This window comes from Cygnus atratus, chromosome 9 (assembly GCF_013377495.2).
Source record: "Cygnus atratus isolate AKBS03 ecotype Queensland, Australia chromosome 9, CAtr_DNAZoo_HiC_assembly, whole genome shotgun sequence".
Lineage (NCBI taxonomy): Eukaryota > Metazoa > Chordata > Aves > Anseriformes > Anatidae > Cygnus > Cygnus atratus.
In genome coordinates, this window is record NC_066370.1 from 7,947,871 (window position 1) to 8,018,179 (window position 70,309).

Consider the following 70,309-nt stretch of genomic DNA (forward strand, 5'->3'; position numbering starts at 1 on the left):
ATGATTCTTTCAAGCAGTTGTATCTTGTTGTTTTTTTATGTTTTCACTGATGTGAGACTTCCCTTCAAAGAAAGTTTCTCGTTTTTCATTATGTAAAATATGAAGCTTTACATTGCTGCCTTTCACATGCCATCATAAGCTTCTCTTGCAGTTTGAAACAAAAGGCACATTCTTGCTAGCTTTCCTTGTTGTTGCATCTCATTTTTGAGAGTGATAAAGATGAAAGTCAAAATGAACAGCAGTATTTAGGATCCATTTTGTTTCTCAGGGCTACAGAGTAAGAAGCACTCAGCATTTCACCATTCCTGTGGAAAAGACCAACCAAATGCTTAATGAAGGAAGTCTTGTTTCTGAACAGTTAACCACGGTTCCAATCTCATAATGGTAAGATTTCCACTGCTGTTGGCAGTTCTGAAATGTTTGGTTAGTGTGTTATCTTTTCTGAATATATAAATACAAAGATGCGCTTAAAAAGGTAGAAAGTAATAGGAAGTTAAGTCATGCAGAGTGATACGCAAGCCCCAAATGTACCTTGTTTATCTCGTACCTCTGCACTGAGTGCAATATTGCATAATGTCACAAGTGCCGTGTATTTTCTCTAGCAAGGTGATGCATTTTAATTAAATTCACTGTTTAAAATTCCTTTATTCATTAAAGGTACCCAGTTATCCAGAAAGACATACTGACCTTGGATGAAGACCTTCTGGCTCAAGAGGACTGGTAGGGCTATAAATTAAAAAGATGACATTTCATAATTAATAACACAAAAGAAGAGTTCCTTGGCCAGCTAACCATGTAGATGTATACCGTTTGCCTCCATTAGTTTATCTGAAAATGGCAAAATGACACCGCTGATATCAGCAAACCAGCCAGGGCATGTGTGTCCTGCTGTTTCTCTTCCATGGGCTCTGGACTTTGCTGCTGCCAGCCAGGCCAGGGCTGAGCCTCAGTCCCCGCGCGAGCTGCACCCTCTCCTTTGACCATGGTGGGGGCCTATGGGTGTTCTTGGTTTGCGGTTCACCTCTGAAGGGCCTTTTTGTGATGGAGACAGGCAGATATAAAAGCTTCACAAACTTCAGTCTGCTTTTATCCACAACAAAGCATGTGCAGTTCTCATCAAACAATAAAACATTGATTCATTTGTGCCTTTATTTTTTGTTTTCCACTGCTCAAGCGTTCTCTGTGCTGAGGTTGAATCTTTCAGGGCCTAGCAGCTGTTTGCCAGCAGATGTCTTCATTGCTGAAACAGAGAGTCCCTGTTTTCTCCTAGTGCCTTTTGTCCTTGTCTAGCCTCAGTGTAAAGTAACCTTTGCTGTAGAAATAGGCTTCTCGTTTCTCTCATCTGCCCAAGGTTCCCTTGTCTTTGAATTTTGTCTTTTTTCTTCTCAAATCTAGGACTAATTTGGCCTTGTATTCCTCTTCCAGTGTTATCCCATCCTCAGCCACTGAGGTAGGCAAGAAAACTGGCTTCATCAAGAACAGAATTATTTCATTCTCTCAAATTATTATTGACCTGGCCTCTAATGGTCTTTGCTCAACCTATGCATAGGTAAGCAGGTAAAAGACACTGTGGTCTTAACATAAGAAACATGGGGCAATAGGCAGTGAAAGATGGTCAAAAGAAAAGGAAGCAAACAGATTTCAGACAAATAAATTGGATTGAAGAGTTTTCCCGAACTACTGAAGTGTCAGTGAAGCTGTAAGAGCTTACTCTACCTGTGAAAATTTAAGCTGCAGTACAAAATCCGTGTGTGCTTTGGTAAGGGTAAAGGTTTGAAAAAGTAAGGCTTTGTTTTTGTCAAGACAGTGTAATCTCTTACTATCTAGGAAAGCGTGATCAAAGAAACACTGTCTTTGGGGGCTGCAAGTGCGTGTGCTGAGCGAGTGAAGTGAGTGATGGTTAACGGTCAGAGCATGCTGCTGATAAGAGGTATTGAAAGCGTGAAAGAACCACAGAGGACCAATTTCAGTTCCTGTATCATTACAGCAGGTGATGTATGAAGTTGATAGAATAGCTGAACAAAGCAAACCACAGTGAAGACAGGTTATTTAAAGCAAAATGGAGAAATAAATGAGTCATGCCCTTTTATTAAAGTGGAGGGAAATAGATATCTACCTCAGTTAATTTCTTAGTGTGATATAAAGGCAGCCTTTAACAAAATGAAAAAATCCCAGTTCCATTCCATTCTTTTTAACCCAATCAGCCAAAATCCCCTTACACTGTGGAAGTTACTGATAATGTAGTATTACCAAAAAATCAGTATTTGTTTGTCAGGAGACTTAGGCTTAATCTTTCTTTGAATCAAAGTGATATGGTGCTTGGTCGGAAACAAACACATCTGTACTCACAAGTATATCGAACATCCAGAGTTAAACAGCAGGAGCAAAACCATGCAGTGTCTGTCAGTGAGAGCAAGTTCTCAACCAGATGCAGTTCTGTCTGAAGACACCCAAACTCTCACCAAGGTGTGGCACAGGAGGGCTGATGCTTAATGCAGCTCTCCTGGTCCCCCTTCCAGCTGGGAGAGGGCTAGCTCATGGACTGCCCTGCTCTGCTGTGCAGTGAAGACTTCCTCATAGATGGTAGAAAGCACAGGTTTGTTTGGAATAGATCATCCCCATGTAATGCTTATGTAGTGATTTTTGGAAATTTATTGGATTTGGTGTTCCCTAGGGAACGCTTGACTTTCCAAAGGGAATGCTTATTTGCGGGAAGGTCTTGCCCTGGCATTTTCCAAGAGATTACTGCTGATCTATACTCCAGGCCCTCTCAAATTGCCTCTTTGCTCACGAGAAACTTTGCCTTCCATGCAAGAATTTGCTTTTATGTAAGTTCTGTTGCTGCTTCCTACTCTGTTAGTAAATTAGGTTGCACGTGTTGGATGCCTACAGTGCCCAGCTCTCACACAGGTGATGCCCTCTGAAACAGGCCGAAACAACACAGGCTGATGTTGTCAGGAAAGCTGACTCCTCGTGGAGGTTGTCCATGTGGTCTGTTACTGTTTTGTCTGTTGGTATGAAGATAAAGGTCTTGCGAGAAATGAAAGTCTGATAATGTGCTCTGTGTGTGTGGAGGGGTAGGTTCATGTTGATATCATCAGTGCTTGGTCACCTAGGTGATGGATCTTGCTGCCATAGTAACCTGAAGGCTGCATTACTCATGAAATATGAATTTTAACAAACAGGAGTGTTTTGAGGTGTTTGTATCTTCTGTCTGCTGTAACTGTCTGCTGCCCTCTTAAAATGTTTACAGGAACTGTAAAATAAGACTCTTAAGTAAAGGTTTTTGTTGGAAGCATGTCCTAAAAAAGACCTGAAATGTATATGCCTAACCACCTTTTTGAAGAAAGGTCATTTTGAAGAAAGGCTATTGCTTATTGTGGCCTTTTGAGCTCTTGCCTCTTGCTTTTCCCCTGCTAGGGAAGCTGATATTTTTGTTTGTATCAGGAGAGTGTGAGCCAACTCAATGTACATCTTTAGGCATCCCCATGGATATACTTGTGCCAACATCATACCTGCAGCCATGTGCTGTGCCAGGGGCATGTCTGGAGCATGGATGTTCTGTGTTTGGCTTGGGGTAGGTTGTGGGACACTAACTTCTTTTGTGACCCAGAAAAGAAGTGATTTAAATACAAGAGGTGCTTCCAGCTTGCAGCCTAGTGCGTTCATTCAGGGATGCAATACCAGGTGCTGCTGGGGGCCAGGCTTGCTGGCACTCAGAACCACCATGTTCATTTGAGGTCTGAGAGAGGTGATTAATAACAAGCCACAAAACACAGACTAGCAGATCAGCTCAGAAGAGTACTATTTTTTTTTCTTTTAAATGACTTGTATATACAAATTGCCTATTACCAGTAGTCGCACAGTGTACGTCCTCCACTACCCACAGTGTCTCATCTTTTTCATTTGGACAATAAAGATAGTAGAAGATTTTTAGATTCTTATGTAGAGGTACTTAAGGTAAGAGAGATTTTTAGGTTCCTTGTGGCAGAATGGGATGGGACAAGGGGAGTATGTTCTGATGACTCTGGGGGGACAAGCTGACATGCATACCTGACAGACTAGGTTTTCTGTTCTTTGTAAGATTTTATAGGGAATTAATATAAATCTGAAAGAATACTAACAAAATCAGAACCCTGTGTGATTAAAAACTCTACGGCCAACTTCCTGTCCCACTTACCTAGAGCACTCTAGGCTTACTGTGAAGACAGCAGGGCCTGCATGTGCACCAAGGACAGCAAGACAAATCCCCATGTAAATGGGGAGCTGTGGGATAGGGCAGCCCAGTTATCATAAGCAGATCTGTGCAAATGCTGCTTGCCAGGAGGTTAACTGTAGAGTCATGCTTGAATTGATCAAAAGTGTGCTCTGATGTCCTCTGCAGTAAGGAATTTTCAACAGCTCCTGGCACAGTCAACTGATGTGGCTGTGCGGCTGTTAATGCACCTCTTTTAGATGTTTTGAGAAATCCTGAGAAAAATGTATGTTAGTGGTGCTTCAGCTGTAATGTTAAACCCGAACATGTTTCCTCTGGACATTAATGAGACCCTTTAAATTCTCTACTGACTAGCCTCCTCACTGGCAGAACAGGGACTAGCTGTGTCCACACAATCTGCTAGCCAGTAGTTTCCTAGATTTAGGATTAAATAGCACACAAACCTCGTGAATAGGTGAAATTGGTGGAGAGGGATACAATTTAATGGGCCTTGAAGACAGAAACACAGGGAAATGGGGGCTGCCACTGGAGGATGTTCCATACATAAAGTCATCTGGGTTTGCTACCTGTACACTACAAATAAAGGGTGGACAGAGAAACAGATTGCAGCATAGTTTTGGGCATCTGCTTGTATTCATTTGGGTTGCCTTTGCTCCTGGGAAGAAAGGTGGGAAGGGGTGCATGGGGACAAGAAGAGGGTGTTCAGAGAGCTTGCTTTAGCAGTGTGGTTATCTGGCCTGTGTAATGGGGGTAATGTAATATAGCTGGATTAGAGCTAATCTAATTATATTTTTGTTGCTTATCCATTGACACTATTGCCTCCTATTTGTGGCATCCAGCTGACCTAATGGATCAGTCACTTCTAATCAGTGGACAGCTGCCCTGCATGTCATGTGAGATTAGGCCAGTTTTAGAAGAAACAAAAGTGTGAGGTGTGTGTGTAAGAAAGGTTTCATAACAACGTGTTCTTCTAAATGTTTTACAATTAAATAATCCTTTGTCAGTCCCTTAGGAGGCAAATGCCTACTCTTGCAGACAGAATTTGGTGACTGCTGGCAAATTGGCTGAAGTTGAGAGTCCTGGAAAAACATCCTTCATGGCTGAGATCTGCAAGGCTCAGATCTCTATTCAAAAGATCTTCAAGGCTCAGATCTCAATTCCTGGTCTGTAAGATCATGAGGCTCAGACACTGCAGCCTTGTTCATGAAACTGGAGCACTGCTGTGTGTGTGTACCATGTGCTGGATATAGGAGTGAGTAACTACAAACCTTTTTTCCCCAAAGGAAAGCCATCTGCTTTTCCTTAATCCCTTGGGAGATAAACCCAACTTCCATGTCAGCTGAATTTGATTGTAACTTAAAATTGTCTAGGATAGTGAATAAAAGAAATAAGGGAAGAGGGAGCAACTGTAATAGGTGGGAATAAATAACGTTTCTAGCCTGTATTGAATTGCTTATACTTTTGTAGAACTGAAGCAACAGAAAGCTGAAGGTTCCTAGACCAGGTGTTTGCTTTCAGTGTCTTTAACACAATGATTGTTCTCATCACTGGCTGCAGTGACCACGGTATGGTGGAGTTCAGGATCTTGAGAAGAGGAATTAGGGCAAAAAGCAGGTTTGCGACCCTGGATTTCAGGAGAGCAAACTTCGGCCTCTTCAGGGATCTACTTGGAAGAATTCCGTGGGTTAGGGCCCTGGAAGGAAGGGGGGTCCAAGACAGCTGGTCAGTATTCAAGTATCACTTCCTCCAAGCTCAGTGCATCCCTATGAATAAGAAGGCAAGCAAAGGGGGCAGAAGACCTGCATGGATGAGCAGGGAGCTCCTGGCAAACCTCAGACAGAATAAGGAAGTTTACAGCATATGGAAAAAGGGACAGGCCACGTGGGAGGAATATAGGGACACTGTCAGAGTATGCAAAGATACGACAGGGAAGGCCAAGGCCCAGTTGGAATTAAATCTGGCAAGGGATATCAAGGACAACAAGAAGGGCTTCAAATATATCAGTAGAAAAAGGAAGACTGGGGAAAATGTTGCCCCACTGCTGAATGGAACGGGTGCCCTGGTGACAAAGGATATGAGAAGGCAGAGTGCTGAATGTGTTTTTTGCTTCAGTCTTTACTGCTAAGATCAGCCCTCAGGAATCTCAGACCCTGGAGACAAGAGAGGAGGTCTGGGGAAAGGAGGATTTTCCCTTGGTCAAAGAGGATTGGGTCAGAGATCATCTAAACAAACCTGACATCCACAAATCCATGGGCCCTGATGGAATGCACCCATGGGTGCTGAGGGAGCTGGCCGATGTTATTGCTGGGCCACTCTCCATCATCTTTGAAAGGTTGTGGAGAACAGGAGAGGTGCCTGAGGACCAGGAGAGAGCCAGGGTCACTCCAGTCTTCAAAAAGGGCAAGAAGGAGGACCCAGGCAACTACAGGCCAGTCAGTCTCACCTCCGTCCCTGGAAAAGTGATGGAATAGCTCATTCTGGAGGCCGTCTCCAAACATGTGGCAGATAAGAAGGTGATCAGGAATAGTCAGCATGGATTCACCAAGGGGAAGTCATGTTTAACCAATCTGATAGCCATCTATGATGAGATGGGTAGATGTGGGGGGAGGGAGTGGTGGATGTGGCCTACCTTGACTTCAGCAAGGCTTTTGACACTGTCTCCCATAACATCCTCGCAGACAAGCTCAGGAAGTGCAGCCTAGATGAGCGGACCATGAAGTGGGTTGGCAGTCGGCTGGATGGCGGAGCTCAGGGGGTTGTGCTCAGTGGTGCAGTCTAGTTGGAGGCCTGTAGCTGGCAGTGTCCGCCAGGGGTCAGTACCGGGCCCAGCGTTGTCCAATTTACTCATCAACAACCTGGACGATGGAACTTGCGGATTTTTCTCACAACCCTCAGCAAGTTTGCAGGTGACACAAAGCTGGGAGGAGTGGCTGATACCCAGTGGGCTGTTCCGCCATTCAGAGGGACCTCGGCAGGCTGGAGGGTTGGGCCAAGAGGAACCTCATGAAATTCAACAAGGGCAAGTGCAGGGTCCTGCACCTAGGGAGGAATAACCCCAAGCACCAGTACAGGCTGGGGGCTGAGCTGCTGGAGAGCAGCTCTGTAGAGAGGGACCTGGGAGTCCTGGTGGGCAGCAGGCTGACCATGAGCCAGCAATGTGGCCTTGTAGCCAAGAAGGCCAGTGGTATCCTGGGGTGCATTTGGAAGAGTGTTATCAGCAGGTCGAGGGATGTGATCCTGCCCCCCTCCTTAGCCCTGGGGAGGCCACATCTGCAGTACTGTGTCCAGTTCTGGGCTCCCCAGTACCGGAGGGACACAGAACTACTGGAGTGAGTTCAGAGGAGAGCTACAAAGATGATTAGAGGACTGGCACATGTCTCGTACAAGGACAGGCTGAGAGAACTGGTCCTGTTTAGCCTAGAAAAGAAAACTGAGGAGAGACCTCATTAATGTATATAAATATCTGAGGGGAGGGTGTCAAGAGGATGGAGCTGGTCTCTTTTCAGTTGTGCTCAGTGACAGGACGAGAGGCAACTGGCACAAACTGAAGCACGGGAGGTTCCAGCCCAATATGAGGAGGCCCTTCTTTACTGTGAGGTGATGGGACAGGTTGCCCAGAGAGGCAGTGGAGTCTCCTTCTCTGGAGATATTCAAAACCCACCTGGATGCCATCCTGCGCAGGATGCAGAGCAGTTGTGGGGAGTAGGCCAGGGTGCAGGTGGAGCTGATGAGGCCACGCTCAGTGCTGTGCACAGGTAGCTGGCCTCAGAGTGAAGAGGCTGCTGAGCCAAGAGAAGTCAACGATCCTAGGTACAGACGTTCACTCTCAGGGTTTGAACAAACACTATTTTTGGTGAAGGTCTTCTTAGATCCCGTCTTCGTCCCTGGGCCCTTCTGAAAAAGAGCATTGCAATTTCTATATGTAGTTGAATTTGCTTGCTTTGGCTTTTATTTTATTTGGGCTGCAAAACAGAGGATACTTACACAGCAAAGGCTAGATCAATTTCTGCCATTTGCTGACTCCAAGCTTACTTGAATTTGTATAATAGGTGCCGATGCTATAAATAAAAGCATCCCTGTCTCTTGCACTGAGAACTCTGTCAACCATGCAATACTGAGATTTTGTTAGGTACTAATTATGTTAGGCGTATGTATAGGATGCTGCGTGTTGCTAGGAGGGATGGCTGATTCTTCCTGTGTGGTCCAATTTGCAGCAGGCTTGGGTATGACAAACCAAGGTAAGGGCAATTTCCCAAGTATCTGAACAAAAGGGTTATTCACTGCATTATCCCCCACAAAAGAGGGAAGGGAGGATGTCCGAGCAGTTGTTTGGCGTGGGTTCTCAGTGAGACGTTTTTCTCTGCATGTTTGTCTAACATGCTGGCCATGGTTTTGATATTCTTGTTTTTCCTCTTCTTTCTGATGTGTATTTTCAGTACTGGGTTCAAAGGCAAGCAACCAAGAAGCAGCATCAAATCTAAGGAACCATGGCCAAAAAAAAAATAAAAAAAATAGTGTTTGCTGTGCTTTGGGCTGTGACCTGGCACCAGGCACAAATTTCAATAAAGACGAAAGAGACAAAGAGGTATGAAAGGAGATTCAGGCTCTTTCTTCCCAGTCCTGCAGCTGGTTAATATTGAAGTCTCTGTCTCCTAAGGATTATGAATAGTATTATGGTGTCCTGTGATACTTCATCCCTCTTGGGTTCAAGGTAGTTTTCTAAGCATGTAACATAAAACCCTGAGTTGTTCATCAAGATCTGCTATTTGAAGAGACAGCAGACTTGTTTCAGAGGACATGGCTGTCAAAACACCACAGCACTTATCTCTGAGCTTTGAAAAACAGTTCTTCAGTGAACTCCTGCATAGAGACCACCTTTTCTTGCCTTCTTCCCTGCCTAAAATCTTCCAGTGGTGATATTCAGTGTCATGCTCCTTTCTCTTCAGCATGTCCTGCTCTTGCCAGAAAGTGTTTTATTCAGGCTGAGCATGCTCGCTCACTCTTAGCAAGCCCTGAAGTAGAAACTGAGGATGGTGATACTATTGTGCCTCATTTAGTTGTTGGCTTGAAAGAGGAAAACTGGGAGATAAGGAAAAAGAAAATGGGAATCGATCAGGTCGGACCACTCTGGTGGCTCGGCCTCCTGTCTCGTGCTCGCTGAATTGAGCTAACTCCTTCGCTCGAGCTTTATGCATCTGATAGCTGTATGATGGTATGGAGGGCAGGGAACGTTTCTTTGGCTTGTGGTAAGTGATCAGCTCGTGTCATAAAGGTAGAGAGCTGACTCTGTAGAGGTATAGAGGACTCACAAAGGTAGAGAGGACTGCTGTTGTCCTAGCAGGCTGGGAGCACGCGGATAAGAGAACAGCTCCCAGCCTGTGGTTTGCAGGCAAGCTGGCAGTGATTTGTACCGAGGCTTGCAGATGGAGTGCCTTTGATCACAGTGTGCTGCTTGACTCATGGGCACGAGGCGGTGAAAGCGGGGGGCTGCTAGTGTAAGCTAACACACACCTGACACCATAGAGATTGGAACCAGTGGTGCTTCACTCCCCACATCTAGTGCTGATGTTAGGCTGCATCTGCACTGGATAACTTCACGTGATGAGTCTGGTGGTTCCAGCGCTGGTTTGGCTGAGCTCAGTACGAAGGAACGCTTACCTGTACCTTCAGTTTTTTCCAGGCCTAACGACTTTGTGATATTAGTCCTTATGGCAAGGGGGCTATCAGCCAGCCTCCCAAGATTTCTTTCTACTCTTTCTTTACAGGTCCCTAGCAGGAAGGAGGAGGGGGCTCTGGTTCAGTTTCTTGCTTCCAGAGAAGACACATGCCCTGGGCTTTTCCACATCAGCTGGTCTTTTCAACATCAGACAAGCAGAACAGTGCAAGCTTGCACGAGTCCAGCTCTTGAATATGGGACTGGAAATGAGGTGGCAGAAGGCAAAGGTAAAGCAGGAGCTCAGGTTACATCTTCTCTTGTATTTGGGGGTCCCTCTTTGGGAACTGGGGAAGCGTAGAACTTCTTGGAGCTAAGCTCTGTGGTCCCCCAGCTGCCTTGTGCCACAGCACTACCTAAAGCTAGTCCTGTGCCTCTTACCTTCTTAAACCAGCGTCTCTTCTGTGTTCCCTCTCTGGTGCTTTTGCTTGTAGTCTTTATCTTAACACTTGCATTCAAACGTAAAGGTAAGAACTAGAGCCTTTCTGCTTCTTGGGCTTCCGCAGATTTTGGGCTTATATCCTGCTCTTTTAACTAGTGCTTTCCTACCCACTCAAATGTCCTCCCTACCAGCCACAGCCTTTTCAGAAGAGATGTGAAGTACTCTGTGCAGGGTTTTTCAAGTGTTTTGATCTGTGGACCCCCAACTTGATTGTGGACACCTCTGTAGAAAAACTCCCCCTATATCATAAAAAAAAAAAAAAAAAAAAAATCATTTTTAGCAGTTTTGGCAATCTTGTTGTCTCAGGTATGCTCCCTGCTTATCCTGTGATGTAAAAATATAGATCAGATATTTACAGTGCTGTCTCCAAGCCACTTTTTCACTGTCTCTCCCCACTTTTTCACATATATCTGTTGGGGGACCGGGTGGGTGCAACAACAGGCAATTTAACAATTGTACGTCTGGTCTGTGCATCCTTTTTGAAATGTGCAATGTGCGTCCTTTTTTCTTTATTTTTTATTTTTTAATACTGACTGGAGGATGATAAGCGTTTGTTTATAAAAGATACATCTGAGGTACCTGGAGCTTGCTTGCCTTCCAGGAGTGAGACTAATCCAGGATAATTCTTATTATTAGGGGAAAATTACTCACCTGTTATTTTTGAAGAACATAGTGGTAATAGATTTCCTTTCACCTTCATTGCTCCAAAGCTTCCTGCTGCTGCCTAACCATCAGTTCTGTCCCTAAGGAGAGGGGAGAAGGAACAAAAGGTTCAATCCATGATAGCTGTAGTAGGGATCAACGTGCTTCCTCGGCTGGGTGCAGCATGCATTCCCAGGAATGGCAACAAATTCAGCTCAGTTCAGCTACGGATGAGCACTGCAACTTTCCTTGGAAACTACTGGATTGATTCTCTGCCTTTGGCTACAGGTAGTTGCTTTGCCTCTTGTAGTTATTTTGGGGTAATTAGAAGAAGATTGTACAAAGAGTAGCAAAAACTGTTGTTGCATCCTCTCTGTTTGTGGTCTCTTCCTTTAGAAGTGATTATGATTTTTTTTTTTTGGCCCAGTCTGTCTTCATGCTTTCTACCTAGCTGATCTGTTACCAGTGTGGAATAGGAAGGGAAAATGAAAGTATACTTTCAGCACATTGCTGTGTTCTGTTCATTTTTACAGCACAGTATCTAGTGCAAGCCATTATTGGAACTGCAGTGGAAAAGCCGAATTATTTAAGGACTTTAAAATTCACATTTTCTTCCAGCCTGATGTAGTTATGGACTGTTAATACACTGGGCTGAGCTCTGGAATAGATGCAGCTCAGTAAAAGATAAACACATTCTGGCTGGCTTAGCATGTATTAAGGCAGTTTTCTTATGCTCTCTCTTTAATCATTTGATTTTTTTTTCCTACATGAAGTGGTACACTTTTAAAAGGTGAAAAGAGGCAAAGTAGCAGACGGTTCCTCTAATAAGGGTTCATAAAATTCCCACTGATCTGTTACTTTAGAAGTGCTATCATGCTGCTATGCTTAATGAAAGATCAGTCATGTAAATTGTTGCTGGGATTCAACTTAATTACATGCGAGAGATGGAACCTCTGTTATAAAGGCCTAATAAAATATCAGGTGGCTTTAATTAAGCCAGTAAGGTGGCAGTTTTAAACTGAAATCTGCTTGCTTAATAATGGAAATGACAGTGGATTTGAGCAAGGCATTTATGGACAGCATGTCATTTCTCCACTGCAAGGTGAGAGTCGCAATTTTTAAGCTGTGTTAGTGAGAAACCCTAAGTTCATTGTCAGTGTTTATCCTCTAAGCCTCAGACTACATGGCCCACACCTGGAGGAGATTTTCTATTGAAAGATTATTTTAGCCTGAAACCTGGCGTGTTATTACTGGGGTGAATTTTCTTAATACTTGTAAAGGAAGCCATTTATCCAGATAAATAATTGAAATCTGGAGATGCGTCAGGATGACATGGCTGTGACTGTTACTAAATATTGAAACATTAAATAAGTAAAGATGCTTAAAGTTTTAGACCTTTAATGTGACTGATTTTATAATCATTTGGATGCCTTCCTGTACATTTTCAATGACATATTTGGGATTTGGAGAGTAACTTGTCTTCCCTACCACTACTGCCAATTTTGTGTTATTTTTATTTATTTATTTAATAAGAGTATTCCAGTTCTATTTGCAAATACTGAAACTTGTAGATTGTTTGAGGCACTTGTGCATATTTCCATTAACAAAGGGCAGCAGGCCATCACCTGGGGCTGCTCTTTGGAGAATAATGAGCCTGATGCAAGCAAGCTGCTGGTTCAGAGCTGTGAACAGGGGACCCCCTGACACACAGGCTCTGGTGTCAGTCTCGTGGATTTGATCAATACTACTTTCCATTTAAAAGAGGAAATTAATTGTTTTACTTCAGAGAAGGCCCGGGTTGATTCAGTACATGGCAGGCCAGCACCTGACTTGCATGGAAAGGGAAGAGCCACCACCACATCTTCCTGGTGCTCTGCTGCTGCCTTGGCATGGGGCGACGCTGCCTTTTGTTTCCCGCTGCAAAAATCAATAGGCAAGTTCCATCAGGATCCCTGATGGATGTCAGAGGACTTGTGCTTATTTCTCTGTTTCTTTCACAAATGACCCAAATATTACATGAGCATTCTTTGCCCCCCTGACTGCAGGCTTTTCCCACCAGCCTGACAGTGGCTGACTGGGGATGGGGGCTGGAGGTGTATTTGCTGCAAATGGAAGGAAGAAAACCCAATTTTCTACAGCTTCTGCCTTGAAACTAAAGATTTGTGTGTCAAGCTTTCTCTGCTGCTTATCAGAAGTATTGAGAGATTTCACATCCCTATTCCCCCAGCTGGCATCCTCGGTTTATATCTTTTCTCTGTGATAAGAGCAGAGTGCTCTGTAGACTGTTGGGCTGGAGAAAAATGAGGTACCGTAGCATTTCTTGTACAGAAAGCTGTATGCCAGGAAGAGCAGAGCTAAAAGAACTTCTTTTTTAAATTATTATTATTATTTTTATTTTTTTTTAAAAAGGTGGGGCCAAGTCTATGCCCAGCAGTTTTGAGTGTAGTAGAAAGCAGGATAAGCTGGTGGATTGTGTAGAGTAAGGCACAGGAGGAATTTCTGCCCCTCTGCTTCTGTTCTGGACACTTCCTTGCCCTGAAGCTGCAAGCAATGTCATTTAAGATAAGCATTATTACTGCAGTTAGCCATTGGTGTCTCATGTTCAGCAGGTTCAGTGTCTGGATCTGGCTGGAAGCGCTCCTGATGGCAGAAACTTGGGACCATACTGTCTCAATCTGCCCCTTATCTCTGCGTGAGCTGAAACTTGCAGTCCTGAGGCAAGCTGTACCCACACAGGGGGGTGCTGGGAGGATTAATGGTTCTGAATATTGGACAATGACAAGTCAGCACTGTGTGCAATTGTTGTGAGTCAACTTTGAATCCTTGCCAAAGATGGCTTTTGCAAACAAAATTTAGCACTAATTTGTCAATGGGTTAGTTTGCAGTATGATGTAAAGCACTCAGTCATATAATGAATCCTTCTGGATCGAAAAAAAATGCTCATAATGACTTTATTATAAATAAGTACTATGGTTAAGTGGACAAAATCGATGTAGGGTATTTCTGTGTTTTCCCACTGATGGTTTGCTACGTTCCTTACCACCTGTGTCTGCCTGGGAGGCTGAGAGGGTTTTGTTGAAGATTTTTTTTTTCTCCTAATTTTGTCGCCTTAACAAAACTGTCAGCGTTTGTTCTTCGCTCCTTGCTGTGCGAGTGCTTCAGTGAGCCCTGCATACAGCCAGGTAGCGCCCTGCTGTTTCTGCAGATCAGAGCCTGTCCATCCGCAGCCCTCCCAGGCAGCTCTGCTCCCTGCTGCTCCCCAAACGGACTCAAACGGCACCAGGCCAGCATCGGCGGCGCAAAAGCAGCTCTCTACCCCCTCTCCCCCTCCTCTTCTGTGTGCCACGCTCTGCTTTTGTCTCAAAAAGATTTTTTTTTTCAGATTATTGTCCCCGTGACAAAGACGAGCCATCTGTTGTTCTGCTTTCTGGGGCTGCGACCAGGGAGAGGCCAGGGCGGCCGGGCTCCCCCAGCTTTCCCAGAGTAACCTCCCCTCCCTGTGCATTCCCTTCGCGTCCCTTTCCTGCAGCCTCTGGACGGGGGCTGCTCCAGCCTGACGGGCATCCCGTGCCCTGCGGGCAGCGTGCAGCCGGGGAAGAAACCTGCCGAGCCTGAACGAAACGAGGGCAGGTACCCCCCGGCCCTGCGCTTCTGCCTCTTGCACGGGGTTCCTGCGGGCGGGCCCGGCTGGTGGCGTCGCCTCCCCTCTGCTCGGCGGTGGCAGCCCCTGCCCGAGGCTGCTCTGCTGGACCCGTGCCACCAGCGCTGGACGTCAGCAGGAATCCGGCTTCACCAGCGGTACCGGGGCAGCGGGCACCGCGCTCAGCCCGCCGGAGCTCACGAAGCGTTTGGCCGAGGCCCTCGGCCGCGGGGGCCGGAGGGCGGGGGCCGGGGGGCCGGGGCGGGCTCAGCGCGGGGCTGCGGGCGGTGCCGGCGCCTCCCCGGGGCGGTGCCGAGAGCGGCGGCGGCGGCGGCGGCGCGGGGCCATGGTGAAGATCGGCGTCCAGCAGCCGCCCGCGGCGCTCAAGCCCGAGCAGGAGAAGGAGAAGGCGGCGGGGGGCGATGGGGCGGCGGGCGCCGTGCTGCTGCCGCCGGGCGCCGTGAGTGCGGGGGGCCGCGGGGGGTCGGGGGCGTTGGGTGGTCTCGGTAACGCTTTCCTGCTTGGGGAGAGCCCCCGTCCCCCCCCCCCCGGTTGGAAGTTCAGGGTCCGGTTTGCGCCCCGAGCTTGGGGTTTGCTCCAAGGGGCGCCCTGAAGGCATGCGGGTGCTCGCTGAGGTCCCGAAGGGTTGGGACTGGTGAGGGTGGGGAGGAGACGGGGCAGGGCGGCTGCAGCCCGGTGTGAAGCTGCGAGGCTTCGGCCCCGGAGCAAATGGCCAGCGTGGACGAGTGGCATCGGAGCGCGTCCCTCTGGTCTGGGCTTTTGCTTGGGGGAACGTGGTTTGGGGTCCATCAGTCATGGCTGAATTTCACGTCGTAACAGCTCTGAAGGCTCAGGGTTGGCATGGAGAGGAGGTGATGGGAACGCAGCGGCTGGTGCTGGAGCAGGATGGGAGGCAAGGGCTGGGAGCACAGGCAGCTCTCTTTAGATGCTTTGCAGTCTCCAGGGTGGGAATTGATGCGCAGAAGTTGGGTTTGCTGGCTTCAGGCGGTGGGTGTCAGAGATGGCAACGGGCAGAGGCGTCGGGGCAGCCCTGGCAGATGCTGAGGGTGGTCGAGGCCCGGGGCAGGGACCCCTCAGTCCCAGCTGTGTGCGGCTGGTGCCCCTCTCCAGGAGGGAGCAGTCACTGCTGAAGGGTGAGGTGGGCGCTGTCCTGCCTGGCCAGGGGCTGAGCATTTCTGGACAGTCTCTCCTGGCAGTAACCGCCAGCTGCCAAGCTCCTCCCTGAGGGCAGACCTGCCAGGGTAGGTAATGCTTCGGGTAAGGGTGAAGGCTCCAACCAGAGAGTTGGGCCAAGTCCATCTTGTTCCAGCACTTTGATATCAGAGGATGAGGTTTAAACGGCACTTCTGCACTCATCTTAAATGCCTCAGACTGTGCACGCAGTTTGATCATTTACGGAACCCAAATATCTATCTCACTGACCCAAAAACCCTACGAGGGGCTGTGGCTCTGCTCTGTTGGTGCAGCACTGCAGAACATCCCTCCTCACGTGCCTTGCCAGGGGAGCAGCAGTTACCTGCCCCAGAGAGCCGCTCTGCAGGAGGTGCGCCAGCAGGCTGCTCAGCTTTAGGCAGAGGTCAAGGAGTCACCTCCGTCATAGCGACCTCTCCCATCGCACGCTGGTGTGCTCGCAGCACACTTGCCTGTGCTCTCAGGGTCTGAATTGTGCTCCGTCTGTCGCTGTTGCACCTATTAATGTAGCTCCTAGAAGCTGTCTAGAAACCTGCAATGGGGAATGTGGCCAACTGTGTTCTCTCAGTGATTTCCAGACTTGGTCTTTTCTTCTTACGAACAAAAGAAGGTGGTAGGTTTCTTCCCACCTTTGATGTCAAGCTCTGAAAAGGCAGCCTGAAAGTTGAATGTCACGCTGGACCTCGAGCTCACGCAGCCAACGAACCAGCTCTCTGCAGCTGGGAAGTTGGTCTTTCTGCTGATCCTGCACAAGCTCAGGCAGAATCTGGATCCTTCTCACGAGCAGTGTGTGAACAGGAGTTTAAAACCAGTAAAATAAAAAATAAAAGTAGCAGAAGCTTATTTCCATTGCGAGTGCTGCCAGATCCCAGCAATCAACATTACCCTGATTCAGGTCCTGCTGGATGAATGGAATTGTTTTAAGTAGCAAATTATATATTTGGGGTTCTTGTCATTGCCTTGAGTGTTTCTCTGACTCCTGGGGAGCACTGTGTTGTTCTTTTAAGCCCACAGGAGCTACAGAGGAACTTAAAAATATGAATTTAAAACAAAGGCTTTTCAACAGTTTCTTAATTCCAGCAGATGGGCTTGTGAGGAAATCAGCATCAGAGCGTGACAGAAGAGCAGGAGCAGGTTGCGGTGAGTTGGTGTAACAGGAGGATGTTCAGGGAGCACAGCCACTGACAAGGTGGCCCGTTCCTGATGTTATTTTTCAGGGTATTTATGCCACTGGTTTCTTCAGTAATGGTCTTTCAGGTGTAGTTTGCGCATAGCTGGACCAAGGGGGTGTTGCTCTGTAAAACATCCGACCTGTGAGGCTGATCTCTCAGGAGTCAGGCTTTCTTGCCATGCTCTCCCCTGCTGCCAATAATTCCTGTCTGTGTGCACCTCGCTCTAACTGCCTTGCAGCAAAATGGCATTGGTGACATGCAAACAAGATGCTCTGCATTCCTTTCCTCTTTGATCTCACAACTTCAATCCCAATGATAGGAGCAGGAGCTGGGAAATGATTCAGCGGCGGCTTCCATAGCCTGTGAATTTTGGCAGGTGCTTCATAAATGCAAAGATGTGGCAGGCAGGAAGATGTCTGTGGTACTAACGTGTCCTGAAAAGTAGTAGGTGAGGAGTCCTGACAGCAAGCTGGCACGTGATGAGCCTTGTGTTTCTCTGTTGTGCAGCTCCCTTTGAATTGGAAAGAACATGCAATTTGGACTCAGTCAGAAAATCCGTGTGATTTTGAGGCAACTGCAACATTTTAAGGGCTTATACAAGAAACAGTCTTGCTGTCATTAGTAGAAGCAGGGAGGACGTAGCAGCCTCAAGCAGAAGGCAGTTTGAGGTTATGCAGTCAGTAAAATAATTTGTTGTGTTTATTGGAAAATATTTTCTTGGATGTAAAATAGTATTCAGAGAGTTTTAATTGAACTCCAGATTTAGAGTCTGGAGTGGAAATACATATATCTGCTGTATCATTAAAGGCTCTGGGATACACGCTCCCTGTGTTTGTGATTCATTGTTTTTCATTAAAGTCTTCTGCTTCATGAGGGGCGAATGATAAGAACTGGAGGGAAGAGACTTCTCTCATCCCCCTCAGTCCGTACGTAACAGAGACGGGCTGCTCAGCTCTCTGTGCCAAGATCCCTGCTGAACGTGCCTCCCTGCCGACCTGAGGGGCAGCATCTCTTACAGCAAGCGCGACACCACAGGCTCGGGGCCCACGGGGACCAGGACAGCTTGCTGAGGATGAGGAGACGTCTGTGTGCGTCAGGGGATGCTTTCGCAGAAACCTTTGGGGAGAGGAAGCAGAAAGCCAAGCCTGTTGTTGTGTGTCTGGAAAAGGCTGTGCTGGGACAGTGCATGCAATCGTTCATCTTCTGCTTGCCGGGAAGGTGAACGTGGAGGGAAGGACAGTGTTTGCTCAGGCCCTGGCTGCTAGCTTTGCCTGGTGGGAGCGAAGGGCTTGGTGACCGAGGCAGGAGGGTGAGGAGAGCTCTCCCTGCCTGCAGATACTGGCGAGCCCATGGGAACACCTTGGCAGTGGGTCAAAGCACAAGGGTTTGAGGGGCTTTCCAGGATGTACGCAGCGATGCCCTGTGGGTGTGATTGATGTTTCGCTGTTGGCTTCAGTCGTAGATAGCTTTGATTTCATGCCTTTCATCTCATCTGCATTCCCTGAGACTCTTCCTTTTGGTGGGCCCTTCCTGTTAGTCTGAGAGGCAGAAAATGCTGCTCACAGGGACTGGTTTGCTGCCCAGAGCAGGAGCCCTCCAACCCTTCTGTCTGTCTGTGTGGGCTCTTTGTAGGCTGCACATCAACCCAACTATCTAGTGGGGTTTCTCAGCCTCCTTGCTGCGGGGCTGCCCCAGCCTGCACCCTGGTGTCTTGGGATATTCCTGGCCTTTCCCCAGCCCTCCTGGATGCACATGGGCTGAAAGGAGAGTTGTCACTTCTCTGTTTGCCGTGGTTTGGGGGTGCTGGGGAGGGGAAGGAAAGGACTGAATTGGAAAAAACATCTCTGGACCCCTACAGGATCTGCTGTAGTGAAATGTGAGACTCCAGGCATTAATATTTGATAATCCATCTGGGCATGACAAAGGATCTGGCTAAAACTGGAAGGGGAGATTAAGAGAGGGAATGACTATTTCTAGCAGAAAAGTTATAAATGGGACTGAATTTGGAAATGCAGAGCTCTCTTTCACCGAAGACGTGTAGACTGTAGAGCTGCAGATGGAGAAACATGTAATCTCCATCTCGAGATGTATATCCTCCCAAAGCTGGAGGAGAGCCGAAGCCAGCGCAGTTTTGCACGTAGGTGCTCTGGGCGTGGAAAGAAGCTGTTGTGCTTACCTGCTTTGGGCACAGCGAAGTCTTTGGAAAAACACAGAAAACTAAGAAACATCTTTGAAAAGAAGCAGTTTTGAAAGGAACAAATGAACATTTGCCAAATGTAAGCAAGTGGCAGCTTCTCTGTATAAGCTGCACGTAAAAATACTGTACTGCTGTAGTCCGCTGGTAGTTGTTGTGTATCGCTGCTCTCCTGTACAGCAGCAAGCACCAACTGCACAGCTGGAGAGACTGAACGTCTAAAGAAGGGGTTGTTCTTGCATGTATATTTGCGATTCCTGCTTTTGTGCTACCAAATCTTTGCTTGTTAATGGGTTTACAGGAGATGGAAAATACATTTTCACTTCTGAGCTGGTGTTTTCTTCCCAGTTATGTGTGAGAACATAAGCATGTATATTTAATGCCAGTGTTACCTTTTGAGGGAGGACAGTGAGGTAGGGGCTGTTTTTTTGCTTTTTTGTTGTTGTTTGTTTAATCCATCCCTTTAGATATACTTTGCAGAGCTTTCTTCCTTGCTGCTGTGGCCACCCGCTGAAGTCAGATTGAACAATAAAGCTGAGAAGAGTAAATTTGTCTTCTCTCTCTCTTGCTATTGTTAAACTAGGCACCATTTCTTTGCGGTGAATTTTCAATGTAGGACTGACTGTCAGGGTTTTCCTATGCTGCTCTGGGGAGGAGAAGTGGTAAGTGCTGTTAACATTTCTGAAAGGGAGCTGTGATTTCATGTTATGGTGTGACACTAATCTTCAGGGTACGGCAAGTGTTGTAACCTGAAATCCGGTTCCTTGTTAAGGTGTTCAGCTGGTCCAGCTCTTAAGCATCTTGGGCACAGCCACGTCTTCCTTTCTGCTGCCCTTTCTTGAGAATCAGCCACCTCCAGCAGAAGAGTGAGGTAGATAACCAGGGACAGATGTAGCTTAATATGCCCCAACCGGGTAGCAGGGTTTAGCTTGCCTTTGGGGACATCCAAAATGACTACTTTGCTCATGATTGTCTCCCCCTGCTTGACTGTAGAAGCTCAGAGGTGAGTGCTGTAATTTTAGATTACAAGTCTGTTCGGACCCCAGAGCTGTCAGGACATGGAGCTCCCTGGGGGAAGCGGTGGTTAGAGCTCAGGCAGGGTGTTCAGGTGAGCGCCGCCTCCCCGCTGACACCCTGCTCTGGTGCTTCATCCAAAGCCATCGCGAGAGGTGAATGCCTTCGCATGAAATTGTGGGAAACCTTTTGGTGCAGGCAGGTTCCCCTGTCACGCTTTCTGCCCTCAAATGTCTTGAGGCAGCACCTGATCCTTTGTTCCTGTTGCAAAATCAGTCACTAGCCCTCACAACTCATGCCCATGGCTGCCTGGGCCTCTTGCACAGGTTCATAGGTGTGTTTTATTTTATATTGGAGAGCTGTACAACGTTAGCGTGGGAAATGCTGAGTATGCGGACATCAGAATGGAAGTCTGTCCACACGAGCGCGTGGTCCCACTGTCTGGCTGTGTGACGGCTCCTCACTTCGGCGGCACATGTGGCACATTAGGAGGTGTCTTACTCTGGAGACTTGGACTTTATCCCAGCTTGGCACCAACCTGAGCGCATGCATAAGACTAACCCTTTGTAATTGTTCCCAAGAGCTGTTCCCTGAGTGCAACGAGACCCAAGGCGTCAGTGCTTCCCCCCGCGATGTGTGGGTGACTGGAGCTGTCAGAGCCGTGCCGACATGGCAGCGGTCAGACTCGTGGCCTGCTTCCTCCGGAGCTGCACGTCCAAGCTGGAAGCCAGCAGGCTGCCTTCATGGGCGGCTGGGAGCAGCCACTCCTCGCCACACCTGGGAGGAGGAGGAAGGCCCGGCTACACTGAGAACAAGCTGAAAGCTGTTGGAACTTCCTTGCCTCAGTTTCTCAGTGTTTTTTAGTGTTTTCGATGTTGGTCAAAGGTCTTATAAGGAGTCAGGTGTCGGCCCACCTGCATGCGTCTTTACCTTTGAATCAAGCCTCTCTCTTTAACTCTGCCAACCCCTCGATTTAAGAGCTTTCTGTACTCCTAAAGCAGCCCTCTGCTTCGCTCTTGCTTGAGCTGCCCTTTGTCTTTAATTACTCCGGTTAGGTTTTAGACCCATTGCCAAAGCTTTGCCTTTTTTCTGCTCCTGAGGAAAATCCCCTTTCCTTTAACTCCTCACTTTAGGCTTGCAGAAAACCCTGGCTTTCGCTTGGCCATGCTTGCTCCTTCCTGCTCCCAGGTGAGGTGTGCTGAGGTGCTCCAGAGGCTGTTAGCTGCAGCGGCGGGGGTGGTGGGGATGCTGCTGCGGCTCAGTGACGCAGGGCTGGTTTTCCCCAGTGTCACCATGAGCAGCTGCAGCTCCTGTTGATCTCTGGAAATCAGGCTGTGTTTACCCAAATCCATATTTTGGCAATCAGACTGTTAAACAGGTTGGGACATTTTTTGCCTCTTTGTCACAGCTGTTTATTTTTGCTCTGTCTGCCTGTCACTTCAGTGTGATACTTGGGTCTCTAGCTAAATGCCTTGTAAGCACAGCCTTGTTTTTACAACAGGCTTTGGCTCTGCTAATGCCCTGAATGGTTTTACTCCCAGGAAATAGAAGAGGGAGGCTGGAAAACCTCCAGCTGGAAGTTGTTGTGCCTCTGCCGAAAAATAAAATATATAGAAACGAATTCCTCATCCCTGTGCAAAGAGGGAGAATAAACATCCCCTTACTTCAAAAATCAGATGGAAAAGGGAGAAAAGAGAAGGTTTCTGTCTCTCTTGCTGACGGAGGAGAAGGAAAATATGATCACTGGGTGCTTAGGAGCTCTCACGTGCTAGGCTGAATTTTTAACATCCTGCTGGCTTTGTCGTATAGCAACAACACTGTGGTTTTTAATTAGCCAGTGGTTGTTTTTGATATTCTAATTTCCAGTGCTGGAGAGTGACTCCTGAGGCAGGTGGCTTTGTTGCTAGTCATGTGCGGTGGTATCGTTTAAAGATGTGATTAGATTCATTTATTGCAACCTTTTTGCCTTCAGCTGTGGTAGTCTCTTAATTACAGTCTTTTTTTTTTTTTTCCCCTCTGGTTTTCAGGCATCTTTGAGTCCAAAAGCCATCAGTTGTGTTCTCTGTGGAAATGTTGCTGCATGGCCCTGCACAAGCACTGCTCAAGTACAACATGCAGAAGTTGCCTTGGAAACTGTGTGCCATATATATATATATACGTGTGTTTGTGTGTATGAATGCACACGCTATTTTCTTTTCTCATCTAAAGTCTTGGGAGGGCCTGCCAGTCTGTAAGGGCCGTCCTGTGCTGTTCTGTTCCTGGCCACAGGATTGTTCAGAGCTGCAACTGCTGGTGCTGTGCACTGACCCCTGTGGTTCTCTCCCAGGGCACTGTTCTCCACATAGTGTCACCTGGTATTTCTCCTCACTTCACTCTCTCTCCTCCCTCCAAGCATAAATGCTTTTGAAGACAAGAGTCTTTTCAAATAATTATCATTTTTAATTTTTGGGGGGTCATCTGGCAGAGAAGCCTTTTTTGGGACATGAGAGATGCTTACATGCATGCACGATGCAAATTGCTTTTGCTGCGATGATTTACCTCTTTGACCCTCTCTCCCTTCTTGTCTTCTTCGACCTTCCTTTCCCTGTACGTTGTCTCTCCCTTTCCTTTCTCCAGTGCTCTGGCTTGGCCATCGCTCCAGTCCTAAGCCCTGGCCAACCACTCCTGCTCGCTCTGCTCATCCCTGGGAGCTGCTCAACACCCAGCCGCTCTGGGCCTGAATGTCTCCACGTGGGAGCAGTTGTCTCTGGGAGGCAGGTCTGCATCTCCTTGCCCCACCAAACTCTGCTGCTTACCATGCGAAACAGCGACACGAAGTGCCCAGCAGCTGCACGTGGGGTGCTGCCTGCAGGGTGACTTTGCTTTGCTTGCAGGAAGAGCAGGCTGCTTTGGTGGGGTTCACTTTCCCGAGACGTTTTGATGCTCAAAGCCAAGTCTGGCGAGAGGTCGGTCCCTATCAGCTTACACCCACTGTGGCAGCACTACGGTTTACCAGCAGTCAGCTCTGATTTTCTCAATCTGAAGTCAGTGGAGGTGTTGTTACTGCAGGTCCTCACGTTCTGTAAAGCAGTACCATGTACATGGGACTTCGTATGCTGTAGGTAGAGACCTTGAACTTATTTTTCATTTTTCTATTTTGGCCTTTGGTTGCCAAAAAGTACTAAACAGCTAGATCAGTTAGATTTTCTGATGTGGGTTTCCAAGGTTTTGAGCCTGCTTCCTTTGAGGAAGCCACAACTGCCTGTGTCAATGGCTGTAATTATGTAAGCACATCTTCCAGATCAAGAGCTCAGGCGACTTCCTTGAAACAAGCAACCTCCTAGTCCTAGAGATGGCTGATATTTTTTACTGCCTTTCAGATAGAGCTGCTCTCAGAACTGCATCCCGTTGAGTATTTACTCTGCATCATATTTCTCTCCTCACTTGTCAATCATCAAAATCACATCTACTATTTTTAGTCGCCCCAAGCTTCTTTGCCTGTTGGGGGTGTATATTAAGACACTTGCCAAGCTGTGTCCCCTGCTCATCAGGCCCTGCTACGTCTAAAATGAAGGATTTGAAATCTGTGTGATTCCTAAACGCAGGGGAAAATGGTTCATGGAGAACTCAACAAATGCATCCTTTAATCAACTAGATGTGTACAAGCAAATCTGGCTTTAGGCTTATTTGGATGTTATGTTATTGGTAAGAATATATGTGCTTATTTTACACTCATGTCAAGTTATATAAAAATGGGGGAAGAATGTCTCAAATCTTAGAGCAACCAGAGGGGGGAAAGACTGAGAGAAGTGATGGCTATGGTGTTTCTCTATCTAAGTAATTAGATGTCATTCTGCAGGGAAATGGAGTAGAGAAAGCTGATAAGCTCTGAAAAGCTGCATGCCCTTAACTCTTTTCCTGGAGAAGCTGCTATATTGTTTTGATCTGGCAGCAGCTGACAAAGGGAGGCAGACAGAGCTGCTTCAAAAGCTGAAGAAACAGGAAAAGGGCATGAGCTGAGCCCATCTCCGCAGAGGCAGTATGCGAGTCAGGAAGGAGCAAGGCATGACATGACACCTTTAATTTCCACACTTTGTCATCTTCAGCAAGATGCTGGTGAGGAAGAGAGATTGAATCAAGTACCTATTTTTCATAAGCCTGTACTGTATTTGTAAGACATATCAACGATGACACTTCATCAAGTTCTTGCTATCAGCTCACGCTAGGATTGTGTTTCCAGTGGCCCAGGACCTTCAAGGACTTATGTATATTTTTTTAAAAAGCATAAGTTCTTCAAAAAGATGGAAGATACCGGGCCACATCACTCCCACTCGGAATCTGCACAGACCTTCCTTTAAGAAAATCTCCCATGTGGACATCAGTCCCATGCGTGGGCTAGGGAAGGATGCGAAGAGCAAGCAAGGTGCTGCTGAAGCCCAGTCGCCGGCACTTCGGAGCAGGAGGCGGTGAGCAGTTTCCAGCCCAGAGCAAATGCTCGCGGGCTGCCACCTTCGCTGGCCATGGAGGGCTGGAGCTGCTGCTGACCTCCTGGCTCGGAGCTTGGCCCCAGGCTCAGGCTCTTCTTGACCCCATCCCTGCAGAGCTGGGAAGCCAGAGGGGTTTTGCTCAGCAGTGAGAGCCCTCGGCAGTGCCCCACAGGCATGACGATTTCTCTTCATCGTGTCCTCAGCAAGCCCTGAAATTCTGAAGAAAATCCTGAAAGACTGAATTAGGACATATTTTTGTTCCCAGACTAATTTCAAGCCTCCTTTACCAAATGGTCTGTAGCATAACCTCATCTCCTCCCATCTGGGTATCTGCTGCCTGTGCTCTGTTCCTGCACTGTCCCTGCAAGCTGGCAGGGCGCTGAAGCGTATCGAATATCCTGTTTTATCCAAGAAAAGGAATTCCTTTTTATATTCCAGTGTCCTGCCTGCTGCCGAGTGCTGGTCTGAGCGTCTGCAAAGCGATCACGCCTGCACACTGGAGCCGACTCAGCACATCTGGGTATTCAGGCTCGCATGCTGGAGTTGTCTCTCGCCCGGTGGGATGAAGTATTAGCAGGACAATGCCTGGCAGAAAACCAAGGCACGCAGGCGCTCTCCTTGAGAGATGGATGCTTTCCCCATATGGAGGAAGAGTGAGCTGTGCCTTTCCCTCGGGCTGCATGGGGAAGGAGCTCTGCCAGCTCCCACACACAGGCCGGTGGCCGTGGCCACCTCTTGTTGCACTGAAATACCTGTCCCTGCCTCTGCCCAGGGATGGTTTTGACCCCAGCTTTTCCAATTCTCTTGACCAAAAGAAACCACATGTGCTTGAGGCAGAAAATCGGTGGGGTGGCTTGTTGCAAGAGGAGCATCTGGTTAATGAATTCTTACGAAATATTAAACATCTGGTGAACACTGTTAGACAGTGCTTTTGTGTGTTAATATTGTGATTTTTGCCCTCAGTGAAAACACGTGTCTCAGAGGCGTGCTTTGCTCTCCAGGAGAACCGTGCTGCTGAGTCTTGTTTCACATCCCCACCGCAGAAATTGAGGAGGGTCGGCAATGCTGCTAGATCTGCAGAATCCACAGTGCTGCGTGAGCGCGGCGTGCCATTTTGTTTGCCAGCTGGTGGCCTGGGCCTTCCTGGCAGGGTGCCTTTCCTGCAGCTCACTGCTGGGACAGTCTGGTTCCCTTTATAACAAGGGTAGCATAAGGGAAAACTGCTCCCATGCCGGGGAGCCAGGCATTCCTATGGCAAGAATGGATGGAAACCAACTGTGATGGATTTTCTGTTTTTGAAATATTCCTGTTTCTGCTGCAGGGAGAGGCTGTCCTGTGGGAAAGGACGTGTGCTGCACCGTGGGTAGGGAGCAGCCTCCTGGAGTCTTCCAACCTGGTGAAGCTTCCTTACCCCAACCGAAACGCTGCTAGAGCAGGTTGGGCACAGCTCCTTCCACCATCTGTCAGCACTAAAATGCCTCCAGCCCGAAGCTCAGCTGCTGGCTGATGTGTGGTTGGTTGCTTTTTAGTTACGGCTCATGCATAGTGACAAAGGCTGGTGGCCTTTAGGTCCGGAAGGAGGTGTACATTTCAGTGAAGGTTTGTGCTGGTGATTTCTGCACAATATATTGCAGGGCTGCTGTTAATCCTTCCCCTCAGCCTGCATGACGCTATTTTGAACCTCATTGCCTTCACTGATGCTCCATCAGAAAAGTAGCTGTTGAGGTTTTTTTTCTTTCTTAGACTTTGAATTTTTTTTTCTCCCTGGTATTTCCTAGCTTCTCTCAGGGCAAAGCCCTGAGTAGCTTCTCCCACCTTCTCCCAAATACAAAGCTCAGGCGATTCTCCCTAAGCCACGAAGGCTTTGCAAGGAGCCAAACCCATCTCCTACTGCAGCGAGGGGTGAGATGTCTCGCTGTGTTCTTGGCTGTGCAAAGAGCACAGACCTGCTTAGCAAATAGCAAACCAGCAAGGGCTTATTTTTCCCTCCCTGCCATTCTTCGGACAAAATTTGTCTTTTTAGAGGGCTCCTCTGAACCCTCTCCCCAGGCTCACTGGGAAGTTAGCACTTGCAGCTCCTCGAGGCAGCAACCAGTGCATTATCCATCACGGGAACCCGGCGCCTTTTGGATGTGCTTCTCTTGCCGAGCATTAAGCATTTTCTCTGCTGTGCTTCAGTGGTTAGTAGCAGGAGAGCTTTTTTTTCATTTTCACCCCACGTGTCCGCACTCCTTCTCTGATGGCAAGTATCTGGGGAGATCTGTTTTTGTGAAATACTTGACATACAGCGTGACTTTCCCATCCGAGCAGTTCATGGCAGAGAGCCTTTAAACAGAATTGTGATTTTATTTTTCTTTTCTTCATGGCTTGTCACAGTTGCCACCCCTCATCTGTAGGAGGAGGGGGAGGGAAAAAGGGGAGATGAACTTCAGATGCTTTATTTTTCAGTTCGCTCATCCTGTTGTTTGCTGGAGGAGTGGCCACAACCTGGTTAAACGCTGATCCTTCAGTGTAGGGAGCTGGCAGAGTTGCTACAGGTCTTTCCAAAGCTGGGATGAAGAGGAAATAAATATAGATTAATTTCTCCTGGAGGTGTGCTAGAGCTGCAGCTTTCCCAAAGCTCTTTGGTCAGAGGCCTCGGGGCTTCAGCACCTGTACCACCACCCTGTGAGTTTTGGCCATGCTACCCTGGAGAAGCTACCTCCTCCTTTGCTGTTGTCATGGGTATAATAGTGATGCATCTCAGACATGAAAAGCTGTTATTTTCTTTCAAATCTGTTTCTCCAGCTTGTATCAATCTCCAGCTAGCCATGGTGAGAGTGTTTTTCTAATCAAACGCCTCAGATCCCAGACTGCGGAGAGGGAGATGAGCTGCAGGAGCCCTCCCTGGTGTCGCTCCTCTGTCTGCTTGCTCATCTGAGGGTAGCTTTCCAATTTTCTGGGTGGAAAGTGGGGCATCTGTGAACGGATTTCTTTCATCTGCTTCTGAAAGCCCTTACATCCTCCTGCTTAAGTTTTCAGAGAGTTATTTTGGCAGGACAAACAAGAGCCTCGTGGGCTGGGATGCATGCTTCCCAGGAGGTCGCCCTGCCATTGCACTGCCCTCCTGTTTGAAGGGTGTAACAGGGCGAGCTGACTCCTGCCTACATAGGTCGGACAGCACTCTGAAAAAAGCAGGTATCTTTTCTTTTGGTACTCGGACAGCCTGCATGTTCCTGGAAGGTGTGACAGAGTCTGCCTGACAATGAAGGTGAGGCAATCAGCACAGCTGTTTGGGTAGGCTCACCCCACCAAGGGGGTACCAGCAGGTACTTCTCTCACCAGTCATTTCCAGGTCGAAAATTTCCCCTGAAGAATGCTGCAACAGTGTCAGTATATCAACAACAATGAAAAAAGTGAGTATAAATACAAAAGCAATGTAGTTTTATCCAGCAGCCGTCCAGTTGTTACTTCTGCATCCCTGTTCCTTCTTCCTGATAGCCTTTTTTTGATTGATCTTTATCACCACTGAAACAAAGCTGGATTTTGTTCTGAGCCGTTTGTAGGAACCAGGGCATACGTGTATGTTTGTATGTTCACACACATCCATATATGTGTGTGTGTGTGTATATATATATATATCTGGGGCAGTGAGAGAGGAAGATGCATAAAAAGTGTTTTACTCTTGCCAGAGCGCTGCTAGGTGTGAAATCAAGTTACAGGACACTGCCCATATTCTTCAGTTGCACTTCAGAAGCTCACGCGTGGCCTTGACATGAATTGTTGTTGATTTTCTGGTCTCTTGCAGCGGCAGCTGACTGATGCTCTCATTTTTGCCTTGCAGGAGGAGCAGGCTCCCGCGGTGCAGAGCCGGAGGTCATCACTCAGCGGGGTGTGCTACTTGACCATGGGTCTCCTCGTACTGCTCCTCGGCTTGGTCTTCGCTTCGATGTATGTCTACAGATACTTCTTCATCACCCAGGTATGGGTGAGCGAGGAAGGACTGCTGGCTCCTTGACCCAGAGCAAGCAGACAAGCTGCTTCAACCTTTGGTTTGGTGCTGCTGTTTCTTCCTTTGTGCGGTGGTGGTTCAGGAGCCAGTGCTTCTGGGCCCCGCAGATGAGCATGTCTGAAGCAGCAGGTTCAGGCTCACCTCCATCCTGACTATCAGGAAGGGCCTTCTGGAAATTCTCCTTTTCTTCTCCTTTGTTTTTTGTTTTTTAACTTGTATAAAAATATCCTGCAAGTTCTGCCTTGTGAACGCAACATTACTGTGGTCAGTGGTCAACCAGTTTTAAAGCATGACTGGCTGTGAGGGTTGAGCAGGCCCTGGACAGAGCAGGGGGGACAGGCGAGACAAAGCAGCTTTTTGCAATGTTTTTTTTTCTTAGGCTCTAGCACAGAGAAGCTCCGTAGGCATAACAAAAATAGGTGCTGCTATTAATAAAGCAAGCAGTGAATAGAAAAGTGAGCAGGAGATGGTGTGGCAGGTGGGCCTACAGCCTCTGTTAAATTCAGCACCTTTCCTTTCATGTAGGCTTTGCATAGCCTGCCCTGGCAGAGGCACTGGGCTTGCAGCTTTGTGGATTTGAGTAACTGTGGGTCAGAGCATGGGGACTGGGACGCGGTAGGGCTGCTTTTTAAGTAGGAAACTGCTGAGCTCTGTGGCTTGCTGAGTGTTTAGCTAAGAAAGCGCAGAGCATTGATTTGCACTGAAGACCTCATTCTGCTGTGGAGCAGCTATTAGTGAATGAGCTCTCCCAGGACTGCAGGCTGCATTCAGCTCTGCAGCCAGCACTTATCCACTCAGCAATACAGGCTTTTTATACACTTCCTTCCTCCATACATGTTCGTGCTGTCAAATTGATTTGCAATCCTTGTTTTCAGATACATCAATTCTTTATTACCTGTGCTCATTTATAGCTGGTCTGGAATCCCTGTGACAACCATAGGGCTGCTCACCCCTCCCACACAGCAGTATGAATATGACGGACCCATGTGCAGGGATTTTGGTGCAGGCACTTGTTTATGACTGGGTGGCAGTCACTGGTGTTGAGGGCTGGTTTGTCAACTGGGTGATGGACAGCGTTTGGTCCATCAGCTGGTCAGTAACCCTACCCTCGATGCATGCTGAATGGCACTGGGAAATGTCAGCTGCTCAATTTGGGGCTGCCTGTTGTTACCCCACTGCCTGCCTGTGATACCAAATGAAAGCTTATGTGCAATTACATGGCAAAGTTCCTTCAGCACAGTCAGAGATGATCTGGGGACCAAGGTGATGGAGCCTTTATGCTTCAGGTCTCTGATGGCTGCAATTTGTCCCTGTGATGCTAGTGCTCAGACTTAATTGCTCGCCCTGGGGTAGCTCTCTTACCTGCAGTTTGTGCTTCTGGAGTCCCAGAGGGCAGCAGCTCCTGATTCTGTCTTGGTGCATTTGCCATAGACGAGCTACAAGTGCCTTTAGAAATGATGCTTGGCTTGCTTCAAGCTTACATGCCTTATACAGAAAAATGCAATTGCTGGAAGCTCTATCTACAAAAGGATCTGAACAGCCTAGTCATGAAATTTAAGAGCCTCCTGACAGACATTTTACCTTTCTGATTCACCCCATATGAAATCCCACAAGGGATCCTTTCTTCCCTTTGGACTTGGCTAGCAGAAAAGGAGACATGGTCATTTCACAGGGGTGTTTTGCACTCCCTTCATCGAGAACGTTTTTTGGCTGACAGATTTTGAAATATTCTTAAGTGCCCGTTTGATAAGTATTTTTACCCAGTTCGGGGACTTTTTTTTTCCTGTGTTGGCTCTCATTGTTAATGGGGTTTGGGGTGTACGTGTGTTGTGTCTCCAACTGGATCTCATCCCCACAGCTTCCCCGTGAGAGCGTGTTTCACTGCGGCGTCCTTTACGAAGACTCGCTGTACTCCCCATTCAAGGGGCAGCTGGAGCTGCATGAAGACGTCAAGATTTACATTGAGGAGAACTATGAGCAAATCAATGTCCCGGTGCCGCAGTTCGGAGGGAGCGACCCTGCAGATATCATCCATGATTTCCAGAGAGTAAGGCGCTCTTTCTGGGCATAGCATGGGGGGCATCAGCACGGTTCTCATGGCCTAGCACTATTACTGTTGTCACATATCTGTATGATGATCTCGTTTTTGAGCTCTCCTCCTTCTCAGGGCCCTGTATGAGCTTTTCCAACCTGCTTGTCTTGCATGTTAGGCCTTGCTAGGGAGGTCCTTGTACAGGTTTGTTGCTTAAAAGAATTTCTTGTCTTCCCTGAATTTTTCTTTTGGCCGTTTAATGTCAGTGTGAGGTCGGTGCTCGCTGAAGTCAGGAGGCAGCGGGAGGGCCTTCCCTGTGAGCTGGTGCGATGTGCCAGTGTGGCTGAGTGTTGGGCATGGCGTTGGAGGATATTTATGGTGGAAGTGCAGGACAGCTGCTGGCACAGACTTCAGGGGCGAGCCGGGTGCCTGCAGCCACATGAGGAGAGGTGGTGAAGTGCATGGAGAGGGGAGGGGAAATGCAGAAGAGAAATGGAAACTGCTGTTCACCAGGAGTGTTTCTGACTATGAGCAGATCCAAGGGCTTCTCCAGGGCGGGTTGAGGGTGCTTCAGCCTAGAGTGCTCCTGTTTTGGTGAATGTCTCCTCCTTCCTGTCCTGGTCCTCACTTCAGCCTCTTTTCAGCTAGCTTCACAGCCATATTTCATTGAGAAGGGCTCAATTCCTTAATCTTTCTGCTTGGAACACAGGGTCTGACAGCTTATCATGACATAACGCTGGATAAATGCTACGTCATCGAGCTGAACACCACTATCGTGATGCCTCCACGCAACCTGTGGGAGCTGCTGGTTAACGTGAAGGTACAGCTGCAGTACTGCTTTATTTTGTGTGCTTTTCTTGAGTTTGCTCCTGGGTGCCAGTTAGAATCTCTTGGGAAACAGAAAACAGTGTCTGTGGAAGTAAGCCTTGGCTCTGACAGAGCTAAGTCTTTATGTAGAGGGAAAGCTTCAGGGGCTGTAGCTGAAATATTAATTTTGCAGACAGCACAGTAACACTGGCATGATGGATGAACCTGACCAGGGTAGCTCAGAGAAGCAGCAGATTCCTTTCTCTGGTGCTTACTGATAGGAGTCAAGGTGGGGAGAAAAGGGGCGAATTGCCCTCTTCTCACTCTTGCTGCTACATTTTGCCATTTGCAGAGCTCTTGGTACCCTGTGGGGAGTGCTAGGCCTTCTGCTTTTACCCTTTTGGGGGTGGAATCTGTGCTGCTTCCCTCACCATGCTGAGGGCTGAAGCACAGCACTTGGTCTGATGCAGCTTTGCTCACAGCAGGCATTAATTGGGCCTAGTACCAGCAGTTTTGTTCAGTCCAGAAGCCCGTGCTGGTGTATTGCAGTGACTGAAAACAGCCTTAAAATAGAGCACTATTTAATCTTAACAGCAGGAAAAAAAAGAAACAACAGGATTTTTAAGGCTGCAGAAGGTAAAGCAAAACACTGTTTGGCTCTTGAACTCCCTTCCAAGACAGTCTGTGTAGAAGAAGAAAAACAGTGTAACTCTTTCTCTAATTTCCTTCAGTCAGTGCTGCTGCATGCAGTGTGATGAACTTTGTAGGATTAAGCTGAGAGGTGAAAGGCTGGGCTTGAGAGATGCCTGATCTCTGGTACTTGTCAAACTCCCAGCTTGTTTCTCAACAGTCCTCACAATTTTGTGCACTCTGACCATCTGTTAAGTGTGCTGGGAACACCACTGGGGCACAACACACATTTATTTACAACTCTCTCCAAACCAGCCACCGTGGCAGGTGACCAGTCCCTTGGGCAAAGGGAAATGGAAAAGAGAGGAAATGGAAGAGTAGACCCTCAGCAGAAAACTGGGAGGTTGGAAATGCTGGTCACGTTCTAAAGTAACAGGTATAAAATTACAGGAAGTGAAAATGATGCTTTGTCTTTATCAGAAATTGAATTAAAAAGGGGGATAAAAATACGGTTAAAGTGGTCTTATGACCATTATGACCTTAATTCTTTAAAAAGAGTGTAAAAGCAGACGTGGGTTTAAATAACTGATTATTGGGATGGACACATGTCCAATCTGTCTGTGCAGGTTTTAACGTGCACTTTAGAGTCACTGTTTTCAAGTGCTTAGCTTGCTCTTGATCTCACAAGAAGTTTCTCATTGTGAGCACAGTGAAGCAGGGGAATAGGCGGCACACAGAGGTTGTGCTACCTCCATCAAGGGGTTTCAAGGCCAGACTGGATATAGCCTCGAGGAACTTGGCACAACCCCATAGCTGCCTCTGCTTTGAGCAGGAGGTTGGACCAGACACCTCCTGCACTCCCTTCCCAGCTGAATTATCCTGTGAGCCGTGGCAGTGGCCTGTGTCAGGCAAGAGAGGGCAGGTTTCTCCCTGCTGCAGGGACTTTCATTGCCTGACGATGTGGTCACCTTCTCTGAAGTGCTTCTGTTTCAATGGTGGATGAGCTGCATTGGTCCCAGCTCCTCTTGGTCCTCCATTTGCCTTCCCTGCTCCTCTGAATCCAGTCAAGTCCCCATTGAACGAGACTAATTTCTGGGTGGAAGTTTAGCTTTGAAGATGTTCAGTGGCTTCGGCCCTATTTCTAGAACCGAACCTCGGTCCAGCAGATAATGTTAGCTGTTTGCTCTGGCAGGCTGTGGCAGCAGAGGGACTCGGTTGAAGCCCTTTGCCCTTTCCTCAGCCCAGTGCCCTGTGCCCCTTTGCAGTGTGGCTGCACGTGCCTTGTGCCTGCTCTGTGGTCCCAGCTGCGTGCAGCCACAGCTGTGCCAGACCCTGTTCAGGTTTCAGCCCTGCTGTCACCTGTACGCCTTACTGGGCCTCTCCTCTCTCAGGTTTTTCCCTGCAAATGGCAGTTGTGCTGCTTCTTGCAGGCTTACGTGTGGATAGGTGTAATGGCTCAGTGACCGGGGCTGTGTGAGTATCTGAGAGAAGAGGATGGAGGGATGCTCCCACTGTGCGGCAGCAGGAAGCTGGAGATGACCCGGTTAAATGACGGATGATCCACATCTTTTGTAGAGCCCAAGATTAATTTCCCTGTGGAGATGCTCAGAGCTCTAGTGTTCTTGAAACTGTTAGCAGAGAATTGAAGGTAACATGCTTTTTGCACAGTCCTGTGATGGAGGAGCAGCAGTTCCTGACTATTTCAGCTCCCACAGCTATTTAAATCTAAAACAATGAACATAATGGATTGCATGCATGTGTGTGTCTGTTTCTAAGACCTCTTGTCTTGTCAAGGGTATGACAAATCCTGAGCCCCAATCTCACGTGTTAACATGACAGCTTGTGCCAGTAACTGCACGTATCATGTGCCCTCTCCTGCACTCTCCCGCTGAGAATCAATAATTGAATTTCTTGTGGAACTGTTGTGTTAGTGTAGTACAGGCTTCCACTAATAGCCTAGTGCTCCAGCACTAGAGGAGAGCTTTATTGATCCGGAAGGCTGTGCCAGCCCAACAGCACGGCACTAACTTAAGGCAGTGTGTTTCCAGGTATGTCTCTGTGGAGATAACCAATCCTGTGGTGGAAATTGAAGAGATGAAGTTTGAAATTGTGCTGCTGTTGCTTGCTTTTTCCCCTGCTTATATTTACAGTGGTCCCTCTTTGGGGATCTGCTGATTCTTTTATTCCTTTGACTCTTCTTAAGCAAGTGGGACCATAAATGAGTCTTTGCTTCATGGCCTGGTTAGCATCTGGTCTGCTCAGAAGTGGCCCCCACCTCAAGCTAGACTTGTAGCACGGCTCCCTATTGCCCCCGTGGTGCCCAGGCAGTGGTGAGACGCCCTGAGCACCTGGGCCCCTCCACTCTGCTGCCTTCACGAGGTTGGGCACAGCTTGCAGAGTCTTTGCTGCCAAGCAGATCTCTTTCCTGCAGCAAAGGAGGTGCCCTCCATCCCTGGGAGGCTCCCAGCTCCTCCATTTTCTCTCTCCTGTTTTTTTCTAGCTCCTGGTTTTTCTCCTGTTTTTTTTTCTAGCTCCTGGCTCTCCTACATCTCGCCCACCAAGCACCCCACTTACCACCCTGGTCTTCAAAGCCACCTCCACCTCAGCAGCAGGGAGACTGTGTGTGTCCATGGTCATTGCTAGTCCCCATTACTGCAGGCTGTAAGGGCAGGAGGTCACTGGGGTTGTGCTGAATGGGTCACGAAGGAGGGGGAATTGCAGAAAAGTTGGGAATCTGTTGGAATCTCAGCAGGGCTGGGGTTGGGGGATTTTGCCTTTTAAAGTAGAAGTAAAATTCACATTTTCAGTGGAGCTTCTGGTGTTTCACCTGAGCCTGGATCCCCCTCCAGATGGGTTTGCCATGCTCTTAGAGTTAGAGCTTTGCACGCCCTCCTGTAAAACTGGGTTTAGTTTCTAACAGGGTCAATCCTACACTGGCTTTACCTCCTGTCTGAGTATTCAGTTTTTGAAACTGATCTGTTTTGCGTGCCCTGTGCTAGTAGCATGGGAGAGTTGAATGCAAGGACAGGCAAGCACATTAACCAGCCTTGCTTAGTGCAGCTGGAGCCTTCAAGCAGCGAGTTCCACCAGGTGTGGCCATCTTTGGCGCTCTGTGCGAACCAGGTCTTTGTTAACAGATCGCTGGTCATGCTTTTTTTTGTGTGTGGAAACTGTCATTTCAGAAGGGGACGTACCTGCCTCAGACGTACATCATCCAGGAGGAGATGATCGCAACGGAGCACGTCCATGACATGGAGCAGCTCGGCTCCTTCATCTACCGCCTCTGCAGCGGCAAGGAGACCTACAGGCTGAAGCGGAGGAGCGCCAGGAGACGTAAGAGCCTGGCAGCTTTCAGCCGCCCTAACTTGCTTTCCCCCTGCATCCCAGTCATTGTTTCTGCTGTAACAGCCATGCTGGCCTCCTTGTGGTGAGAGGGGAGGTTTCCCTGCAGGTGTAAGCACACAGATTTTTTTGAGGTGTTCCCCATTTAATTCAGCTGAACCCTGGCCTGTGATGCTGCTGCTGCAAATGGGTGCTGGCTGCTGTAGGTGTTTCTATTGCTGCGTCTCTCGGATTAATCGAAACGTTAATAAAGATGCTTGCAGGAGCTAGCCCTTCATTTACATGTGGACTCCTGGGGCTGAACTAATAGCAGTACTGTTGGGAACGGTTTGGAAAATTTCCCTAATGTAGATACCTGCTTCAGTGGCAGCTATTCAGAGCAGATTAGGTCTGCAAATTGCCTTTAATTAATTAAGCTCTCAATAATATGGAAAAAGTTGTGAGGAGGGAACAATAGACTACCTTAAAATCATTTCATGAAATGTTATGTATGTATCTTATATACAAACGCTAATGTCCTGCAAAAAACTCCATAGTTTCAGTATTTGTAGTTACTTGTTTTTAGATACTGTTTTAGATACTAGTATATTTAAAGCCTCACCTGAAACAGCTTAAGGACCCAGGGAGCATTCCTTGTTCTCCAGAGAGGCTGAAGCCATGGCAGGATCAGTGCGTATGATGATTCAAACAGCCAGAAGAGGATGATTTTAAGCCTTCCTTGGCTGCAATCAGGGCTGTGCTCTGTACCAGCCTGTGACTCCTGCTGGTTTTGTGGGGCTTTCTGGCCTGTGAGATAACACTGAGATGCTGTCAGCTGAAATCAGCTGTTTCTCTGTGGTTCCTCCAGCTCATGGCAGCTCTTATTGCAGGACTAAGGCCTAGATAATGTGGCTATTCTTCCAAAGAAGAGATTATGCTGCTTTTCATACAGGCTGTGTTGTTCCTGCATTTCAGTGTTCAGTGGTTGCATCCCATCTGCTTTCCTTCCCCCACCTAATGCAGCTCTTGTAAATGAACATTTGTTGAGTTTTCTCCCCACGTCTCTCTCTTTTAATCCCTTGTAGGTATCAGTCGACGTGAGGCTGGGAACTGTCATCGTATTCGTCACTTTGAAAACACTTTTGTGGTTGAAACTGTTATCTGCAAAAAATCATGAGGCTGCTGTCCTGTTGTAACCTTCCTTGGCTTTGCTTGCACATACATGCTCTCAGCCCTCTTTTAGACATGGTAATGTGTCTTACTTTATTTTTATTTTTATTTTTATTTTTGTTTTTACTCCTTCCCTTGCTTGTGAAGCTCTAACCTCTTGGGTCCATCGTGGCCTCACAGTTGATTATCTTTTTCTCCCTCCTGCCTACCTGAGACGTTTTGCTGGGCTTAAATTTACACAGTGGTCACAGATAGCCTGGGAGTGAACGCAGCCTCATCCGTGCCACAGGACAGAAATCTCTTTTGGGAGCAGGCTTGGGGTAGAAGGGATGGCCAAGAAATAGGATGCTGGAAACAGGTGCTCTTTTCCTGGCTGAGCGATTTCCTGCTGGTAGTGTTCTGAACCTGGCTTGGTACCAGGGCAGAAGGTGTGTGACAGGAGGAGGGCTACCAGTTTGATGCTGATGTAACTACCAGGAATATGGAATCAGATGCCCTTAGGGAGAGAACAGATGTGAGGCTACAAACAGTGACTCAGAAAACTCAGCAGAGGGGGATTTCTGCCTAAACCGTGCTGTGGTGCTCCCAGCTTGCTGCTTGCTGTTCTCCTGAAGGCCAGGTTATCAAACAGAGAAAGCAGCCTGTACGTGTTGCCCCTGTGAGTACTCCTCGCCACGTGGCAGTCTGCTCCTGAGCCTGGCATGGCTTGGCACAGCCCTGGGAGCAGCGTGGGGTGCCCTCGGGTGAGCCCCTGGAGGGTGGGTACGCGGTGCTGATGTGGGGTGGCAACAACATGGCGATCATAGCGCTGCTTGGGGGCCACGGAGCAGGGAGGCTGCGTAGCCACATTCAAGGCTGCATAGCCTTACTCTGCCTCTTTGTAGAAGAGGCTGCCATGCCTGTGTGCAAAGTGGTGTCAGCAGCAGGATTGGTAGTTACTGGCGAGTACAGAAGCAGATTTTTTTGTTTGTGTTGAGAGAGAGTTTTCTTGTATAACTCCTCCAATGAAAGCTGTTTTGATAGTAATTCCTGTAGCCCTACTGTATATCACATCATCTGAGGGCACCGTTGTGGTACAGATATTGATACAAGGCAAGATTCAGTGCATCGATATACTGCAGAGAAATTGTGTGAACAAAATTGCATTTCTATTGATCATTGGAGAGAAGAATTGCAGAGTAATTAAATATTCTTCCCTCTGATCCATAAATATAGTTAAAACTAATTAGGTTCTTAAAATGCAGGCAGTTTTTTGGCTTGAAAGAACAGCATGAAGTTCAGCTTGGCACATTCTTGTTAATTGGTTTCCAGCAAATCTGGACTTGTTCATCTGTTGAAATGAGCTTGTTGTTTTAGAAAGAGGAAGGATAAAGTAAATGCAAGTACAATCATTAATTCAGCAGGACCAAAAAGTGAATATATTTTAGAGTAAAACTTTTAATAGTAATACTGTGAGCTAGTTACTTGAAAACAAAACAGTATCTCAAAATAGTCATCTAAAACAATAGGAATTAGTATGTCCTTAGAGGCTGAGAATTTATTTTTTCTTATAAATGTAGAGTCAACCATAAATATTAAATTTTAACAGGTAGAGGAGGAGATGTTGGTCTCCTGCTTTAAGCTGGATGTAAAATGAAGAACTGCATGTACTTCATGCAGGTTGGTAAGGAAAGTTTCCTACTGCCAGAGGGTATTTGCTTTTCTATAGTACAGCTGTGTTTTTCCAAATATAACTTGCTATCAGCCCTAGCCTTTCCTTGCGAAGTGGATGACAAGCAAGTCAGAGAATTGGTTTGCTTGGTGGAAGTACCACAAACTGGTAAATTTAAGCCCTGTGTTTCTCTTTGTTTCTGGGCACCTAAGCCTGCACTCAGGTGAGCACACAGACCTTTTCCCCCTTCCTTCTGATTCTGCATGAATTAACTGGTCATTGAATATGCTAACTCTGTGCAACCCCGCAGCTGTAAGGACAAGCCCTGGTTCTTTAAGATGAACTGACACGTTCGCTGTTTCATAGGGTGAGAATGCAGTTGTCTAGAAAGAAAACACAAAATGCTTTGTATATTTTGTCTGGTAGGACTCTTACCTCTTAGGAAACATCCATGGGATAATAAAATCTTTTACCTCTGATATGTAAAGCGTGTGTTTGTTGAGAATGAAAGCACATCCCCTCCATGAAGCTATCGCCCATGCCCTGCGGTGTGGAGGCTCTCCCCAGGGCGATGGGATTGCTGTGCAGGGATGCATCCAAGTCGCCAGCTGCCAGAGCCTGCCCATGCCTGCAGGCTTGAGGGCTTCCCTCCTTGCCATGCCAAATTCAGCCAGGCAGGACCCACTGGGCTCTTCTGAGCTGTCTGCCCCGCTTCCATCCTGGTGGAGAAGTGTCTGAACAGTGTTCCTGAGCTGGAACATTGAAGCTCTTTCCAAAATCAGTCTCTAGTCGATCAGTGAGGAAGTTAACGTAAGGCATTTTGCTTGTTACAGTCTTTGTATTTACCTCTTCAGTACCTGGATGCCTTTTCCGTCGTTGGGGTTCTGTAGAAGAGTTTTGTGTTCTACAATAATTGTGTTTGCCAAAGCCTGTTCTGCAGCTAAACCTAGTAATTTGGCCTGATGCAAAGACGGAAACGACATAGTTTGCAAAGGTGTTTTTTTGGAGTTGTATCTGACAAATACACTGTTCCTCTGTGTCCGTGCCTCAGAAAATTCCTGTGGCTCTTCCAGAGGAGAGAGCAATGAGGAGAAAGCTGTGATCTGGATTGTGCACTGTTATGAGATTGTTCACTGTGAAAATGAAAATGTGTTGCTCTAAGAAATAAATGCTGAGGAGATGATTTCAGTATGCACCTCTTAGAACCATCTGTCACAATATTAGAACAAGAAATGGGCATATTCTGGCTGTTGATGAACAGCGCCTGGAATACCCTTCATCATTGCTACTGATTTCTTTCTTTTGCATCTAGCTAAACATTTGAAGAATAACAGAGGTAGAAGCAAGATCTGCCCCTACCATGAATTTTAAATTCATTTGTTTTGACCATGTGTAACTACAAGTTTACAGAATAACTGCCTCTAAACTATAATTTTGACCAGTCTCCCTGTCATGGAGCATGAGCAGCCCATCCTAACACCCTCGAGTGCATTCCTTGGAAGTGCGTTCAGGTACAGCTGGGGCAGTGAGCTGGGTCTGGGGGTGAAGTCCTGCGAAGCTTGCTTCAGTGTTTCTACCCAGCCCCCTCTCCTCAACATGAAGAGCTGATACATTATGTTGATGCCAAGCTAAAAAAAAAAAAAAAAAAAAAAGCCTTTTCTCATTCCTGTGCATACTTACATACCTAAATTAGGATGTCAAAGTTGTTCCTGAACGTTTTGCTGCTGTTCTGAATTCCAGCCAGGACATTGTACAAGTAAGTGTTGTGGACACTGTCACAGCTTCCCAGGAAAAAAGGATACGTAGGCATGTTTGGACAGCTGTATAATCTTGTCAAATGTAGCTTCCCAAACTAATGTCTCAGGTAACTGCCCATTTCTTGACCTTCTGGAAAGTACAATTTGTGATGGTGGCTTTCAAGTCCCGGTGAAGCCAATGAGGTGCTGTAGCTCTATCAGAGGGAATGTTTTCTGGGTTACATATACAGAAAGTGGAGTTCCAGCGGAGAGAGGCCCTCACAGATATTGTCTGAATGTACTCAGATGAAAAGAAAAAGGAAAAGTCCATTATTTTCTATCTAGTATTCAGCCTTACTCCCGGGAGGGCCAAATGAAACTGGAAAGGGATCTGGAGTTTGAGGCGGTGTTTGGCCTATCCAACTTGTCATACTGAAACTGGAACCTTTGCTTCTAGAGGATAAGGGTATTTCTGGAGGGTGATTTTTGAGTGCTTAGTTTAGGAGTTCACTCATACTGTAGCCTTCTAAGTTAGACAATGTGAATGCCCCCATGTATCAGGTATTTTTATGACTGATATCTGACAAAACAAGATTGACTTCAGGACAGGGCTATACTGCCTGTTGCTTTTCCTGTCGGCTGTGTAACAGATCCATGTACATAGAACACTTCTGTTTCTCTGCAAGAGGACCGGACCTGATCGCTCTGATGTGCAACGGGGTCTCTGACTTCTTGTGCCTGCAGCTAAGGAGGTAAGTGCTAAGCAGCCGTGTACCCCTGCCTGCTGGCTTGGGGCTGCTGCTTCCAGTGTCTCTGTTGGTATTCATGGAAAATCTTGTTTTAGGCTAGAGCCACCCCCCTCAGCAGCTCCAGGTGATTATTAAGTGGCTTTCCCCATCCACATAAGTCTCCTTGTGTATAGCCCCTCTTCCAAGAGAGGGCTATTCGAAGGGGTGCTGTTTGATGCCCACCACAGGGGATGGTCCCCAAGAAGTGTCTCTTGTTGAAACACCTGCAAACCAGAGTGCTGCAGTGCAGCCCAGAGCCTCAGCCTCACAACTGGTCTGCACTGGGAGGAAATGGGAGGATGCTGCAGAGCTGATGCAACATGCAAGGCAGCGCTGCAACTGGACTGATTATATATGCTTATACACCTCTGTTGTAGGCAGGTCACGTCAAAGGACAGGCTGGAGCAGGGTATGTTAGTCAAGCAGGAAGAGCATGTGGTCTATGGACTCTGTAGTTGCCAACACTTTAACTCCTTCAGTCTTGCTGAAACCTTAAATGGGTGGGGATGAACAATCCAGAATCAGCTGTTCCCTTAAGATGGCTGAGAATATTTGCTCTGGGAATATTATCATTCATAGTGAATGTGGGACGTGTTTGTGCCAGCTCTAATTAACCATTCTTGCTAGCACAAAGATGTTCTCCAGTGGAAGCCAGGATGTTGTTCTATTCATTTGGATTAATTAATCTAAAAGGCTAACTATGTAATTTTGTACTTGAGCTTTTAAATCTGTATTTGAGCTGAAATCATGTCATGCAATGATTGAAATATTCTCATAGTCTGACCAGGGAAGGAAGCTTCAAAACAGAGGACAACTGACTGGAGGATGTTGAAGAAAACCTCTCAAATTAAAATTCACTGTCTTCTAAAGAAATTTCCCTAGGATGTCACTCTGTTCTTCTATCTGTCATTCATGGAACAACTAATTTTTAGTCTTGCTGTTCTGCAGGTTTTGTTCTCCTTTCTTTTAAGGAGGTAACAGCAAATAAAGGCTTTGGATCAGGCTCCAGCGACTTCTTACTGTTTTCAGATGGTGGTATTGTGATTGCCCCTGCTAGAACAAAAGTCACTCCACATGGGCTATTCTCCCTTCTCCATAAATTGTTGTATGTTAAAACTTAGAGAAGCAGACATGAGTTGACTTGCTTTGACACTGTGGATGCCTTCTGGAAACACCCTTGTCTCAAGCGTGGCTCTGTTTCGGGTTTTGAGTGCTGAAAGCAGCAGCTTCAGTCAGTAATTTGTATGGCTTGGCTGAGTCCAGTGTGGTCTCCGAATGGACTCATTCCTTTCTAGGTCAAATATCTCTCAGCAGTACAGTCGACTGCTGTGTTGTCGTTAGACGTTCTACAGATAAACAGTGGAGGTCACTGCAGCATGCTTCTGTGTAACGTGCCTGAGCCCAGGATCCATGAAGCACATGGAGGCCCATGGAGCGAGTTCTGCCTCCCTCCCTGTTTTGGTCACTTTGATCTGTGTAGGTGAGAACATGTCTCGTGGCCGCCTCTCGCTTCCACCCCGGGTGTGCACAGGGATGCGGGGTGTTGGGGGGGAAGCGCAGGTGAATTGCCTGGTGACAGCACTCTGATGGGCATTTGGCAATATTTGGAAAGAGGGTGTTTAAAACCAATGCCCATCTGCTTCCCTGAGGAAAATGAGTGCTACCGAAGCGCAGGCCACTTTGAAACATGAGGCAGGTTTGCAGTAAGCGTTTCAACTATCCCTCTCTGGGCTTTATAGCAGCTTTAAAAAAAAATTCAATTAAGATGTCATTAATATAAATGTTCTCTCTTCCTCCCCACCACAGTACTTTAGTGTTAGCCCATGAAATGGACCAGCAAATAGCAAACCAAACCACACTGCCTTTACAACAGCAGGTACCAAATAACAAGTCTGCTGGCTGAGATGTTGAGTGGGGAGAGGAAGGCACGTTGCTTCGGTAATGAGGTTTACAAAGGAAATGCACTTTGATTTCATTCAGTACTTTGGATGAAGTTGTTTAATTGCACTAAATGCACTAAAGGGTAAATATTTGGCATTAATCTCCTTGACAATTTGAACTCATTCAGCATGGAGCGTAGCTGTTTCTGCAATGCTGCCTCTCCCCAGATCAGGACTTTGTGCTCACCCATAGGAAATAACTGGGTCTTAAAATCTTTAGTTTGCTTTTTGCCCCCCAATTTTTCATTAGCTACAAGTGCTCAGCTATTTTTGCATAACTGGAAGAGCCAAGGAGCTGGGCTGAGGGCCGCAGAGCATCTGTACCACAACGTGTGGGGCCACTTGCATAAACCAGCATGTCATTAGCACCCCAAACAGCCCCGGCACCAGCAGGTTTCCTGGTCGCCCTGCAGCCCGGCCATGGCGGCCATGCTGAAGGAAGGCAGGGGCTGGAGCCATGCGCCAGCCTCCCTGCGCTCCGATCCTCCTCACTTGTGGTTTTGAATCTGCCTGTGTAAATGTTCTGGTGTTCACCCAGGCATGAAGTAAGTGGGGAAGTTAAAAACAAGTAATTTAGTGCCAAAGGATGCCTCCTTTCCTCACAGAAACACAGCTTTGTTGGGTGTGTTTTGTCACGGGAGCTGCAAGTGTTTCTGTGCAAAATCCTCCCTTGAGGATCCTTTAGAAAGTTTTAAAATTAATGCTGTTTTTTTGTTTGTTTGTTTTTTGACTGAAACTATTCTTGAATTTTGCACATAGGTTTGGGGAGAAAGAAGAGAAATTCTTTGCTGTCCATATTTAAAAGAAACCCCCAGTCCACCATGTTGAGGTGTGGTCTGCCCGTGGCCTGTCCCTTGTAAGGGACCTGGGACTCCCTGTGGAGGCAAGATCCCAAATTCTGTGTTGTATTTAGGAAAGTATTTCAGAATTGTTCTTTTCTGGGGAGAGGATGATATGGCATTGCTGGTTTTCATGGATTTTTGTTGTCGTTTTTTTGAACAAACTGGCTATGGCAGAGGGCAGCACGAGGAGGAAGGGCTGATGTTGCAGTGTGCTTTCAGGGGGAGTACAGCACCACGCAGCGTGACATTTCTTTGCCATTTGTCACTGCTTCGTCACTTGCCACTGCTTTGTCATTTTCAAAAATGTGGTTAAAGCAGCAGCTTGCCCCAGTCAGAGTGAAATGCTGTGTGGCAGTGGGTGCTGGGTGTGACTTGCTGTGCTCTGATGTCAGTGGTGTAATTTGCAGTTTGTAGGAAAAAAAAAAAAAAAAAAAGCTGTCTTATGTCATCAGGGCTTAACATGGAAAAAACCTGCAAAGCCAGGAAGAGAAATACATAAAGAATGCATGATTTATTCAAAGCTCTGTCACTGCATTTTGTCACTTGACATTTTCTCTCTGTGCCAGTTCAAGGGCAGGAGTTTTTCCCCACTGATTTACCAGTGCTTTCAGAAAGGCTGTGAATGCTCTCCTCCTCTGCGGCGGGCTGTACCAACCTCTGCACCAGGCTGCTCATCAGCTGGCCCTCGTCAGCCCCTGCAGCCACCACTGGATGCTGCCTCAGCCCTCCACAGTTTCCCTCAACCAGCACTCGCCTGCACTGGGGCGAGGGTGCTGCTGCCAAGTTCTCCCAAAGCAGCTTTTCAGAGCCGGGCACCTGCCAAGGAGAACTGCTCTTATTTACTACTGCTATACTTTTTACCTCATTTCTCTTTTCTTCTTTCTTCTATTCTTTTTAAAATTTCTTTCTCCTCTAACAGTTTGGTAACAGATGTTGAACATTGTCCTCATCTGAGCATATGACTAGGAGTTTAGTGACAAAAAGAAAGAGCAAATCTGACACTTGCTTTGGTTGCATCTATCAGCTCCCACCTAGGGCTGCAAAAGCAAATCCCAAAACACTCTGAGGTTTTGTTTACATTTAAAGAGCAGCTGATGTCTCTTGAAAAAACCTTCAGCCCAAAAGGGTTCTGCTGCTTTATCTCTAACTTTCCTTTATTTCTCCTTCATTGTTCTTCCTAACAAATGCTATTTGCATGAAAACAAGACCTTTTGTTTCTCAGGATCTGATCCATCTCTACTACTCATTCCTCATTTGGACATTGACCATTAGAGTCTACCCATGGAGTGCAATTGGGTATTCAGTCAGACCCTCCAGACTCTAATCCTCTGGGATACTGATTGCATTTCCAAGGCTACTGATCATGATATAGAAAAGGGGTACTAACTTCAGGTGGATTAAGTATGCAGCAGAAGTTGAGGGAACATGGTTGTAATGAGAGCGGGGTGCACTAATACAGAAAATATAAGTTTTATCAGTGAATTACCTGTCTAACAGAGATGTTGCCCCAGCATCTCTCCAAGAGGGCAAACGTAGCTGTTTAAGAACTAAAATTTGCCCATGCTGTTTGCAGCCATGTTTGTAACCCTGCTTCTTCCCAAGAAGCTGTGAATTGTGGAGCCATGGATGCTGGATCTGCTGCCTGTTCGCTCCAGGAGGCTGCCCGCTGGAGAATGTTTGTCACATTCTACAGGCTTGCAGTGCCTCTTCTTCATCTCATTGAAACTGGGAAACTTGCCTGTTGATACTTCGCTCTGACGTCATTAACAGTCAAAACGTTGCAAGACTTCTAGGTGCGCTCAAGCTGATCTGCAAAGTTCTTCAATCCTCCCAGCTCCTTCAGGATGACCTTCAAGCTTTGCTGCTTTGACGTTTTGTTATTTATCTAAGAAAATAATTTGTACCATGGACAGTTTTGCCAAAACTTTGGTAAGTGAATGTGACCTACATGGTTCTGTTTGTATCTGTGCTTAAAGGACATGTAAACACTAGGTATGAGCTGGACCATAGACCTAATGTGACTTGTAAGACTTGAAATTAAGGTTCTTGTGTGTATGCAGCTGAGTTCTGGAAAAACAACCACTTCATTTGATGCAAACAAAATACTTTTTGTTTAGCATGATTGTTTAGTATGGAGACTGGCTGCCTTGTTGTGCAAGTTGGACAAGCTGGTAGACTAAATGTCCAAATATTTACCCACAGGATCAGATTTTTGATAGTCAAAAAGCAGGAGTGAGATTTGGGACAACTTTTAAAGATGGTTTTTAATAGGCATATGTGGGGATCCCAAGGCAAGTGATCCAGGCTGATTTAAGAGAACAAAACCACATAATAGCATGAAATATAATAACAATGTGAATGCTGTGATTATGTCCCGGAATGAAGTCTAGGATAAGATTCAGTGCTACTGCTTGATTTCTGCCTTGTTGTTCCAAAACAACCTAACATTATTTCTGTCTCTCTATTTTTTATTGCAAAAGTAGGGGGGGTATTAAACGTCTCACTGTTGTTGCTGAGTATAGAGCTAAATTTTGTCTTGCAGTTATTGCATGGAGTGGGTTATGAATGCAAATGGCATTCCAGCCCATTACGTTACCTCAACCTACTCCTCTTAACATGTTTGGTTTGTTTGTTTTTCCCCTGAAGAATCACAAGGCAAAGTGTGTCAGACTGATTTAAATTGTATGACCTAGCTCCTTTCTTATGATCTTTGCATTATTTTCTGTCACTGATCTGGATGCTCTCACTGCTGAAATAAGAGACTGTCAGTAGCTTCCATGCAGTCCTGGCTGGGGCAGACCCAACCCTTTCTAAGTGGCAGTGGTGGGGACAAGGGCACAGAGCAGCTGGGACGTATGTCGTAGGATGTGCATGCACAATGCACTCTGGCTGTTGCTCAAGGAGGGGCGAATGTTTAGATTCCCCAGTAGGTCTGTGCCTGCTGGGCAGCTGCAGGCAGGAGTGGCTGCAAGAGGCTGAGCTCAGAGTGAGAAAACGTATTTCAGAGATCAGCCTTTCTTTTGTCTTCTCACTACTCATATAAAGTGGCCCACATAAACATATTCATTATTAATACCAAGTTATTTCAGTCTTCATGAGGGAAACCTATCCGCAGGGGTTTAGAGCCTCTCTAACCTTGGTCTGTTGAAAGTCCTGTTCAATTCTTTCTGCCCCTCTTCCAGCTGTGATGTTTTTGAGCCACTGCACTTCCTATTGTCACGAATAAAGTCGGTCTTGTCTCTGCCATCTGCAACTTTTCATGCTTTTCTAAGCTCCTCCTTAAACTACATAAAGCTATTTCAAATAGTGTCCTTCGTTGTCTCAGTTACTGTGGCTGGCCGAGTGGGACCAGGTTAGATGCTACTCTCTGAGAGATGGCTTTACTTGTAGTCCCAAAGTTAACACTTAACAGGGAATGGTCAGATTTGCATTGATGCACTCTGAAGTGCAATCTAAAATGGATTTCCTGGGTTTGCAATGCTTAGTTTTGGATTAACAATCAACTGCCGTGTTTATAGCTTTAAACTGCTGATATTTGCTCTCAGGTATAATCCCAGCTTCATGCCTTTTTTTGTCTTGGAATAGAGAGAAGGATTAAAAGGAATTTGTAGCACATAGTAGATGAGACGTTTTATGTCCTTCCGTGTCTGTTAATGGCACTGATTCAGCTTTTCGTCATGGGAAACATTTGTGATTCTTCATAGAGTTTTGAGTGTATTGATATCCCAGAGCAGTTGTTTTGTCACGTTAGAAAATGTGTTAAATGTCATTCTTGTGGAGTGACAGTGTATAAAAATTGGAATAAGAGGAATAATTGAGATGCAATGAAGGATCGACAGAGAAGTAGTAGGTGTGCTTTGCCTTCTGTAGTAGCTAAAAGGCACCTATTCATTGGAGTTTGTTGCCAGAGGTTTCTCAGCGAGCAAACTCAGTGGAGGGAAAAGTCTTTGCTGTTCTAGAGAATTCAGTGCCTCTAAATTCTGGAGTTGAAGACAGAGACATGTAGAAGGGAAGGAAGGATTAAGACACTGAGAAGACACCAAGCTGAGTGGTGCAGTCAATACAGCAGAAGGAAGGGATGCCACGCAATCCCTTCCTGGACAAGCTTGAGAAGTGGACCCATGTGAACCTAATGAGGTTCAACAAGTATAAATGCAGGGTGCTGCACCTGGGCCGGGGCAATCTCAGCCATGAGGACTGAGAGCTTCCCCCAGAGAGCTGGGGCTGTTCAGCCTGGAGAAGAGAAGGTTCTGGGGTGACCTCATTGCAGCTTTTGAATACTTAAAGCGGGCTTATAAAAAAGATGGAGAGCAACTTTGCTTGGGCAGATAATGACAGGACAAGGGGGGATGGGTTTAAACTAAAAGAGGGGAGTTTTAGATGAGATGTTAGGAGGAAAATCTTCTCTCAGAGGGTGGTGAGGCACTGGAGCAGGTTGCCCAGAGAAGCTGCGGATGCCCCATCCCTGGAGGTGTTCAGGGCCAGGTAAGATGAGGCCCTGAGCATCCTGGTTGAGTGGGTGGCATCCCTGCCACTGGCAGGGGGGTTGGAACTGGGCGATCTTTGGGTTCCCTTCCAACTTAAGCAATTCTATGATTCTGTGATAAGACAGGGCTGAGTAAGGCAGGCTGCTGCACTCAGTTGCATTGTAGTTTGCACACTGGCCAGTTGCAAATCCAGGAGCAAGCTTCAGGGATCACGTTTGAGAGGGAGAGCATCCTCCCACTGAAACCAGGCACCGCCAGGCTTCTGTGTGTCTCTGTCTCCATCATGGCAAAGTCAGCAATAGGAGTGCTCCTGTCACTGTGTCATGGCACTTAGGACATTACTGTATCTTCATGGGACTTCTATCTCATGGCATCACTACCACCAGTGAATGCGGTTGGTGTAGACAGCACACACACAGCTTTGCTGTGTAGGGAAGTAACTGTGGAGTGAGGTGGGGCATGATTTCTGCCTGGGCTCTTTTGTACTATTTTGCTTTCAAAGCAAAATTAGCTATTTCACACTTCTCGTCTGAGAGAGGGTTTTCTCAGATGCCTTCTCCCTAGCATCTACTGTCCTGTATGTACATCTTTTTCTCATGGTGATTTCTTTCTGCTGAGAAATCAGAGGACAATTTTAACCCACCTCATTGCCAACAGAAATGTTAAAACCTCTTTGAGAGGAGTGTATGCATGCAAAACCTTCTGACCACAGATGTGTCACTGCTCATGGCAAATATTTTGTTCCTTTCACTGTATGTGGATAAATCACAAAAAGCAGTAGTGAAATCTGTAGGGCATACTGCATGCCTGGAATCTGGGCTGATCCTTTCTTTTTGGGAGATAAAATCTTTGGCTGGGATTTTCTTGCTTGCGTGCAAATATTGGTGTTTTTCTAATAAATCTTTTTCTTTCCTAACCAAAACAGATACTTCCTGAGCCTGAAGCACAAGCTAATAGCTGTATTATAAGGAAAGTTTAGAAGGCAGAGGACAGATGCCCAGAGCTGGTAGACACCTAAGTTAAAGCCTGACTTCTTTCCCAGGTGAGTAAGGCTGCAGGAGATAGGACATTTTGCTCATTTAAGTATGAAATATCAAATCTGCTGAAACACAGTGTACAGTCTCTTAGTGAGACATGCAAATGAGTGAGTAAGAAAGTTACTCGTGCATAAACCGTATGAATGTCTGCAAGACAGGTGTCCCAGTAAGAAATCTGGAAGCCTCAAATTGTGTTTTGTGAAAGGCCTCTTGAAACAACTGGCCTGCAAAATTATATGTAAGCAGGAATTGTACTGACCTCTGTAGATACATCTGGGTGATAATATTAGGAAAGGGAAGCACTTAATTGAAATAAGACAAATACTGAAATAAGAGAAGACAGGTGGGAGCTGTCACCTCCATGTCCGGGTGGAAGAGGCGTGAGGCAGCCCGCTGGGCGAGGTGGGCCCTAAATGTACCAAGTGCCCAGGCATGCTGCAGGTGGGTGCTGAGAACTGCTGCCTCGCCACAGCAGGATTCGTCCCAGCTTACCAGGTGCTTCCTTCCAGCTTGAATTCCAGGGATTTGGGCAAAGTCCCTCAGCAGAGCAGCTTCACCTGCCCATCCCGCAACCTGCTATGCTTTCAGTGCTGGTTTAAGCCCTTCCCCTTTCACTATCCAAACGCAGAATGAAGTGCAAGTGGGGATAAAAAACACTGTGCAACAGGACTCCCTCCTCCACTCTCATTCTTTCTAAATAAACTGACTTGATTTTTGGCAAAGAACTGTATATGCTAGGAATAAATCCTCAGTTCTTAGGGTTGAATCAATTCCAGACAAATCCTGGATTTTGCACTCTTGTTCCCTCAGATAAATCATTAGCAGTATTCTGGAAAGCCTGTGATGGCTTTAAATTGCAGGTTTTCAGGTTTTTTTCCTTTTATTTCTTAGCACTGTATGTCTTCAGTATTCTGCTGGTGCAAATGGAAGTCTCTGCAGATTTCTCACCAGATACCCAGTGTCATGATTTGGATATAAAGCTCTACCAATGAATAAGCTGTTACAGCTACTTACCATAGCAAAGGGAAAGGATCAGAGCATACCTGATTTGAGTTGGAAAGGGATTGTTCAGAGGCCTGGAAGATCGAGCTGAGACCTTTACAATGGAAAATGTTGCCTTTGCAGAATTATAATCTTCCCCCAGAAATCTAGAATGGAAGTCGTCACCTTGCCCTGGTAGTCACTGCTTCCGTAGAGCTGGTAGGAGCACTGTGGGTCATGTGCAGAGGCAGGGAACTCAGGCAGTGGCTGGCTCTGTACTGTCTGTGGGGAGACAACAGCTCTTCCATTCCTCTTTATTTTAGGGGGGAAAAAATCAATACAGAAACCAATAGGATGGGGCTTGGGAGAAGAAGAAATGCCACAAGCACGTTTAACTTGTCCATACACTTTTAACTATTCTTAATTTGTTCAAAATCTCTTCTGTGCCAAAATCTCTTTCCGGCCAGGAAGCCAAAAATTTCTAAATTCAATATTAATCTGTGTTGTCCACCAGCACTTTAAGTGAAATTACCGTTAAAGTTACTTTGTGATCTGCGGGACCAAGAACAACAAATGAATAGGGGCAGGCATAGCAGGAAATGGGGGAAAAAAAAAAGCTGATCAACAGAGGAAACAAAACTACAGGTCAGTTTTTAGTCTCATTTACAGCAGTGTAAGCCCAAAGTAATGTCAGTAAAACTAATAGAGCTGCCTCAGGCTATAGAAATGCAATTGAAATTGGTTTCCTCATATACTTTGGCATTTTCTACCTTGTGAGGTGCTGAAAAAATCTCTGTTCTTGTGTTCAGTCATTATCAGTTAAATTGGAGGACTTCTTGGCATAGCCCACTGATTTTCTTCTATTTCTGAGCACTATTTTCTTCTATTATTCGCTTACTCTTCTTCTAAAAGCAGTCTGAAATTTCAGTAGTAAAACCTTTTTGTCCATTGAAGTGCAGTTTGTTAAGGGGTAAGTTATGAACATGAAGGCGATGAGGATTCAGTATCTGCTAGCAGGGAAGCTAGCCAGAGTTTCTGAATTTACTGGGGTAGTGTCCTGGTTTCAGGTGACTTCAGGTTTCTTCGTGACTTCAAGGGAAGTGGAAAGTATTACGGAGAGAGACTTGCTGCAGTATCCTGGTTGGTTTTATTTTCATGCACTTGGATGTAACGAGGACATGTATCCTCAGAAGCATGACTTACATGCTGAACATCAAAAAGGTGCTCACGCTTATGTCTACGTCAGGTTCATGTTTCTCTGCTCAGCAACTGGATTTCTTTGGTGCAGTCTCACACATAGATGCATCAACTTCAGAATATTTCACTTCTACACACTGGGGTCTCCCCATACAAAGGTGGCAGCTCAGGAAAGAAATCAACGCACGGTTTGTACATAGTCCTTCTCACAAGCGTACAGAGAAAAGACAGCTCTAAGGCTGGGATTAATAGCCCTGCCTAGAAGATATATTGCAAGGATCCAGCACAATGTGAGTATGAAAACTAATTGCTTTGGTTGTCATCATCCTCATCCCTTAGGAAGGGGGCTGTTGGCTCCCGGAGTAGCACTAGGGGCAGCAGTAGTAGCTGCCTCTCAGGCTGGGAGCACGTTGTCATTTGGTTTATCTGGATGCCTGTGAGCACTGATAAGAAGTAACTGACTGATGTGTGAGGCAACTGTCAGTGGATTATTTTTTATTGCCTTATTTGATTGGGAAGTGGTAGTGCTTAGCTTCCTCTGAGGTCTGAAAGGTTGCTTTCCCCTGGGGTGCAATGGTGCAGGCTGCTGCTCTGGGGATCAGAGCTACTCTTATCTTACTCCCCAGCAAAGTGGGGGTTGTTTCTTCAGATTCACGTGTTTGCTGCTACGCTGGGCTCAGGCTTTTTATTGCATGCTTTTGTTTGGTTTGGCTCTGTTCATGAAACTAGTTTTGTAGCCAAGCAGGAAGGAACAAATATGTGAAAAGTCTGCAAGGAGAGGAGCTGGTGAGGAAATCTGGAACTGGGATAGTCTATAAATCTGAGCTACCTGGGACTTGGGGTCATTGCAATATTAGTTAGAAGTGCGAAGTGGTGGAGGCAGGGTTTGTATAAAAAGGACTGCACTTTGCGCAGCAAGTCAGCCATTGGAAGAACGGCACAGAGGTCTTGCTGTGCCCATGTTAACCTAAAGCTGCCTTTGGATTTAGAGTTACGATCACATTTTTTAAATAACATGCAAATCTAAAACTGGCACGCGTATGTGTGTGTGAATGTAAGCATATGTCATCGGGGCAGGAGAGGCAACAGAATTTAGTCGGCAGCCTTTTGCCATAAACTCCAAATCTCTGGTTTTTTTTGCAACCCAAGTCTGTAGTTACTGAAGGCTTATGGGGATTGCAGGTGTAGTGTGGACAGGGAGGGTAAGAAATGCCACCATGTACAAGACAACACTTCCCTCCCCCAACCCCCCCCCAAATAAAGAGGAATCAAATCCAAAGAGATATGCGTAACCATTTATGGGAAAAAAATCCATTTCTGTTTTCCAGAAATGCCAACATAAAACATTATGGATGGGAAGGAAATAAGTTAGGAGCAGCCTCCTGGGAATGGAGTTCATTCTGTCTTTTTTTTTTTGTGAAATATTTTCAGATTTGAATATTTAAATAATTTAGATAAGTAGTTCAGGATCCTGTTGTTTTCGTGAAAGCATCTCCAAATGTAGCATGTGGATCAAGCTTTTTTCTGGCTGTTCTTTCACTCTTTTGTAACGGGCTTTCCAAGGACTCCTTTAAAACAAAATAATAACAGACCCCATCCAGACAGCAGTTCAGGTTTGCCCAGCAAAGGGTGATTTGAAGGATGTCTCGTAGCTTTGGCTGAGAAGCCATGTGCATGATGCCATTCTTCACCAAAAAGTACAGGAAGAATGTCACATGGTAAGGTGTGAAACAGACCAAAAACGTGATGAAGTTTGCCACTACTATCTTCTCTGCTCTGGTGGCATACGTTTGGGGGTTGTCTGGTTTCCTGCGCTTTCTCAGACATCTGACGATCTGAATGGTGCAGAAGGCCATGGCTGTCATGCTGCCAAGGAAGGTGGTCTCCAGGGCGCTGAACAGGGCTGTGTTTTCCCATGTGCTTTTGGAGAAGTTATGGAAGCAGGATGAGATGTTGTGGCCCTCTTCATGCAATTGGAAAGTAGAGACAGTTCCAGCTGAGACCCCCAGGCAGATGACAGCACAGACCACAGCAGCTTTCTTGGTGGATCGCAGGGTGGGAGCCGTGAAAGGGTGCCCAATAGCAATGTAGCGATCTATGCAGATGCAGAGGGAGATGAGGATGCTGCCATACATGTTTACAAAGTAAAGACTCTCCAAGATGGAGCAAAACACAGACCCCAATTCCCACGTGTTTGGATGGTGATAGGAAATGATTTTAAATGGAAGAGTGAACAGCAGCAAAGTATCCAGGAAGATGAGGGCTATCATATAGACTGTAGATTCTGACAGCTTTTTAGCCTTAAAAAACAGGAACGACAATGCCATCACATTGAACAGCAATCCCAGGGTAAACGTGGGAGTGTACATGATCAGCTGGAACAGTTCTACTTCGGGGCTGATGTTGTTGGTACTGTTGTGATTCATATCTCCAGGCATACTGCAAGAGAAGAAAATCACCTTCACCACAAGGAAGAACGAAGATCACATTTAAGACCTGGTACAAAGGCCAATGAGGTCTGTAGGTGTCCACAGACCTGGAGATGCTTTTTCATCTCGGGCTTGTGCGTGCTAAATTGCAGCTCCCAGTAACATGGAGTTACTGTGCCCAAGGGATCTTAGAGCAAGGTTGTACCTCAAGGAGGAGCAAGGCTTTCTGGGGTCCAAGCCCTGCTTGCACTACTACCCACTACCCGGAACTAGGCTAGGCAGAGTATGGAAGTGTCTGCACCATCCCCATGGAATGGTGTGATCCCTGTGGAAACACAGGGCACCAGCCCCTCCTTTCGGGATTACATGAACTAAAGAAATGGAGGCAATTAGCCACATCAGGTTTCTGGGATCAAGCTATCACAAGAGACCTTGGGGAGCCAAGAGCACAAGGGTTCCTCATATTTATTAATGTGAAGAACTCAAACAGTTACAGTCTCCAGAAGAAAAATGAGACTTAAGAACCCAAGCATTTGTTTAAATCAGCCAGACTTACCACAGCTGATAAACTGCTGTCTGCTGAAATAGAGGTGGCAGCAAAAGTACAGAGATTTCCCTCCCTCCACAAAGAGGGGACTAAAAATGTTGAGGTAGACACAGCTGAGCAGGGGTCACAAAGTAATTCTCTCTTTTAGAGGAAGGGTGCTGGTTTGATCCTGCCCTCAGACTCTCCTGATAAGGACCAGGAAGGCTCTCATTGGTTTCTGCAGTCCTGGTCTCAGCTAGAATCACTTACAAATGCAAATACAAGGGAATACCTGGTTCTTTGTTAGCCATTTCTTTCACAGCAAATGTAACCTGTAAATAAATCCTTTTAAAGATCTTTCTGCTAGTGCTCAGAAATCACCCTCATCTGGTGCTCCATAGCTGTTATTACTTTGACATGGTGCCTTTCCTACAGGAGTTACTGATCTTGATGTTTTATTTCAGATTGGGAAACCTGTCATCAGCTGTGCAGTAAAAGCTCCTGTTCTGCAGATCAAGTCACTTCCTTGATATTTCAGAGGTAAGCTCTCCTGTGCTCTGCTTTAAGAGAAAGATCAGCATAAAGAAAATGCAATTCTTGGACAAAAACTAGCAATTAGAAAGCAAGAGAAGGTTGGCAGTTTGCTCCTTGAGAACACACAGATGCCAAGTTATATGATTCTGTAAGTTTGCTAGTTTATGCTACAGAAATGAGAAAGCCAGTCCCAGAAACCCAGCCTGATGAGGAGAACAAGCTGCTGGCAGGGCTGCAGGTGCAGGAAAGCACACCTCTGCTGGGGTCAGACGCAGGGGTCCGCAGGCTGTGTGTTGCTGCAGCAGGCACAGGGTTTATTCAGGCTGCCTGCCCAGGTGTGCAGCCCCACCTGGCAGTGCTGCTGGCTGTGTAAAGCACTTTGTGGCCTCCTTCGTGGCAGAGCACCACTGCCCGTAAAGCATGGGGGGACATGGCTCAGAGGGGCAGCAGCCCCATCAGTAGCGCCTGCTCTGCCGCCGTCTGCGAGGGACTGAGGGAAGTTTGAGGGGAAATGAAGAAAATCCCTTGCCCAAATAAAAAAGGACAGGAAAGCCTGCGCTTGGGGGAATCTGGGTGGCTGGAAGGGAGAAGCATCCCCAGTGATGTTCAGTGCCCGGGAGTTCAGCCCTCCTGCAGCCTTGAGGCTTGGGGTTTTGTTGGGAGCTGTGTTGTGTCACTGAGCCTTCAGATTCAGGTGGGGTTATGCTGACAGCCTGTGCTGCATTGTGCAGAAGGGTGGCCTGGGCTCGCCGACACAGTGTGCTGCTCTCCCTGTGGAGGTCCCACTCCTCATGTGAAGCACTGCAAGGCCTTTTAATGCTGGGAGGGGGGGGAACCCACTACTGAGAGCCGAAGGGATGAAAAGTTAATTAAGGAATTCCTGAAAAGTTATAAATATCAACAAAGTCCCTTACTTCATTGCCCCTGTAGGAGATTTCATTAGTGCTTTTTTTCCTTCATTCCTTTTATTTCAGCTTCTTACCAAGGTTTTTACTTGAGAAAAATTTAGTTACGATAAAAAGGCATTTCATAGCCTGTCATGTTGGTTTCTAAACAAACGAAGGAAATGTCAAAGGGTAGCTATGTTCATTCTTTAAAAAAAAAAAAAAAAAAGTCAATATGCTATAAGAAAACCAAATTATGTAAAATATATTTTGTTTTCAGATCTTGTAGCAAGAAGAAGAAAAGAAAGCTTCTAAGGTAAGGTTTCCCTACAATGAAATATTATCTCTGGTCATCTTACCTTTGGGCTTTCTCTAGCACTGTAGTTCTCTTCCTGGACTTTTCCTCCTTCTTGGCTTGTAGTATTCTTGAGTCTCGTGTTTTCTTTGAAGGCTGCAGAGTGAGCTGCATGCAAAGTGACAGTCAGTGCTGATGTTAGAAAGCATGAAGAGCTGCTGCTTTTCATGTCATCACACTTCCATTACAGCAATGGTTTCCCCACGCTGGCTGCACATACGCGCTATGTACGTAGTGTGTCACACACAGCTCATTTAAGGATGTAAACAGATTGCTTTGCGGGGCTCGCGTCTCTCTGAGTCACCCATTCAGAACAGTTTCTGGTAACAGAGAAAGGAATTCTGGCCCTGCAGACCTTTGTGATTTTTTTTTCTACAAACAGGATTTTAGGGGTTGTATGTAACATCTGTTAGTAGAGTGTTAGCTGTTAAAATGTTTGTGCTTTAAGCGCTGAACCCTGAGCTATTGCTGTCAATTTCTCTTACTTTTCATGATACCGGAACGGAAAAAGAAATTCTCTGTTTTCAGTGGTGATTTGATATGTTCATTTTCAATTGGTGTTTAAGAAGAAGAAGAAAAAAAACAGTTATTCTTAAACCTGTTTATACTACTAGCAGGGAATGTACCTACGGAGAGTGTCAGGTGCTGCTTTTGTTCAGGGGCAACAGGAAAAAGATTTTTTTTGCCCGTTGCATGCATTTTTGCAATCTTCTTACCGAAGATGGAAAGAAGGGCTAAGGAGGTGGTTTTGCTTGATCTTCTGCCTATCCCGTAAATATCAAAACCAAGGATTGTCTTGGCTGAATAAAAACTGTGCATCTGTTGGGGAAGAGGGGAAAAAAATAGTACCTTGGGGTTTCTGTGTGGTATTTTAGTTGATGTGACTCAAGGTTAAAAAAAAAAGGGGGGGGGGGGCGGTGGTGAAAAATAACTCATCTTGTCCTCAACTAGGTTTCACTTCTATTAATCCCATTGTGGTCTTGTAACACTGCATTTTGGATGTTTAAAAATAATCCACAGGCAGACACCACTACCCTGAGGAGGCATCAGGGGCCTGAGGCAGCCTTGCCGTGAGCATGGGATGGGAGCCCCGCCATCACAGACCAGATTGTGCTCCTGCCCTTGTCCTGTGTTTGCAAATGCCAGTCCTTACGGCCACCGGTGCTTATAGAGTGTGTTCTTTTCCCCCGTTGCATGGATTTCCCCTCATGTACTTGAGGTTTTCTGTTCTCTCTCATATTCCCTTTGGTACGTATGTTCTCATGCTACCTAAGTGCTGCTTGCCTCGCCAGAGGCTGCCCAGAAGCACGTATGCTTGGCCAAAAGCCTTATGTGGCTGCATGGCATGTCTGGAGAAAGATGCTTTGGAAAGGGGAGGATGAGGAAGCAGCAACGCCACGGTTGTTCTTGGCACACCACAATCCAGCCAGTATCAAGGGCCAGGATGTTTTTTTTTTTCTTTTTCCTTTTTTACCTCCTTTCTTCTCTCCAGCGAACGTCCTGGGAAGCTTTCTAGGGAGGATTCTGAGAAAGAATGGCCAGGACAGCATGCAGGTGGTACCAGTGCACATGGATGAGGTATGAAGGCTCCTCTCCGTTCTCTCCCTTCAAAACTGAGTGTGGAAAAAAGTTATCCTGAGGGTTGGTGGCAAAGGGGAAATGAAATAGTGTGAGTAATGTACAGAAAGGTTGGGATAGTCCATGAAGGACTCTCAGGCTGTTGATGAAAAACCTAACTTGTGATGCGGGGCTGAGGAAGCTGTGGGCCGGCAAGGTACCTTCCGTTTCTCACCATAGGCCCTCCTCTGTGCTCATGGGCTGTGACTCTTCAGTAGGACCTCAAGACCAAGTGTGCCAACTCCCTTCTTGCAGCCTGGTTTGCTGCATGGTGGGGAGAAGAGGGCTGCACCCTGCAAACTCTGTTTTTGGCACCTCTTTGCATGTCACTGATGACACCACCTGATGCTGAATGTGCCACCTTGTTCCTTTTTCCTGAAGAAGGAGTCATTTCACACGTGTTTTTGACTTGCCTTGATGACTTTGCCATATCTCCACGGATTCTGCTCATACGTCTTCCCTTCAGGCCGTGCAGGTGGCCCTGGTGAAGCCCTGCTGGTTCCCTGCGCTCGCCCTTGGGGCCAGCTTTCCCCTTGCAGTGCCGAGCTGTGCCAGCCATCCTGAGGTGCTGCTGGCCAGCTGCTGGCCTCAGGCACTGGACTGCACCACAGGCAGCACGGCCGTGGTCTTGGGTCTTCAGCTGGTGGTCCTGGCTCTCAGGGAGGATGTCAGTATGGCGCTGGAGCTGCTGAGCTGCTTCCAGTCTGGGAGCCAAATCAGTAACAGTTGCACAACACAGGATTGTGCAGTGGAGACATGGTGTTTTTCTGTTAATTCAAATCAGGGTCTAATCAGTGAGAAAAATAATTGTTCTGCTTGAGGAGAGGATCCACTACTGTGGCCCCCTTACTTTCCTCCTTGATTTCCCTCAGATGCCCTTCAACATCTTTTCCAATTGTCAGTTTCTTTCACCTCCCCCTGTCCTCCCATGTCCCCAGGCCCCTGGATTTTCTATTCTTTGGAAGGGCTGTGCTGGGGAGGCAGCTTCAGGAGCCAGCCAGGAGGGAACAGCAGCAGGCTGGTAGACAGAGGCCACAAGATAGCAATGTGCAGAGCCTTAGGATGGTCCTGTGGAAGCTTTTACTGCAAGAGAGTGTGTGGCTAGGATTGCCAAGAGGGGCTGAGAGCCTGCCTGACCTCCTTGGTCCTGCCATGAGGCCTTGTTGGGTGGTACCCACGAACAACAACCTCTCCCTCCATCCCACCTGGGACCAGGAGGCTTTTGGAATTTGTTCCTACCCGTCCTGAGACACGGGCCACATCCTGACCTCGGGCCACAGCATCCCACCAGGAGTACCTGAAACCTCCGGCTGAGCCAGGACTCGAGGAAGTACACCGTTCCCTACAAGCAGGCTGTGCAGAGCCATTTGTTATTGAGTTGCTCCCTCTCGTGGTTGCAGCGGAAATTAGAAACGTGGCTTCAGTCCTGTGCTGTCTCAGCCTCCGTGTCTGGTCACAAGGAGGAACGGTTTATCCCATAGCTCAGGCAGCCTATCTCGCAGCTACCCCCACCAGCCAAGCACTGGGTTCTCCTCATTCACCAGCCTTTGTGTTTGTTCCACTGCCCACACTGTGCATGGCCCAGGAGTGAAGAGCACGGGGAGAGCCAAATGCTTGGCCCTTGGTGGTGAGCAGAGAGGGCAGGAGCACAAAAACAGATGAAATGGAGGTTTCTTGTGGAAGAGGTGACCTTAAGTGTTGCCCACCGGTGGCTGGCGAGGGCAGAAAGCTGCTGTGCTTACAGAGGTCTGCCCCAGGTGCTGGCCTCCTCGCCAGCCTATGGAGGAACCTGCAAACTGGCTGTGCAGCAGGACCACGAGTATCTCGATGAGAAGGGTCCTTCAATGGTGGAGGAGCCAAACCTGCTGCCTGGGAGAGTAGCTGAGCTGATCTCTCTCTTTGAGCTCTGGCATGTTTAGTTGTGAGGCGATCTAGTATTTGTTGGGATGGATGGCTCGATTTCAGCAGAGATATCAGCTGGGAATGCTCCTGTGGGACTCCCGAGGACATGTCAGCAGGAGGGGTGTTTTCTGCCTCAGTGCTCTGAGACTGATGAAGCTTGAAACCAGTGGAATCTGAATAAACTGAAAGGAAAATAAACATTTTTTCTCGGTCTTCTATGTTCTGATGAAACACCCAGGCAGCTCAGGAGTTCCGCTACATGCTTGTTCTGGCAGCTCTGCAGCCGCAGCACCAGCTGGTGCCAGCGTGGCGGAGGTCTGCCTGTCCTGATGCTGCTTTTGCACCTTTGGGTGCTCTCCTGCTCGGCAGAGCAGGCACCCAGGCAGCGCTGGCACACCCCAGTTGAGGGCCCCGCACACCACAGCACGGACTACGCCTCTTTCCAGCCTAATGACTGAGTCATTTTGACACTTCAAAGGTAATTTGCTATTTTTTTTTCCTGCTCAAACCATTAGCTACATTTGTCTTCAAGTCATATTTACCTTTGAAAGTCCTGAAACAGCACTTTTTTTCGTAACTCAACTATTTCCCAGCACATCATACAAACCTCCAACTCATAAAACTCCTGCCCCTAGCCTGACAAAGGCAAGCACTTCAGCTGTAATTTTGCAAGGTGGGAAAAAGTCTGTTACTGAAGATGGTCAAGAAGATTTCATTTTGTTTTTTCAGAGAGCCAAAGTGCACATACCACTCTAGGAAGGTAGCTGCATAATGAGCATCCTTTCCAAAAGGTGCCTGTACACATTTTGAGCCAACTGAGCTGCTCGTATTAGCAAGGGACTGCGTCCCACCAGTGTCCAGCCTGTGGTGACCAGGAGAGTCTCAGTCAGCCCCCACGTGACATTTGTTCTCAATGGGAAAGGTCACTTTTCCATGCCTCATTTCTGGGGGCCTGTGAAATAGCACAGTGTGTGTGTGTGTGTGTGGAGTGTGAGAAATTGTTACTGCAGCCTGAAGGTCATTGAAAGTCATTGTGAGAAAATAGTTAACTGAGCAAGAACCTAAGAGTCATTTTAGGTAAGAGAAAAAATGCTTCTAATAGGGCGTCCTGTCTTTGGCTGAAGCCAGCAGCAGTGGATATTTAGGGGAAGAACGTAAGAAACTGGGATCCTACTGCTGACAGTACTTCCAGCAGTAAGCAGCTTAAAAAATAAGGAAAGGGTGGTCATAAAGGCTCCCTCAGGTTCTGCTAGTGACTTTCTTCTTCCCATTTCCCATAGTGTTTTTCTGCTGAGGTCTTTTAGATCCCTGCTGTGCATTTAACCTGTGTATATTTAGCAGACAAAGCTAGCATTTTAATGTTGAAAAAATACATATAATAGTTTCTTTAGTATTTTAGGAAACCAGTTAGATAACTATGAATTGTATTACCTAACAACACGAGCAATTCTTAAAAACAAACAAAAAGCAGTCTATGATACTACCACTTAATTTTTCCAGCATTTAGTAGAGGTAGTTTGTATGTTAGAACTGACAGAAAAAGTAGGTAGGTTGCCAGCTGAATTGTGGTTTCTGGTCTTCCTAAGGTGGCAGAAACTGCAGGACAGCAAGTCTCCAAGTGAATTTTGTTAGATAACTAACATGAGAAGATGAATTAGAGATGCAGTTACAGCAGTCAGAATTTGGCAACACCACTTTTCCCGGAATTTATGTTGAAAACATAACCCCCAAGGAAAATATTTTTACAACAAAATGATACAGTTTCCAAAAGACTTACTTGAAAAAAAAAAAAACAACAACAAAAAAACTGTTTCATTGGGTTTTGTTCTTTTTTTTAAAAAAAATCATTTTACTTTTCTGTGTCCTGCTTTATTATTTCATTATCCAAGCTGTGTGTGCTGCTATTGTGCTAAATGTCAAGTTGTGGCATACTACGAACTTAACAGGCCAGCAGCAAGGCACATGTTTATTCTATATTGACGTACTCGTTGGATTTAACTTCTTTGCTATCACCGCAGTTACAGTACACAGAGGATTTGGTTGTTAATAAAATTCACTGTCTTCTAGTCTGGACCTGTCAGTTTGGTGCTTTGCTAACCTTATAACTTGTTGATCAAACGTTACCTCTGCCAAGCGCTGTGCTGATGTGGTTGGTGTTCATTGTGCCGAACCAGGCCATTTTTAGGGTGATTTTAGAGTGTCTGCGCAGGACATTGCAGTGCACCATGGTGGACTTGCACGGTCAGGCCCTCAAGTCTGGGGGTTTCCATCCTCTCCTAAATATAACTGTTCTGGTGTCGTTCATCCTGGTGACAGTGGTAGGGTCTGTTATCTTTTCGATTTTACACATAGGAAATCGAAGCAGAGATAGAGGCAAAAGGACTTTCCAAAGGTGATACAAAACATTTGCAGTGGAGTGCAGTTTCCCAAATCCAAATCCTCACAGAGGCCAACTCTCTTTTTAGATAGTTCCTACCCAGGGACCATCTCCGTGTCTGCAGCCCAGGAGAGACAGCACTGCCTCAGTCATGTCTGGATGTTCACACTCCTTCAGGAAGTCCTGCAGTCTTCAGAAATGATTGGTGCGTCTGCCCTTTCATATGGAGAATTAACTATTCTCAGCTGGTAAGTGCATTTCTTAACTGTGTTGAAGCTGTGTATCAACATGCAAAAGAAGTAATGAAGAAAGGCAACATGTATTTCATGTCATTTTCCATATATATGTTCTCTTCATTCATTTGAATTTTTCAATCTGTTTATTTAACTTCAAGAACATTTTATTTAGAGAGAGACTGTGTATAGGTGTTAAAAGCATAAAGTCTCTGCAGTTATGTCGCATGCAGATTTCAGCAAGGATTAAGAGAAGAATTTCTTTCTCTCCCTCCTTTTTTCCCTAGCTGAACTCAGGAACTGGTGTCCTTCAAGCAGATCCTGCACTATTGTAGGGGTGTTGATGGCGTGGTGTTTGTGCAGAAACAATTACTGTTTAGTTACCTGATGTGAAAATTTTCTGAACACTCATAATTCATCATTCCTTTTTCCATTATTACTCCCTTTAAAATGCTCTAGCTTGGAAAATTTGTAATTTGAAATATTTGTTTTCTTTGACTAAGAATCTCTTGTGCATTTAGTAGAAGGTTTTATTTCTTTTCTTTTCTTTTTTTTTTTTTTTCTTTTTGTGCTGTGCCTAACCAGCAAAGTTTCTCATGACAAGCGCAGGCACCAAAACACCGGTCTGGTTACGCTAAAGCCTACTGCAGTGCTGCTGCTGGTTTTTAGACTACGGTTAAGCAGTGGTGTTAAACACTTGCTTTCCCCTATGTGAAAATGCGTGTGGCATCCCACATGTTTCTGAATCACAGAAAATTGTCTGAAATAGCCTGCGCATTTTTGTTTCCTTTTCACACATTTCTAATTTTCTTGCCTTTGATGTGATATTTTTTAAGTGGTGGGTTTTTTATTTTTTTTATGCGCTGCACGATAGCTTTTTTTTTTTTAGCTTTGGCTGCTAACAGCAAGAAGGTTATGTGGAGGGAAGTCCATTCCCTCATCCCAGTCATGTTCAGATGAGAAGCAAAGGAAGAGGAAGCCTTCCAATAGCTTTGAGTCCCTTCTTGTCATTGGTTTTGTGTCCCTTGTCATTGGTGCCATTTTGTGTTAGGATTCAGGTACTTTTTCAAGAGCTGGCTTCTGAGCTGCTGTCTCTTCTCAACCCAGCTACAGAGCGGTAACTACATTTGGGCTCAGAAAGGGAACTCTGAGGTTCCAACCCTACTTTGAACACAAAAGCCTTTAAAAGCCATTGATTGATGATCTCATGGGCATCTTCACTTGCAAAGACTGATGGGGAGGAGAACTCCTCTAGGGACAGGGCAGAGAGGGGCTGTTCTGCAGGACATTGGGGATAGGAGCTGAGACCCCAATGGCACGTGTTGGCCAGGACTTGGTGAAGCAATTTGAGCAGTGGTTGCTGGCTTGTTCCTGACTTGCTGGCTGGCACAAGTACTTCTGGAGCTGTGTGGTAAACCAAAGCAGGGGACAAAAATGCCTGAAAAAGCAGCTGGCCAAACAATGGCCCCATGGTTTGGCAGTGTGAATGTTGCTTAATGTTGGTTTACCTATAAAATGAGGAACTTATGAGGTTTAATGTTTGTGAGGCAATAGAGACAGAAGTATTTTACTGTCATGTTATCCTTAGAAAAGCATTTCTTGAACTGCAAGAAACTGACAGACTTAACAATATGTTCCAGAAAAGCATTCAGCGAGTGGTGTGTTTAATCATCTAAGCCCCCTGTACTGCAGGGGAAAGAAAAGTCTCAAGCAATAACCCATAACATAACCAGTTTTAAGGGAAGCAGTTCTTCCCAATACCCATTGTTTCACCATGTTGTATTATCCCATTGGATCCCAGTAAGTTCTTGGCTTTGAGACATGAACAATGCAATTTAATAGATTTTTAATTTTTATACTATTGAAGTGGTTGATTTCTGTCACGTTTGTAAGTAAAGGCTTTCCATGTTATTGCTTAGGCTGATATTTGTTATGCTTTTTAGTACTCCTAATTATTCAGAAGAGCAAAATTTAGGGCTGTTTTTGACTATTTTTTCTCTGTAAGACAGACTCCTTAGGACTGCAGGAGACTGAAGCAGAAGTGATGGATCTTCTTGCTGTCTGTCTGTCTGTCTGTGTGTGCTTGTAGGGAATGACAGGACACATTGGGAAGGAGAGGAAGGAGGGAGGTAAGGGGTCTGATGGCCTTTCACCTCTTCACGTTCCTAGTGTGGCACATACACCAGATTGTAAGGACAGGGCACGCCAGCACAGCTGAGCATCCACTCTGCTGCCCTGGGTCTCATGAGCCCTAGGCAAGCTGAGTGGGCATTTCATCACCCAAATGTTGCCCCTTTGGTTCAGCTTTGCCTTGGATCTACCTTTCCATTGTTCATGATTCATTTACTCATGCCGGTAGGCATCCAAAGATTGGGGGAAAAAAAAAGCTGAACATATGAATTTTCATTATAAAAACTTCACAGGAGTCAGCTGAAATTGTGGGGGATTTTCTGACTTTATGTCCTTTCTCTATGTGTTTCCATCTCTCCTCGCTACAGGTGGCACGAAGTTCATGTCGCCTGTACTCTAAGGTAGCCTGTATACATCCGTGTAGCTGTATGTTGTTGTATGTATGCATAGTTAGATATGTAGCCCCTATGGAAGGGGATCTACATGGCACCACAACTCGAGTTTCAACCAAAGGAAGGGAGAGCCCCTGCTCTTGCCCCCTCCCTTGTGGCATCTCCCTTTTCTTCTTTCCTCGGGTCATCTCCTGCTTGCCTCAGAGGGCTGGGCCTGCAGGCTGAGGGAGCCTGCACCTCTCTGTGCCTTTTTTCTGTTTTGTTTTTCCTGTGCCTTCAGAGAAAGGTTTAAAGGGCTTTCATCAAAGAGCATTCACCGTGAGTTTAAAAAGGTCTGGTGAGGCAGTTGGACTCATAGAATCAGGGAATCATTTAGGTTGGAAAAGACCTCTAAGATCACCAAATCCAACTTGATGATCTTTGTAGGTCCCTTCCAACCGAACTGTACTAATTTCTAGTCTTCTTGACTGAAAATATTCATTTAACTGCTGATGTTGTACCTTTATATGGTACTCTTAAGACTTTTCATACTCATTAATTCTTAGTGAAATCAAATTCATATGAATAAATACAGCCCTGATGAAGCTGTCACTAACATTTATCAGGCCACATCCTTTTCCTGTTGTTTTCCTGGTAAGCAGTTTTAAGACAAGTATTTAAACATTTTAGCATAAAATTTCTCTGGTATTGAACATTTCTTTGTAAATAACCACAACCACTGATGCAAAAGTAACTAGGGCTGTAGCTTTGATGCTTAGTTAGCAGTCAGGCTTGTGATCTGAATTAAGGGTGGGGGGGAAGTGTTAGAATATATATATATATATATATATATATATATAATTTATTTAACTACAGGATTTTTTTTAAATTATTTTAATCCTCTTACCCTGGTTCAGCTTCTGGAGTGTTGACTTCTGGTTGTTCTGAGTAAATTGTTCCAGCATCCAAAATCTTGTTTCTTCCATTCTGTTCTCACAAACTTGTGAAAAGTACATTAGATCAAACTTGAGATCAAGATGAGTCCAAGCTTCTAAAACTGAAGTCTAGTGGTGTATACATAGTCTGTGACATTTTGGCCAAGTTAAAAATTTGTTCCTCTACTGTAGGAAAAAGAATAATGATTACCTCCAGTTCTTTACTTTTTACTGATCACCATGTTCTCCACCCCCAGACATACACAGACCTTCAGGTCTCCTGGCTCACAGAAACGAGAAGAAAGGTGACTCAGTCCCAGACCTTCCAATATACAGGAAAAAGCAGCCTTTTCTGAACACTGAGGGAAATCTGGGTCAGGTTTTTTGAAGAGTCCCAGCTGTGGCTTTCTAGCAAACATCAAACGTGAGGAAAGAGCTCCATGGACAGGCGAGTACCCGAATGGACAATGCCAGATGGAAGATGGCAGAGGACAGCTGTGGAGCACCCCCTGTGCTGGGACGAGGGGGCCGGCTGCTCAGGGTGGCTGCAGCAGGTGCTGGAGGGACACCTGTCCTTACCCTGGCCTCGGGTTAGCTTCCTACCTCAGGTGGAAGCTAGGAGACAGGCGAGGTGGGATAGTTTGTTAACAAGAGTTACGCAGTTTAAGCGAATGAGCCACAAACCAGTTTTGAGAACTGAAACGTAAGGTTAGGGAGCAACATCTTAGCTGCAAGGCTAAGGAATGGAGCAGAGCCCATGTTATAGCTGGGACCGTGCTCAGGGACAGAAACATGTTGTGCAGAATATTAAAACACATAGTAATTGGCATTACCTCAGAAACTGGAGGAGGACTGTGATGTATTTGGTACTCTAGATGGAACAGCCACTTAAAAAAATCAGATAAATTTTGGTTTAAAAGCATAACTAGGCCAGCATTTGTCTCATAGGAAACTGCGTTTGCTAAGAGACTGGTGGGATCGCTCTGCCTGTCTGTATTGGTAGCGCAGCTACCTGTGGTGATGGGCAACCAACAATGTTTTATTTAGATCATTTTATAGTATGGTGGTTTTGTTGTTGTTGGTTTGGTTTGGTTTTTTGAGTTACTCATCTTAGCAGAGAGCTAGATTTGAAGCTGTGCATCAGCTCTTTCCGATGCAGGGCGTGTTGTGCACTTGGTCCTTTAGGGACCAGCTGCCGCGTGCCCCAGCTTCAGTGCTGCTCTCCAGGCTGTGCTTGTGCTAAACATGTATGCAACCACATCACAGAAAATGGCAGGAGTTACTAGTTTTAATCATTTTGAAAATTTTCAATGCCTTATGATTTCTGATGGCGTGCTGTTAAAGAGGTTTCTGGCCCCAGAACTGAGTCACAGACAACATCATCTGTATACGATGCGCAAGCAGACATGTTTAAAAGGACCTCAGCTCAGGTAGGTGTCATGGCCCAGAGTGCACCAAGTGGCTCTGCAACCTCCTCTTTTTCCCCAAACCTCTTCCTCAAATGGGGCTGAGCCTGGCTCCCCATGGCTGTCCGCTCAGCTCCTGTGGCCCAGGTGCAGCAGGGTGCACCCCGCTGCTCTTGACAGCCTGCAAGAAAGGAAATGACCTGCCCATCTGCAGCCAATGCCTACAATTTAGCTGCAAATTTGTGTCCAGCGAGGTGAAAAAGCTGACAGCTTTGATATTGGTAGGTGACTTCTGTACTTACATCCTTGGGCTAGTCTTCTGGTTTCTGAGTTCTAGCTAAAGTAATAACGAAAAAAATCCCAACCTCGTAGACACACGCGCTTTAAAAAGAAAAAATATTTTAAAAATACTTTAGAAATGACAGTAGTCAGAAATTAGTTTGAATCCCAAGTGCTTCCTGCCAGTGTATCTCAGATCTTTGGGAAGTTGCAGACCTCACTGAAGTTCATGGGCATGCTCTCCACCTTCCAGCCAAACAAACGGGGGGACCACTTTGTTTGACTGCCCCTTTTTTAGTGATAACTGGAAAAACGGGGACCTGCAGGCTGGACTAATGACGATGAGTCCCTGTTGTGGGTGTGAACTCTGGCATCAGCTGAGATTGGGATGCTATCAGCCACACTGAACTCTAATCCCTCTTAAAATACTTCTGGTGTTGGGATTGAGAAGGGTCTCCATCTGTGGGTGGACTGGATGCAAACAGGATGAAAGATTTATCTGGTCACAGCTCTTGATTAATACAGGGATCAAATAGGAGGCAGAATGCAGCAGAAAGTCAAGAGACAACAGCTTAAAAGCAGGAGACAAAAATCAAACATGGCTGCGTGAGCAGGGGGTGTTTCAGGGGCAAAAAGCTGGCGGGAAGATCTGACGGGGCTGGAAGTAAGGAAATGGCTCCTTGCTGTTTCCTACCTGCTGGGTGCTTGGAGACAGAGCGTGATGTATGTTCTCTCTCAAAAAATTGTATGTTAAATCGTGTCAGCTTCTCATAGGGGAGAAATCTCCTATTTGTTTGCTGAAGTCTGGCCAGGGGTGGTGATAGTCTAATCCTAACCTGAAGATCAATCTGAACATTTTACGTGGTAGACCTGGTACGTGGAGCAGTTAGGAGATACGGGAATATTTTTATTTAGTAGCAGAGCTTTTCGTTTTTCTTTTACTCCCGCCTGCAGTATTAAGCAGACACAAGGGCAATTCCCACTGACTTAGACTGAAATCTGCGAGTGATGACACGCGAAGCCTTTGGCTGTGCTCTAAATGAATAATGGTGTAAGGTGCTGCAGACAGGCACTTCCCAGCATGTGCGTGGAAAGGGAGCGTGTGCTGCTTCTCACACGCTGCCGGCATCCGCGCTAGCAACGTCTGGCTGCGGCACTGCCTGCGGTCCCTGCCTATGCTTGTGTCTTCCCAGAAAACAGCAGTCAAATGGGCTTTTGCACACTTCAGCCGGCACAGATTTTTTTGGACAAGGCTGTGTAAATAAGAAATGATCCAGCAGAATTCCCCAAGCTGAATTTCCAGCACTGGAAGTCAAAAAAAGAAGAAAGAACAGAAAGTTTTGCTATGTGAATCAGGTAAATGCGATTGAGATTCATTTGGTGAGGTCTGTGACTCAAAATGAACCACGCTGTCTACTTTTCAGAAAAAAAGATTTAGTTCTCAGGCTGTCTGTGTGTTTCTACTACAAAAACCTGAAGAGAAACAGGTTCTGGAGGTGTAATTGCTTTATGTAATAACCTTTCTGTCTTTGCTGAGCTTAGTGCTTTATGTTGCATAAAAAAACCAACAACACAACAAACCACACTTGCCATAGTTCATTTTTTTGGCATTTTAGCCTATACTTAACCTCCTACAGTTTCGAGGCAGTCACGTTGCAGGTGCCTGGCTTTGCAGTGCGATCTAGCTCAGAAAGTCAAAAGCAGAGAGCCGGCGATAGGCGCACTTCTCTGATTTTACGGGAACTGCAACGTGCTGGGCACGCTCATGAAGATGAGGTGCAGTGGCAAATGGAAAACAGATTTGGAAGAAATCAGTGCAGTTATTTTCAGAGCTTTGCACTGTTTCAGCATTTCTTTTCAACTGTCATAGGAACGGAGAGCGACTCTTGCTTTCATGGGACTGGAGCTATTTGCCTTTGTAGGAGCAGAGACAAGCCTGTGTTCTGTAAGAGGTTTGAAGTGCAGGCATAACCTGAGGTGTTAGGGTCTTGCAAAAGAAATAATGTGCTCCACGTGCATTTATACAATTCTAAGAAGTGCTGAGGAAAATTCCTCAGGCAACATAAACATGAGCAACGGGGAAACTAACAGTGGCGTAAAGTTCTGTTATTTGTCAATAAACAAGCCAAAGGTTTGAGAAAAACAACAGAACCTTCACTTTCACCAGTAACAGCAGGCAATTAGTAGATTTAATGCAGATACTGACAACGGTGTGTTTGACTGCCGACGCTAATGGCTGCGTGGAGGCTGACTCTTACCAGGGCAGTTGCACACAGTCTCCTTTCCAGGGCTCTGATGGCTTCTGCCATAATTATTGGCTGCACCTTTTTCAGTAATGAGTTGATTGGGGCAGCAGAGATGCTTAATAAGCAGCTGTATGGTTTCATCGGCAGGATACAGATATGCAAGTGTCTAACAGAGTAGCTCAGTTATGTGATTCGAGAGCCCAGATGTCCTAGCAGCCCTCTGTCCTCGGGGACGAGAGGCTGGTGCTTGTTGAGGGCAATCCAGATGTTAAAAATGTGTATTGCTCGCTTGAGCTGCCAAAAGCACTTCAGTGACTGCTCAGGGAGCTTCCGCAGTTCCTTGGCACTTCAGCCAGGTGCTTTGCTTGGGGTGGGAGCAGCTGCTTTGCTCTGGGGACACTGGCATATTTACAGTGTGGTAAAATACAGTTCAGAACAGTCTGAGAGGACCCCTAGGAAACTGAAAAGTGATGCTGAACCCTGGAAGTGCTGCAGGAGGCCAAGATTACACCTTAGGTTTATTTCAGCACCTTGTACGGAAGATAAAATATATGATTTTTTTTATATATGACTCATATGACCGGACAGCCTACAACCTTTCTCTGTTCTCTCTTCTCGCTTCAGCTGGAATATCTCGTGTTTTCTTCAAAGCTGCATTTTTTTTTTTTAATTTTATGTCTGTGATCTCGATGTGGCAATCATGTACATCAATGCGGTTGTTTGCAGTTTCTAGAACAGCAGCAGGGTTTTACCCATGCACTGAA

The 70,309-nt window shown here is 46.4% G+C and overlaps 2 protein-coding genes across 3 annotated transcripts; one reads left to right on the plus strand and one right to left on the minus strand.

Annotated features, from left to right (window-relative positions):
* Positions 1–268: 268 nt before the first annotated feature.
* ITM2C (integral membrane protein 2C) lies at positions 269–39,727 on the plus strand. Of its 2 annotated transcripts, XM_050712517.1 has the most exons (8): positions 269–384; positions 658–720; positions 9,982–10,159; positions 28,535–28,672; positions 30,561–30,749; positions 31,444–31,554; positions 35,354–35,504; positions 36,578–39,727. In XM_050712517.1, the coding sequence occupies exons 3-8, from the start codon at positions 10,127–10,129 to the stop codon at positions 36,667–36,669; spliced, it is 714 nt and encodes a 237-aa protein (XP_050568474.1). In that variant the 5' UTR covers positions 269–384; positions 658–720; positions 9,982–10,126; the 3' UTR covers positions 36,670–39,727. The 2 variants fall into 2 exon arrangements, with proteins under 2 accessions (XP_050568474.1, XP_035400979.1); XM_035545086.2 differs by lacking the exons at positions 269–384; positions 658–720; positions 9,982–10,159 and adding an exon at positions 14,956–15,113.
* A 13,057-nt stretch (positions 39,728–52,784) lies between these two features.
* LOC118247151 (G-protein coupled receptor 55-like) lies at positions 52,785–61,795 on the minus strand. The gene is given in 4 exon segments (XM_050712596.1): positions 52,785–53,760; positions 54,307–54,332; positions 54,334–54,386; positions 61,693–61,795. Coding segments are annotated over 4 exon segments (1,158 nt in total).
* Between the last annotated feature and the right edge of the window lie 8,514 nt (positions 61,796–70,309).

Excerpts from the sequence above, each read along its gene's own strand:
- ITM2C (XM_035545086.2), top strand. The coding sequence starts at position 15,000 with ATGGTGAAGATCGGCGTCCAGCAGCCGCCCGCGGCGCTCAAGCCCGAG. Across the intron at positions 28,673-30,560 it reads GATACTTCTTCATCACCCAG|CTTCCCCGTGAGAGCGTGTT; the intron begins GTATGGGTGAGC and ends TCATCCCCACAG. Across the intron at positions 35,505-36,577 it reads GCGGAGGAGCGCCAGGAGAC|GTATCAGTCGACGTGAGGCT; the intron begins GTAAGAGCCTGG and ends AATCCCTTGTAG.